The sequence below is a fragment of the Apium graveolens genome, chromosome 1 (genome assembly GCF_009905375.1).
Source record: "Apium graveolens cultivar Ventura chromosome 1, ASM990537v1, whole genome shotgun sequence".
NCBI lineage: Eukaryota > Viridiplantae > Streptophyta > Magnoliopsida > Apiales > Apiaceae > Apium > Apium graveolens.
Genome location: NC_133647.1, coordinates 119,473,179 through 119,543,886, shown reverse-complemented (window position 1 = coordinate 119,543,886; position 70,708 = coordinate 119,473,179). Strand labels below are relative to the sequence as shown.

The 70,708-nt window shown below is 35.3% G+C and overlaps 4 protein-coding genes and 1 non-coding gene across 9 annotated transcripts; 4 read left to right on the top strand and 1 right to left on the bottom strand.

Annotated features, from left to right (window-relative positions):
• The first annotated feature begins 16,859 nt into the window (after positions 1–16,859).
• Positions 16,860–16,966, top strand: LOC141681395 (small nucleolar RNA R71). The gene has a single exon (XR_012558839.1). It is a non-coding gene; the product is annotated as a small nucleolar RNA R71 (small nucleolar RNA).
• A 13,415-nt stretch (positions 16,967–30,381) lies between these two features.
• On the top strand, positions 30,382–33,586 carry LOC141666333 (DNA-directed RNA polymerase II subunit 4). Of its 2 annotated transcripts, none has more exons than XM_074472329.1 (7): positions 30,382–30,451; positions 31,063–31,130; positions 31,224–31,332; positions 32,047–32,124; positions 32,811–32,844; positions 32,940–33,008; positions 33,342–33,586. In XM_074472329.1, the coding sequence occupies exons 2-7, from the start codon at positions 31,079–31,081 to the stop codon at positions 33,417–33,419; spliced, it is 420 nt and encodes a 139-aa protein (XP_074328430.1). In that variant the 5' UTR covers positions 30,382–30,451; positions 31,063–31,078; the 3' UTR covers positions 33,420–33,586. The 2 variants fall into 2 exon arrangements, with proteins under 2 accessions (XP_074328430.1, XP_074328425.1); XM_074472324.1 differs by lacking the exon at positions 30,382–30,451 and adding an exon at positions 30,620–30,762.
• A 196-nt stretch (positions 33,587–33,782) lies between these two features.
• On the top strand, positions 33,783–36,251 carry LOC141666329 (pentatricopeptide repeat-containing protein At2g29760, chloroplastic). The gene has a single exon (XM_074472321.1). The coding sequence runs from the start codon at positions 33,876–33,878 to the stop codon at positions 36,138–36,140; it is 2,265 nt and encodes a 754-aa protein (XP_074328422.1). The 5' UTR covers positions 33,783–33,875; the 3' UTR covers positions 36,141–36,251.
• A 6,087-nt stretch (positions 36,252–42,338) lies between these two features.
• On the top strand, positions 42,339–49,350 carry LOC141720564 (uncharacterized). 3 transcript variants are annotated; one of them, XM_074523061.1, is made up of 10 exons: positions 42,339–42,509; positions 43,001–44,539; positions 44,676–44,802; positions 44,903–44,976; positions 45,597–45,838; positions 46,617–46,703; positions 46,801–46,900; positions 48,469–48,670; positions 48,766–48,887; positions 49,100–49,350. In XM_074523061.1, exons 1-9 carry the CDS (start codon positions 42,456–42,458, stop codon positions 48,876–48,878), a joined length of 2,538 nt encoding a protein of 845 aa, XP_074379162.1. In that variant the 5' UTR covers positions 42,339–42,455; the 3' UTR covers positions 48,879–48,887; positions 49,100–49,350. The 3 variants fall into 3 exon arrangements, with proteins under 3 accessions (XP_074379162.1, XP_074379156.1, XP_074379161.1); XM_074523055.1 differs by having other exon boundaries at positions 49,050–49,350; XM_074523060.1 differs by having other exon boundaries at positions 49,000–49,350.
• Positions 49,351–50,355: 1,005 nt separating this feature from the next.
• LOC141666315 (SAGA-associated factor 11) lies at positions 50,356–52,604 on the bottom strand. Of its 2 annotated transcripts, none has more exons than XM_074472313.1 (4): positions 52,314–52,604; positions 51,847–51,928; positions 50,782–51,093; positions 50,356–50,656 (listed from the first exon to the last, which is right to left on the bottom strand). In XM_074472313.1, the coding sequence occupies exons 2-4, from the start codon at positions 51,886–51,888 to the stop codon at positions 50,474–50,476; spliced, it is 537 nt and encodes a 178-aa protein (XP_074328414.1). In that variant the 5' UTR covers positions 51,889–51,928; positions 52,314–52,604; the 3' UTR covers positions 50,356–50,473. The 2 variants fall into 2 exon arrangements, with proteins under 2 accessions (XP_074328414.1, XP_074328410.1); XM_074472309.1 differs by having other exon boundaries at positions 51,847–51,937; positions 52,314–52,603.
• Between the last annotated feature and the right edge of the window lie 18,104 nt (positions 52,605–70,708).

Sequence of the window (70,708 nt, the reverse complement as noted above, 5' to 3'; positions counted from 1 at the left end):
CTTCCTCTCGGGGTTGACGTCCAAGCTGCGCATTGCTATGGATTCATCCAACCCGGGCATGTCTCTAGGGCTCCAGGCAAATATGTCAGAGTACTCTCGGAGTAATGATACCAGTTCTCCTTTGAAGGTAGTCTCGAGTCCGTATCCTATCTTTACTTTCTTTAAAGGATCACTCGCACTGACCAGAATTATTTCCTTTTCTACAGTGGCCTCAATCTTTGCGTGATCCATATTTGACACCAATTGCTGGATCCGGGCATCTGTATTCTTCTTCATATAAATCTGACCCTGGGATGTCATCTCTTTTTGGTTGTTTTCCCCTACTTCACTTGTTTCAGGATTGGTTGCTTGCACAGTAGGATTGGCCTGGCCAAGGCCTAGGCTCAATTCAATCGCTGTTGTGACTTGGTTGCTTTTTTGCTCTTCTGAGCTTGGTTTGGTTGCTTTTGGATCTAGGAGGGATTCTATGATCTGGACTTCTTTTCTCGCATCATCCCTTGAGTGGGGGCGATGATCTTAATACTTTGCAGTTTTCGAAGTACTACGACCTTCCTCTTGTTGTCTTGATGAGTTTCAGCCATTACCAGAGCTTGGCTATAACATCTTTCGGCGATCTCATAATCTCCTTTGACTTCTCCTACCCCGGTTGGGGTTGGGAATTTTATTTTCAAGTGTGATATGGAGGTGATTGCTTGGATCCTTGTCAGTGCTGAGCGCCCGATTATGCCGTTGTAGGATGAGGGAGTGTTGATAACGTAGAACTTTATCACGTGGTTGACTTGGTTGGGGCTGATCCAAATATCACTGGCAAGTATAAGGTTCCCTGGATCGGGACCAAGTTGTTCCCGAACCCGTAGAGAGGATCCTCTCGGCATTCATTGGAGCGTACGCTCCCAAGCTTCATCCGGTCTACGGTATGCTTGAAAAGTATGTTTACTGAAGATCCATTGTCTATCAGCATCCTTCTTACTTCATTATCAAAGATGTCAAGTGTCACTACCAAAGCTTCATTGTGGTTCGGGTTGACCCCTTCATAATCTTTGCTGTTGAATGAGATCACCATCTCCGGGTAGGATTGGATGGAGAATACTTCATCTCCTTAGCCTGGGCTTCTAGGGGGAGAGTGTGACCCTACTAGTGTTAGTGTTTGTGCCCTAGAGACAACACTATGATGTTTTAGTTCAAAACATTAGGATTATTAATGTTTATGTTCTATCGATTATTCTCTTTATAATTTATTAATTCTTAATTTATTGCGATATAAATGTTAGATTAATAAATGTCCTTGGAATATGATATGCAATTCTATATCTCTAAGTACGTGACTTAGAAATGAGATTATGAGAATAGTATCTATATTTCTAAAGGTCCCTAGTCGAGTATTATTATTAAGGGACAATAATAATGCATTAAGATTGGTGTGTTTGTTGACTGATGATCACATCTCATTGATCATAGGTATAGTGATACTAAAGTCAAAAACACAGGCAGATGTATATGTACATGGTGCTGGACAGACCCAATGTGAGATTCTACATGTCTGTTGTGTCATAAGTAATTCTCACAATGATAATGATGTAATGGTCCTTAGACCTGAAGTCATTATATTTCTATACGAGAATTAATGTACATTGATTCCATTAAAAGTTATCCTTGACCGGATAATGATAAAAGTAGATATTGGGTATATTATGAATCGTATGAGAAATATGAATGATCTAGATGGGATTTAACCCTCCTATTTTAGGAGTGATATTATTGGCCTCTTGTGTGAACTAGACTATGAAATGCGTGGCCACGCTCAAATGTTGATTTGATATGATAGTTTACTCATTGATCAAGAAAACTTGGATTAAACTATGATGAGGATGACACATAACATGCCTCTAGTTTAATCTATAATATTTGGTTAAAGAGACTATATTACATTGTACATTATTCACGAAAGGTTTAATCGATCACCGATTCAATTATTATTACTTGGGTAGCAATGATGTATTACTAGATGTCGCTCATTGTTTATGATTTTAAATTAGATTTAAAATTTGTTGCCAACGTAATAATAACCTATAGGGTCACACACTAAGAATGCTTGAAGGATTATTTAATTTAAACTGGATTTAAATTATATTAAAGTAATTCGAATTATTTATAATATTAATTAAGTATGACTTAATTAATTAGATATATATTGATATTCAAATTTACTAATATTAATTATGAAATTTATTTGTTAAATAATTAAGTGAGACTTAATTATAATACAAATAGGATTTTTTAATTAATAATAACTCCTAATTAGTTAAGAGTTATAATTCGTTTTTCTACTCTCTATATAATATCTCTTGTGTGGCTGATTTTTGGGTGAAAAAAGACTTTTACTAAAACCCTAGCCACCAAGGGAGAAGATGGAGAGAGCGAGAAGAAACGAGTTTGTGCTAGTACACATCCAATCCTTGAGTTCAAGCATTCGTGTGGATACCGATAGAGTGTAGATCACGATAGCGGGATGCGTGGTGATTGAACAAGCTTTGGATCTCCATTAGTCAACCAATTGGTAAAGCTTCTTAAGGTAAACAATCTGATCTACGAATTAAATATATGTTTTTCGCATGGATCCTGCGGTGGGTTTCGAAAATTCTATTTTTTTATGTTTTTAATTACTGTTTCCGTTGCGTTTATTTGCTCGAAACCCTTCAATGGCATCAAAGCTACTTGCGAAAAGTGTTTAATTCTTTATGTGTTTACTGATTTTATGATGATAACATGTATACAATATTCCATGACTGTTATGTATGCGATTTTGTATGTATGTTGTTATGTTTATATATATGTGTATGTATATATATGTTTGAATATATGATATTCATGAGAGTTGTATAATCATATGATGATTATATAATCTGTATATATACTGATATATAAATGTTTTGTGTGTGTTCTTATTATAAGAATCATATTTGATACGATTCTGATTCGGATGCAGCGGATTTGCTGAAATCTGGGTCTGGTGTCCGATTTTGGCAAATGAATATGTTATTTCATATGGAATCGAGCGTCTGAACAAAACTGATAGAAAAAGCTATCATCGTCTGATCTGTAAGGCGTTTGACGTCATTTAGACCCTATAATCTGCGATTTAATGTTTTCAGATTTAAATTCAAATTTTCTGATTTTTGCTATATTTGGTTTTTATGATTAGATCATGATGGGTATGATATGTTAAGATCATATTATGTGTTTTAACATGTTCTTATGTGTTAATTGAGCATGGTGGATGGTTATGGCTTATGACCTTAGGATAATGGTTTTGGTTTTTTAAATACGGCTTGCATGTCGTTTGATCTTGTAATTATTAAATCTCGAATGTAACTCGAGTTCTTATTGTAAGTACATTAGATTAGTTTTTTATTTTTCATTTGTGTAATGTACACGAAGACATGAAGATTTGAAGATCAAGGAAGGGTAATCTCACATGGAGGCCATCCAAAGAAGCAATACTAGAAAGAAGACATGTAATAGTTAGCCTGTATTTATTTTTCACCTTAGATTGACCTAGATATTTGTCATTAGCTTGATGAAGATTACATAAGATAAAGCCATAACCAACCACATTTATTTATTGCACTTTACATATATATGAGCATATGATGAATGTATGTGTAGAGTAGTTTATAAAGATGCATGCTTAATTAGATTAAGGATGTATGTATTAGATACGACACCCATGCCATGCTTTCTAAACAAGATAAAATCTGTAACGACTCAAAATTTTAAAAATGAACAAACGATTATAAGATTCTCGTGTTTATGAAACACGGAATAAAATACAAATTTTCTTTATTTCTGACATGGGGCGATTTTGTCAAAAGCGAGTTCATTGAACTTGTAAGGTTGCGGGTTTTAAGCGAGATCGTTGTGACTCCCTCACTACCTGGAAATCAAACCATTGATGAATATTGATTTGAATTATTTTATTCAAGGAAAAATTGAAAATCTCTTTATGATGGGATCATGATCGTTTTAAAATTAACAAAACCCTAAAGTTAATATTAAGTTGATCAGATGCCTTCCAATGAGTCCAATGCATTAACCCCTAGATCGACCAAGAGTGGGTTCGCCAAAGCGAAGTACTCCTATCTATCGTGGGAGATGTGTTGAAGTATATTGATACTTTTTGACTATTGGGTTTGACTTAACTAAGTTACCACAATAGGATTGTGAACTTAGAGGCATAGAGTTTGGCGAGATTTATTAGATAAATATGAACAAATGTTATTCCACCAAGCTATCCAAGAGTTATATTGTTGATATAATTGACAAATATTGTCTACCTAAATAATCATGTTTTAGGAGAAAAGCCAAAGCTGACCTAACGCGTGGTGAAATATGGATCTTGGCTCACTAGAAAGGATATAGAAGATATTTTTTTCGAATTAATAGTTAGGGCTATTGATTTGATAAAAATAGTGGGAGATAGATATTGTGAATATATATATGAATAATCACTTGAACATAATTTAATGATCATCTATAGACTAAGTCAGTTTACGCACTTTAATATTGTAAATATCAAATGACAAATAACACCAATAACTTCTCTATGTAATAGTCCCTGAGAAGGACAAGATGACATGAAATAATTTCCTCAATTGACACGGGAACTTGAGGATTGTCCTCAGGTTCAAGGATGTCACTCAAACCCCTCCCTTATTTCTTCTAGCTGAGAATGAAACATGTGCTGAACAAAATACTTACGAGAAGCAAATTTATTATGCAACTGATGTTTCATGACTCATGCTTGTAATTATGAGTGTTGAGCTTTAGAAACAACAAGAGCATAATAATGCTTATGATATGATTGAGCACCTTCAAAGGATGTTTGAAGGATAGGCTCGTCAGAAAGATTTGACAGTAATAAGGCACCATACTTTTACATAAATGGGAGAATGATATCCGGTTGGACCATATGTTCTAAAGATGATACGTATATGTACCTTGATATTTTCGGTTTCAAGAATAGTCTAGAGACTCAGCTTGATTTGATCAAACAATCTTTGAACAACTTATATTCTTAGTTTGTTAAGAACAAAAGGAATGAGATAGACAGAAAACTCACTGAGTTGTTAAGCATGTTTAGAACTGCTGAAAATAACACGGTAAAGGCATGAATTACGTCCATATTGATGATGTACACATGGAATGCAAATGGGAAAGGAAAGTGGACAGGCAAGGTGAAGATTTGATCTTATTCGGTGTCAAACCAAGGTCCAATCCCAAAGGGATTTTGAAGCATGATAGTGGTGTTGCTAAAAGAGATGATTGTCATTCTTGTGAAAATAACCGGATGATTGGAAGTTAAATTGTCGAGCTTGTTTGGAAGATCTAAAGAAGAAGACTAGCAATGGTCAAGCTTCAGGTATCGGGTTAGAATTGGAGCAAAAGTTGTTGCTCTAGTTGAAGGAACTCGATACCTAATTTTGCCCATATAGGCGAGATTGAGAACTTGATAAATTGTTATTACGTGCCTGCCTTTAGGGGATACATTAAGTCAATTTCTTGTCAGGACAAGAAAGGTTTTCATTTTAATTAAATAAATAATAGTTGTTTATTCTATTTCAATGATAAGACTTATAATGTTACATAATTAGTTAACAATTTATATGTTCTAATTTGACTCAAATCAAACATTACCTCTAGCATTATCGTTAAGCCATATTAATGAGAAACGCATTTCTGAGTTACATATAGATGAATACTTGGATAAGTTTGATTTTGAATCATACGGAAGATGCGAACTTTGTCTCATTGGCAAAATGACTAAAGCTTCTTTTACCTGATCAGGTGAAAGGGCCATCGAACGATTATGACTTATACATAATGATGTATGTGGTCGCATGCGTATGATGGCAAGGGGGCTTATACTACTTCATAACATTTACTGATGATTTCAGTAGATATGGATATGTGGTTCTTATGAAGAACAAATCCGATTCTTTTAAAATGTTCAAAGAATATAAGGCCGAAGTAGAAAAGAAAACAAGGGAAAAGTATAGAAGTTTTACGATCAGATCGTGGAGGAGAATACTTAAACCTCAATTTCAAGAGTTTCTTGAAGGAGTGTGATAGTGTATCATAACTTACTCTTTCTGGAACACCTCAATGGAATAGAGATTCTTAGAGGAGAAATCGTACCTTGTTGGACATAGTGCGATCGATGATGAGTCAAGCGGATCTTCCATTTAGTTTCTAGGGTTATGCTCTAGAAACGGTTGCATATACACTTAACCAAGTTCCGACTAAAGCGGTTCAAAATACTCCGTATGAGATATGGACTGATAAACGTCATAGCATGTCATTTATGAAAATTTGGGGACGTGAAGCGTTTGTAAAATGTTTAGCCTCTGACAAGCTTGGACCAAAATTAGATAGATGCTATTTTGTGGGATATCCTGAAGAAATTAAAGGGTATAGTTTCTATAATCCTACCGAGAACAAAGTGTTGGTTGCTCGAACCGCTGTATTTCTTGAAAGAGAGTTACTTTCAAAGAAAATTAGTGGGAGGACTATAGATCTCGATAAAGATCGAGTTGTACAAAATAATATTGAACCAGAGTTGGAAAATGGGCAGGAAGTACATCAAGATGTTCCTGCTCCGGAAACACAGGTTGTTCGTAGATCTACTAGGGCTCGTCATGAGCCAGAGAGATATTATGGATTTCTCTTGACTCAAGATGATGATGTAATGCTCATAGATAATGATGAGCCTCTTACCTACCAAGATGCTATGAACAGTCCAGACTCCGAGAGATGGCCAGAGGCCATGAAATCCGAAATGGAATCTATATATCAAAATAAAGTATGGACTTTAGTTGATCCACCTGAAGGGGTAAAACCTATAGGGTGCAAGTGGGTTTTCAAGAAGAAAATTGACATGGATGGTAAAGTACAGACCTATAAAGCGCGACTGGTGGAAAAAGGTTTCAAACAAGTTCATGGTATAGACTGTGATGAGACCTTTTCACCAGTTGCTATGGTCAAGTCCATCAGGATTTTGCTAGCAATAGCTGCTTACTACGACTATGAGATTTGGCAAATGGATGTCAAAACCGCTTTCTTAAATGGGAGGCTTGAAGAGGATGTATACATGATACAACCTGAGGGTTTTATCGATCCAAAGTTTTCTAAGGTAGTTTGTAAGTTGCTTCTATCTATTTATAGATTGAAGCAAGCCTCAGGGAGAATGAATATTCATTTTGATGAAACGGTCAAAGAGTTTGGTTTTATTCAAAATGAAGATGAACCATGTGTTTACAAGAAGGTTAGTGGGAGCTATGTGACATTCCTAATATTATATGTAGATGACATATAACAGATATGGAATGACATACCTTCTCCACAGGCTGTTAAGACTTGGTTGAGAAATAGTCTCTCGGTGAAAGACTTAGGCGATGTTACCTATATATTAGGGATCAAGATATATAGAGATAGATTGAAAAGATTAATCGACCTAATCGGAGTACATACATTGATAAAGTATTACATCATTTTATGATGAAAGAGACAAAGAAATGATATGTTTCGATGTCTCATGGGATAGTGATCTGAAAAGATAATTGCCCCCTAAATCATTAGATGATAAGGGCCGTTTGAGAAAGTTCTAGATGCTTCAGCAATTGGATCTATAATGTGTACAATGATATGTATTTATCCTGATGTTTCGTATGCTTTGAGCATGACGAGCAGATACCAGTCTAATCGAGGTGAGGGTCACTTGATAGTTTTCAAAAATATTCTTAAATACTTAAAGAGGACTAAAGATTTATTTTTGGTGTATATAGAAGATAGGGAACTGGTTGTAAAGGGTTACACTGATATTAGTTTCTGAACGTAATTTTTGGACAGACAAGGATGAATACGAGTTTGTTTTGTGTTTTGTCTAAATATAAGTGATGTTAGCTGAAATAGTTCACAGCAAGAACATTGATGATTCTATAAAGGATGCCGAATATATTGATATTTTTTTGAAACAACCAAAGAGACTGTTTAGGCATGTCCTTAGGCGATATCACCTTATTAATGAGATTAATGATCAATGAGATATAAATATAAAGTGCATAATAATGATAGTGTTGCATATCCACTGACTAAGGCTTTATCGCAGCAGAAGCACGATGGTCATACTAGTTCCATGAGTATTAGATACATAGGTGATTGGCTCTAGTGCAAGTGGGAGATTGTTAGTGTTTGTGCCCTAGAGACAACACTATGATATTTTAGTTCAAGACATTAGGATTATTAATGTTTATGTTCTATCGATTATTCTCTTTATAATTTATTAATTCTTAATTTATTGTGATATAAATGTTAGATTAATAAATGTCCTTGGAATATGATATGCAATTCTGTATCTCTAAGTACATGACTTAGAAATGAGATTATGAGAATAGTATCTATATTCCTAAAGGTCCCTAGTCGAGTATTATTATTAAGGGACAATAATAATGCATTAAGATTGGTGTGTTTGTTGACTGATGATCACATCTCATTGATCATAGGTATAGTGATACTAAAGTCAAAAACACAGGCAGATGTATATGTACATGGTGCTGGACAGACCCAATGTGAGATTCTACATGTCTGTTGTGTCATAAGTAATTCTCACAATGATAATGATGTAATGGTCCTTAGACCTGAAGTCATTATATTTCTATACAAAAATTAATGTACATTAATTCCATTAAAAGTTATCCTTGACCGGATAATGATAAAAGTAGACATTGGGTATATTATGAATCGTATGAGAAATAGGAATGATCTAGATGGGATTTAACCCTCCTATTTTAGGAGTGATATTATTGGCCTCTTGTGTGAGCTAGACTATGAAATGCGTGGCCACGCTCAAATGTTGATTTGATATGATAGTCTACTCATTAATCAAGGAAACTTGGATTAAACTATGATGAGGATAACACATAACATGTCTCTAGTTTAATCTATAATATTTGGTTAAAGGGATTATATTACATTGTACATTATTCACGAAAGGTTTAATCGATCACCGATTCAATTATTATTACTTGGGTAGCAATGATGTATTACTAGATGCCGCTCATTGTTTACGATTTTAAATTAGATTTTAAATTTGTTGCCAACGTAATAATAACCTATAGGGTCACACACTAAGAATGCTTGAAGGATTATTTAATTTAAATTATATTTAAATTTTATTAAAGTAATTCGAATTAGTTATAATATTAATTAAGTATGACTTAATTAATTAGATAAATATTGATATTCAAATTTACTAATATTAATTATGAAATTTATTTGTTAAATAATTAAGTGAGACTTAATTATAATACAAATAGGATTTTCGAATTAATAATAACTCTTAATTAGTTAAGAGTTATAATTCATTTTTCTACTCTCTATTTAATATCTCTTGTGTGGCTGATTTTTGGGTGAAAAAAGACTTTTACTAAAACCCTAGCCACCAAGGGAGAAGATGGAGAGAGCGAGAAGAAACGAGTTTGTGCTAGTACACATCCAATCATTGAGTTCAAGCATTCTTGTGGATACCGATAGAGCGTAGATCGCGATAGCGGGATGCGTGGTGATTGAACAAGCTTTGGATCTCCATTAGTCAACCAATTGGTAAAGCTTCTTAAGGTAAACAATCTGATCTACGAATTAAATATATGTTTTTCGCATGGATCCTGCGGTGGGTTTCGAAAATTCTGTTTTTTTTACATTTTTAATTACTGTTTCTGTTGCGTTTATGTGCTCAAAACCCTACACCTAGGACCACATTCACTATATTCTTTCTTTTCCTTTGCCTTTCTTCTTTCTGATTTGTCTCCCGGGAGATGTACTGATTTAGCTTTCCCTTCTTAACTTGATCTTCAATGAAGTATTTGAGGGAGAGATAATTTTCAATTTTGTGCCCATGGGTTTCATGATAGCCGCACTGCCTGTTGTAAGGCCTTCTCTCCAGGGGAGTCTGCATGGGCTTCGGAGGATAATAGAATGGCTTTCCCTTGATCTCCTTCAGTATTTCTTCCCGGGTCATGTTCAGTGGTGTCCAGTCTGGCTCTTGCCTAGGCTATGTGGCTTGCCTAGGTGGACCGGGATCGCTTTTAGATTCCGTCTTAGGACCCAGTCTTTGAAATATTTGAGTATTTTGCACAACATTGGTCTGCTGGGTTTGGTGGCTTTGTTTGAACTTCTTCTCCTGATGGTAACCCCATTTTGGTCAGTCATCAGAAGTTTTGTTCCTGGACCCTCCATTCCGAGTCATTCTCATCGCCTGGAGAACGTCTGTTTCCTTTATGAACCGGGCTGCCATAAAGTAGGCAAAGGCCAAGCTTTGTGGCTCTTTGTTTATCAACTCTACAATGTACCTCTCATTGTGTTCTAGATCCAGGTTCCTCCGGAATATGCTTAGAGCCTCCCTCTTATCAAGATTCGAGATTTTGTTGATGGCTTCCTGGAATCTCCGCATATAAGTTGAAAGTGCTTCGGTATCATATTGGCGGATTATTTTCGGGTGACACATGTGCATTTCATGTGTCTTATTGGCTCTGAATCTTCTAAGGAAGGCCCCCCTGAACTCCTTCCAGGAGTGAATGCTTCGTGATGGGATCCTGCTGAACCATTTTTGAGCCCCCCCTTTGAGGGTCGAGGCGAAGAATCTCGACTTGGTTAGGTCGTTGTAGTAATATATCTGAGCTATCTGTTTGAAGTAATTGAGGTGCTCTTCCGGATCCCCCAATCCATCAAAAGAGTCAAAGTTGTAATGTTTGAGATTTTTCTGTCGGGGGATGGCTTCTAGGGAGTGACTGAAGGGTGTGAGGGTCTCCCCAACTTCCCGTCCAGAATCTTTTTCCATTTTTCTCTGGAGCTCATAAATCATGTCTTTCAGGTCCTTCTGCCCCTCCTCTTCGTCGTCAGAAATGACCTCGGGGGTAGGGTCCCTCCGGGTCCTTTTGCCTTTTGTCTTAGCTAAGAGCCTCTCCTCTTCTAGCTGCATCCTTTTCTAAATTTTTAGCTCAAGCTTTGCCTCTTCTTCTCTTCTTATCTGTTCCCTCATTTCTTCCAATTTTTTCCTCCTGGTTGCTTCTGTCTCCTTCTTACTAGGCTCTTTTTGATTCTTTTTTGCCTTAGTTCCGATTCGGTCGAAGACAAATCTCCTAGATTGTTGAGAGTCCCCGGACTCTTCTTGATCATCCTCTTGATCATATTCTACCTGAGCCCGGGCTTGTTCATCTCTGTAGAGCCTGACTGCTTTAGCCAGTTCATGGCTTGTTAAGTTAGCCATATATTCCTCTGCAACTGGGACATTGGTATACTTATACTGATTGAGCTCTATGACATTTCTGGCATCCCGGGGTGTTACTATCCTTTCCAAGAACGGGGTATGCTGCGTCAATGGTTGCTCCTGGAGGGTCTCTCGGTCTCCCCCAGGTTCATGAGCCTGAGAGTGGTCTTGATCCTGGACCTAGGTACTGGTGGAGGGCCTACCAACTGTACTTTTTCCTGCTCTTTCCTTTACCACAATTGTACAAACAACTGACCAAGATTTGAGGCTAAAAATGTGGATCTAAGGTGGCTTTTTTGAAGATTACAAAAAATTTCCAGAATAACACCAAACAAACTTTCTGGGTTTTGCTAATAATACAACTGAACAAGAACAACAGGCTCTAAAACACAAAGACAATATGCAAACTAAAGCAGATCTGGGTTTTAAAACTATCAAACCCTAGGCTTCAAGACTATCAAGATTATCAAACTCCAAACAATCAAGATTAACAAACGAGAGCGGGCTTACACAAACGTGGCCTAAAGTAATGAGCTCACACAAACGTAGCTAAAATGAATATTCATATTCAAGAGAGGGCACTGTTGCTTTTGTTCTTACAGGTTTAAGATATGGACTCTCTTAAGAGTTTGCTGATGAAGGTGAATCCAGGGGCACCGAGACCCAAGGATGGAGAGCCCCCTCCTTCTAGAGCCAAATGATAACTCCGGTAAACGGGTTGTTAGGGAGAAAACACGCGCTAATATTCACGCAAGTATACGCGTTCACAAGTAGTATAAGATATAAATCAGATTCATTCCCACAGAGACTGGTTTAGGTTAAGTTCAATTTATGCACCTATACAACAATGTATGGTTATCGCTCAATGCTAAGACAAATAACAAATTGGGTTTTTATTAAACTAAGAGATTATACTAAATAACATTAACTAAGAGAATTGAGGTTGAATTACTATATATGACAAATATGGGATTCTAACTTCATTACTACTTCATTCAATAGCCTTTTCGTTCTTAATCTTAGCATGTGATGGTGATGACACTAATAAAATAACACGAAACTAGTAAACGCCAACTTTCGTTGTACGAATACCATTCTACCAGTCATCCACAAAAGAGATAAAAGCTAAATAGACACCAATTATGTTGAGACCCTATATGTCTATAGAATTTGACAACATAACGGTATAAGCACAAGTTATCCATCTTGATTACATAGGGCAAGTAAAACGGTTAGAGTTACCTACTAATCATGCATACACATACATGAAACTCTGCTAGCATGACAAGTTCTAAACCTCTATATTCACAGTCGCTTCAATAGAGATTAACACGCTATCTTATATGTTAGCTACACACATAAGACGATTAAGCACAACCAATACTAGGATATCAATCAATCACCACACACCAAGATATCAAAACAAATTAATTATTGAAATCCATAAGTAAATCCGCTAGAACCCCATGACAACGATTAGCCCATAATCGAACTCATCGTCACCATGGGTTCCAATGAAAGCATAGTATAAAACAAGGTCTTAATAAACTGAATAATAATTAAAGTACGAATAAACGAGATCTAGGTTCAACAAGAACGAAAACGAGTATCCAAAGTTACAACTAATTCAAAGAATCACAAGTTGAAAACAAGATCTTCTTTTTCAGAGTTGTTCTGTGCTTCTAGGTCTTCTCCTTGGTATCCCAATCTTCTCGGATGATGAAAATCCTTTTTTCAAGTATATATACGCCCCTAGTGGACCTGGACCCTTAAAATCGTCAAATTTCACTCAAAAAAGGCTTTTTCAGCGAAATCAGCGACCAGCCGCCGCGCCTTGGGCGGCCGCTCAGCTCTCTGGGCGGGCGCTCAACTCTCCTGGGCGGGCGCTCAGCTCTCCTGGGTGGGCGCTCAGCTCCTCTCTGGAAAAATTTGGCCATAACTTGAGTTCTACTCGTCAGAATTAGGCGATTCAATTGCCCACGCGAAGCTATTAAGATTCTCTACAACTTGACAATAGCCTTGACTTCCAATTCTGATCACTTTTTATTATATTTTCTTTAAAAGCTCTTTTCTTCATATAACTAATACCTGAAATGCAATAACATAAAAACACATCAAAATACCAATAACTTGAGTCCAAAACACCAATTTAAGCTTGTAATACAGCATTCCAAGTGGATATAAAATCCACTTATCACACCCCCAAACTTGAATCGATGCTTGTCCTCAAGCATAAACAGACTCAAAACTAAAACCTAATGCATGAATGCAACTTCGTGAATGCAACTAAATGATAATGCAATCGATCCCCTCAGAATAACCATAAACAAATGAATAAGCTAATAATGCAATGATTTTAAACAGAGTTCGAATAAATCCCACAAACCAACTCACAAACCAGAAATGTCCGTGTGTGGAATGCTTAACAGACATCTCTCGATACTAGATCAATAACCATAACTTATCTATCATCGAAACAATCAAAAGTTTATAAACAGAATAGACAATAAACGCATTATGACTCACAACACCTCCTTTCTACTAGAGTTATACAAGGATTCACACTATTATTGAACACATAGCAAAGATGCTTATTTGACCGTGCAATGAATGAGGTCCCAAAAGACTTATACAATAATACCCATGTAGCGAGTGTTAGGTTAGCGGATCCCAGACTATAAAAGCCTTAGGTCACTAGGCACAAAGTCCCCTAGAACTTAATAACTCGAGTATTAAAGAGCTCACTCTTGATCAATTATGCATAAACACATACTTTTTTTTCTTTTTTTTCCTTTTTTTCTTTTTTTTTCAATAATTTCTGAATGAGTGTGTTTCGCTCCATCTCATTCAACCCTAGACTACTCATAAAAATATGATCCGGCTACTAGCCATTTGACGCCTAGCCTTACAACTAGCAATGAAATCCAAGTTTTTCTCCAGATAAAAAGGATCAGTGTTTTTACATCATTACGAGAATATCACGAATTCTAAATATAACCAAGCGATTAAATCTCAACAACAAACAAGTATGATCATGATCTAGATAAAAAACAACCCTATAAGACTTTGTGAAAATATTTGTTTCTGGCATGCAAATCAATTCATTAGGACTTAAACATCCCTCTATTCGTCATCACCACACTCAAATCAACATCAACTTATCAAATATCATAGTTCATCTTAAGGGATCTTGTTAAATATGCATGCAAATGCAACTATATGAATCACATAAAAACAAACAAATATGTCCTAAATGAATAATCATGCAAAAATATGAATGAACTACAACTAAACATGCAATATGAATCTATATGAATCTATATGGACACACACTACTAATCCTTACATTATCACCCCCAAACTTAAAATTTTCAATATACTCATTGAAGGTAATAATAAGGATTTCAGGCATACCTAGTCATCGGAAAGATCACCTTCTTCGTGTGGAGGATCAGGTGGCCAATCAACCTCGCCACCAGTGTTTCGAACAACAGTACCAAAAGCGTGTGTCAAATCTTCAGCAAAATGATGGTGAATGTCGTGCATGGCCTCCATACGCCTAGTCACTCGCATATACTGCTCATCACCAACACCAGTCCTATCAACTAACTGTGGCGCATGAGAAGAACCCTCTGTAGGAACTGGAAGATCCATCCAGCCACTCTCTACATCATCAAAAATATATCCCAACCCCTTATCATGCGGTGCACCTAATAATGAATAACTCAAGTGATCTGGCTTTCGGTTGAGCTTAAGTATGGGAACTTCTTGAATAAATGGTTCAAAATGCTCTTGAGAAATTTTCAGCTCTGCTAACCCAAGAGAATCGAATGGCATATCCAACTTCCTCTGCCACGGAGGTGCATTCAAAACCTGAATTTGCTCTACTTTAAAGCACTCCTCCTTAGCCGCGGGTAACTTTATTTCCTTAAACACATTAAAAGTGACCTTTTGATCGTAAACCTTCATCGAAAGCTCTCATTTTTGCACATTGATCATAGTTCGGCCTATAGCCAAGAATGGTATTCTCAAGATAATGGGAATCTTCTTATCTTCCTCGAAATCAAGAATTACAAAGTCAACAGGAAATATGAGTTTATCCACCTTGACCAAGACATTCTCCACTATACCTCGTGGATAAGCGATGGAACGGTCAGCTAGTTGCAATGACATGTATGTTGGTTTCGGACCAGGCAGACCAAGCTTCTTGAAGATAGATAAGGGCATTAGATTGATGCTAGCTCCTAAATCACATAAACATTTGTCGAACGACAAGTTTCCGATGGTGCAAGGAGTAGTGAAGCTTCCAGGATCTTTAAGCTTCAGAGGTAATTTTTGTTGCAGCATAGCACTGCATTCCTCCGTTAGAGCAACAGTCTTCAAGTCATCGAGCTTCACTTTCCGAGATAGAATACCTTTCATAAACCTCGCATAGCTAGGCATCTGTTCAAGAGTTTCAGCGAATGGTATGTTGATATGAAGTTTCTTGAACACCTCCAAAAACTTCTCAAACTGCTTATCCAGCTTTTTCTTTTGCAGCCTCTTAGGAAAATGAGGTGGATGATAGATCTGTTTCTCCCCTGTATTACCCTCAGGAGGAGTGTGTTCCACAGTAGTCTTCCTTGGTTCCACCTTTACTTCCTTCTGCACATCTTCTTCAACCAAAACTTCAGATTCTTGAACTTGAGACTTTTCAGGCTCTTCGTCTTGCTGAATTTGGGGGCTTGCAACCTTTCCAGACCTTAAGGTGATGGCGTTCACATGTTCTTCAACTTCCCTCTTTCTTGGATTGGCTTCTGTATCACTAGGAAGAGTTCCTGGTGGTCGATTCAATAAGGCATTATCAATTTTCCCTATTTGGTTCTCCAGAGTCTTGATAGAAATAGCCTGGTTTTGGCATATAAGAGCCTGGTTTTTGCACATAAGCCTCAACTCCTCCAATTTAGATTTTTCATTCAAAGATAGACTTGCATCTTGAGTTTGTTGTTGAAGTTGGAGTTGTTGTTTTGGTGCAAATTGTTTCTGAAAACCAGGAGGGTTGAATTGTTTTGCTCCAAACTGCTGGAACGGCTGTTGCATCGCATTCTGATTGTTGCTCTAGCTGAAGTTAGGATGATTCCAGTTGTCAGGATAATAAGTGGCAGGAACTGGTTGTTGCGATCTCTGAAAGTTGCTCACAAACTGAGCTGAGTCACTAGATATAGCGCATTGCTTTGTCGCATGCGGACCCGCACACAGCTCACAAACACTACTTATCTGCTTAACACCATAGTTAGCCAGAGAATCGATCTTCATAGACAACGCCTTTAGTTGAGCAGTGATAGCCGTAGCTGTATCCACTTCAAGAACTCCTGCTACTTTTCCCTGTGGACATCTCTGGGTTGGATACTGATATTCATTAGCAGCCATCAGTTCAATTAGATCATAAGCTTCCTCATAGCTCTTTACCCACAATGATCCACCTGCTGCTGCATCGAGCATGGGTCTGGACTGTGCTCCCAAGTCATTGTAAAAATAATTGATGATCATCCAATCAGGAATTCCATGATGAGGACACTTCCTAAGCATCTCCTTGTAGTGCTCCCAAGCTTCATATAAAGATTCTCCTGATTGCTGCGCAAATTGAGTAAGAGCATTACTGATTGCAGCTGTCTTCGCCATAGGGAAAAATTTAGTAAGAAACTTTTAAGCAAGATCTTCCCAAGTAGTAATCGAACCAGCTGGTAGAGAGTGTAACCAACTCTTAGCCTTGTCTCTCAGAGAAAATGGGAACAGTCTCAGCTTCACAGCATCTTCAGAAACACCGTTGAACTTGAAGGTGTCGCATATCTCAATGAAATCCCTAATGTGCATATTGGGATCTTCCGTTAGAGAACCCCCAAACTGGATTGAATTCTGCACCCATTGAATTATGTCAGGCTTGATCTCAAAGGTATTAGCTGTGATAGCTAGTCGGACAATGCTAGATTGAATGTCATTGATCTTGGGTTGAGAAAAATCCATCAAGGCATTCGTTCGTGCTGCTAGATCTCCCATTGTAATGAGTACCTGAAACACAAACAAATAAACAGTGAAAGTAAAAGAATCTGAGTCAGTGAACTTTAACGACCACTGATGACAAGCACATAAACTAAAAATTAACACCGAGTCCCCGGCAGCGGCGCCAAAAACTTGTTAGGGCAAAAACACGCGCTAATATTCACGCAAGTATACGCGTTCGCAAGTAGTATAAGATATAAATCAGATTCGTTCCTACAGAGACTGGTTTAGGTTAAGTTCAATTTATGCACCTATGCAACAATGTATGGTTATCGCTCAATGCTAAGACAAATAACAAATTGGGTTTTTATTAAACTAAGAGATTATACTAAATAACATTAACTAAGAGAATTGAGGTTGAATTACTATATATGACAAATATGGGATTCTAACTTCATTACTACTTCATTCAATAGCCTTTTCGTTCTTAATCTTAGCATGTGATGGTGATGACACTAATAAAATAACACGAAACTAGTAAACGCCAACTTTCGTTGTACGAATACCATTCTACCAGACATTCACAAAAGAGATAGAAGCTAAATAAGCACCAATTATGTTGAGACCCTATATGTCTATAGAATTTGACAACATAATGGTTTAAGCACAAGTTATCCATCTTGATTACATAGGGCAAGTAAAACGGTTAGAGTTACCTACTAATCATGCATACACATACATGAACCTCTGCTAGCATGGCAAGTTCTAAACCTCTATATTCACAGTCGCTTCAATAGAGATTAACACACTATCTTATATGTTAGCTACACACATAAGACGATTAAGCACAACCAATACTAGGATATCAATCAATAACCACACACCAAGATATCAAAATAAATTAATTATTAAAATCCATAAGTAAATCTGCTAGAACCCCATGACAACGATTAGCCCATAATCGAACTCATCGTCACCATGGGTTCCAATGAAAGCATGGTATAAAACAAGGTCTTAATAAACTGAATAATAATTAAAGTACGAATAAACGAGATCTAGGTTCAACAAGAACGAAAACGAGCATCCAAAGTTACAACTAATTCAAAGAATCACAAGTTGAAAACAAGATCTTCTTTTTCGGAGTTGTTCTGTGCTTCTAGGTCTTCTCCTTGGTATCCCAATCTTCCCAGATGATGAAAACCTTTTTTTTAAAGTATATATACGCCCCTAGTGGACCTGGACCCTTAAAATCGTCAAATTCCACTCAAAAAAGGCTTTTTCAGCGAAATCAGCGACCAGCCGCGCCTTGGGCGGCCGCTCAGCTCTCCGGGCGGGCGCTCAGCTCTCCTGGGCGGCCGCTCAGCTCATGTCTGGAAAAATTTCTGATGAATCTTGTTTTGACCATAACTTGAGTTCTACTCGTCAGAATTAGGCGATTCAACTGCCCACGCAAAGCTATTGAGATTCTCTACAACTTGACAATGACATTGGCTCCCAATTCTGATCACTTTTAATCATATTTCCTTTAAAATCTCTTTTCTTCATATAACTGATACCTGAAATGCAATAACACAAAAACACATCAAAATACCAACAACTTGAGTCCAAAACACCAATTTAAGCTTGTAATAAAGCATTCCAAGTGGATATAAAATCCACTTATCACGGGCGGCTCCGTCCGACACCGTTCCTAGACCTTCTGGGTGTTAATGAGGTGTAGCTGCTGATTGGGTATCTGCAAAACAACACCGGAAGGGGGGTTTGGCTCTCACGGCGCCTCCGGTGTAAGAATGAGAATAGGGTTTTGGAGAAGATGAAGATGTATATATGTATGTAATAGAAAGGTTGTTGTGTGTGTATATGGATGTGAGATGGTGAATGTGTAAAAGTGTGAATGTTTCTCTAACCCTTAAACCCTTCACCCTTGGGGGTATATATAGCCCAAAGGTAGGTTTTAGGGGTTGTTATCTCTAAATCAGGGCCGTTGGATCTTGGGGGCAGAGTACGTCTGGCTTGTGTGGATTGCTTACACGTGTCCAGGGGAGAACCACCTTATGGGTGTCCTAACGCCCTTCTGACACACGCCGTGTTTGTCTGGTATGTTGGTTGTTGATAGCTGTCATCGTCACGTGCTCACGTACCCTTCCTTGGCGGGTTGTGTAGTGTGCATGTGTTCGCAGGGACCCCCTGATGGTGATCTTGGCCCTGATCCGGATCTATATAGGTAGATGATCCAGGTCATGAGCTGGATCCGGGTTGGCAGATGACCTGTGTCATGGGTTGGCCCGGGCCTGGTCTCTCCACTTGGTTGTTCCGGGAGATGGGGGTCTTGGTCCATCAGTGTAACACCCCCTTCTTAAAATAGAAGGGAAATATTACTTAAAATCCTAAAACCTGCAAACAGAGCACTAATATATTTCTAAACAAAAATTAAACCGTCTAAAATCTTCAAAATAATAAATTAAATCTCTGAACATTTCAAACCAATAATATAAATTCCAAAATCTCTAATAAATAATTAAGTCTAAATAAAAATAGAGTCTAAAATCCTAAGAACGGAATAAAGGGAAGCTCTCCATCACACAGTCCCAGATCCCCCTAAGCACCTGCCAGAAAAAGAATACGGCATGAGCCAAATGCCCAGTACGGATTTGGAATACAATTTATAAAACAAGAGATCCGAAATAAATAATCAGCAATTAATAATAAAACAACAATTTTAAAAAATAAGTAAGGCTGAAGCAACGAGGGGTTAGGATATTTTATACCGAGATCAGAACAAATACAAATACACACATCATAGGGTACCTAATGCGTGCAACAGAATGGATAACGTGTACGACATATACAACGTCACCATAAATCAAATCACAAATCAAACTCTAGGTGCACCCACGTATCCTGAAACAAATATCAAATGCGCAAAAGCTCCTCCCAAGAGCTAACAGAAGGATACGCCGTGACCAATCACATTGTCACGGAAGTGTCATGTCACTGGTGCCGCAATGACATGGCTGTAGTACCCCTACAGCTGGTTAACTCGGTATACCCTATATCTCTAAGGGTTCAAAATAAAATATTCTCGCAAATTTAAAATCACCTGATATGAGTAATTCAAATTTCCAAAACAGAGGGTGTCATAAATAATATTTCAAAACAGAAGTAAACAAATATTTATAATTTTGCAAATCCATTTTAAAATAATTTTCGGAAGTCAAGGAGGTTAAAAGAATTTTTAACGGAACAAACAGAAGGTAGAACGAAACGAATCAAATATATATAATATCTAAGAGAAGTAGCGCAGAATAAAAGGGGACAGAATCCGTACCTCAAATATCATAAACTCTAATACTATTGAAACCCGCACGATCCGCTAAATTCCCGGCCCTCGATCTAATTTACAAAATATAATTTTTAGTTAGCAACTTATTTATTTATTTCGCATAAAATACACGTACTTGTTACTATACTTATTTAATACTATGTAGCCATTATACTAACTTAGCTAAACCAGATTTACGCTATATTCTTTCATGTATATTATTAAATATTAAAACTACTAGTACATAAACTATGAGCATCTTTCTAGATACCATATAATGACTACAGTGACATGAGAAGTGCCCTCCCTGTACATGTCCCAACACTAAAATTGGACCTCATTTTTAACTTGTTTACTTACTTTCGACTAGGCTGCTTAAATATTTATTTCTTTAATAAAGAAATCAACTAATATTATTTTAATATATGTTAAATTAAATATATAACATGGACATACATTCAACAATTTGAATTAAATAATATGGAACAAACGTGAATCATTCTAGCACATACATTTTAATAAATTAATTAATACATTGACTTGGTTAGACTCATGAAATCTAATGAACATGTACATACTACATCCTGACTACACACTTGAGGCCATATGTGATAGTAGTAGTTTAACAAGACAAACTAAATAAATATAAAATAATAACAAGGTACATGGACAAGACCTCCTAACCCTTAATACTCGACCACTTAATACGATATAAACTAATATGGTATTAACCGTGAGATTAAATACCACTCTAACTAATCTATATTTTTAAATTATAAAACTACAGCTTACGACTTATACCAAAAAGGACAAACAACACTCATTCATAATAATAAACAATAATAATTGTGCCGGTTAATAACCTCGTACATGATATATCAGTAATAATAATAAAAAAAATTATACTTAATAAGAGTAATAATCACAAGTATTGTATATTAATTAGTAGTAGGCAAATTGCAAATTCGTAGTAAATAGTGTATGAGATAAAACAGAGGCATATATAATCTTTTAACAACAAAATAGTCTGATTAAAACATAGTCATATAAATTTACAAATATTTAATTATGAAAATAACACGTGAGTAACATGGTCATTAAAGAAATAATCATTCAGTACCTATTAATATATGTAAAGCATGGATGTTTATATAGCCTTACTTTCAAACAAGAACACATATCTACTAGGTCCATGGTAATAATTTAATATCTGTCATCAAATACCATAATAACATACATGGTCATACAATACATATATCAAATATTAGACCATACATACACAAAATTATTAAAGTAAAGTGTCTTACGCTTCTCTGCAGATTTTATTTAAAAGCCTCTATCTCTCCTCCTTTCTTTCTCACCCTTGGCACCGTTTAGCAATATTAGGGTTTTGATAACGAGACAAACTAATAGGCTGTGTGTAAATATATATATATATAGAGCTGACAATTCTATTTCACCTAAGTGTCATATAATTAAATAAACATATCACATATTAATCTACTACGACTTTGACTAAAAATTATTATTATTATTATTATAAATAATTCACGTATATTACATATATACCCCCTTAAAAAGGATTCCGTCCCGGAATCAAATGAAACTAAATACTCATACCTGAATCGAATAAATGCGGATATTTCTCACGAATAGATTCTTCTAATTCCCAAGTAGCCTCTCTCTCAGAATGATTTTTCCACAAAACCTTCACAAACGGGATGGTGTTCTTCCTCAAAACTCGCTCCTCTCGAGCTAAGATAGCCTCAGCTTCTTCCTCACAAGAAAGATCCTCTCTAATCTTATGTAATGGGTATTGAACTACGTGTAATGGATGATATTTATAGCCCTCAAAATAGACACATGAAACACATTATGCATATGAGATAGTTGTGGTGGCAATGCAACTCTATAAGATACTTCCCCTACTTTCTCCATAACATCAAAAGGTCCAACATATCTCGGACTAAGCTTTCCCCTCATACCAAAACACTTCACACCCTTACAAGGAGACACCTTCAAGAACACATGATCACCTGGCTCAAATCCACCAAACTTTCGATGTTGATCCGCATAACTCTTTTGACGAGATCGAGCTTCCTTCAAACTTTCTTTAACTTTCTCTACCTTCTCATTAGTGATTCTAACCAATTCTGGCCCTTCAATTACTCTCTCACCAACCTCATCCCAACAAGATGGTGCCCTACATCTCCTACCATACAAAGCCTCAAATGGTGGCATACCAATACTCGCGTGCCAACTATTATTGTACGCAAACTCAACAAGATACAAATATTTATCCCAATCACCTGTCCACTCTAACGCGCAAACCCTCAACATATCCTCCAATGTCTGAATCATCCTCTCTGACTGTCCATCAGTCTGCGGATGATAAGCTGTACTGAAATTAAGTCTCGTACCCCAAGCTTGCTGGAATCCCTTCCAAAAACGCGATGTAAACCTCGTATCTCTGTCAGAAACTATCGACACAGGCACACCATGAAGTCTAACAATATCTCGCTGAAAAATCTCTGCCAACTCATGAACAGGAGTAGTCTCTCTAATAGGTAAGAAGTGAGTGGACTTAGTAAATCTATCAACCACCACCCATATAACATCATTCTTCTTGAAAGTCCTCGGCAAATGAGTTACAAAATCCATAGTAATGTTTTCCCACTTCTAAACTGGAATATCTAGCTGCTGCAACAATCCACTAGGCCTCTGATGGTCTATCTTCACTTGTTGACATATAAGACATTTTTCCACAAATTCTGCTATATCTCCCTTCATTCCACTCCACCAAAAGTGCTTCTTCAAATCTCTATACATCTTGGTTGAACCTGGATGAATAGAAAATGAAGAACTATGAGCCTCCTTCAAAATTTCTTCACGAATCGTCATGTCTGCAGGAACACACAATTTACTACCCAACCATATCACGCCCTCATCATCAACACGAAAGTGTTTTTGCTTGCCACCTGCCACCTCAGATCTAATAGCTTTCAAACCTGTATCATCCTTCTGAGCTTCCTTAACCCTTGAAACAAGATTCGGTTCCACTTTCAAATTTGCAATGCTACCACTTGATCCTCTAACATACAACTCAACACCCAAGCGCTCCAAATCTGAAATAAGGTGCGGCTGAGTAATGAGAGATGCAACACTCCCCAAGTTCTTCCTACTAAGAGCGTCTGCCACTACATTCACCTTCCCCGGATGGTACTGAATATTTGCATATAATCCTTAAGAAGTTCAAGCCATCTTCGCTGCCTCATGTTAAGCTCCTTTTGAGTAAAGATGTATTTGAGACTCTTGTGATCAGTAAAGATGTCACAAGTCTCTCCATAAAGATAGTGTCTCCAGATCTTCAAAGCAAAGACCACTGCTGCTAACTCCAAGTCATGGGTAGGATAATTCACCTCATAGGGTTTAAGCTGCCTAGAAGCGTAAAAAATCACTTTCCCATGTTGCATAAGAACACACCCCAATCCTCTCTTAGAAGCATCACTATACACCTGAAAACCTCCACTCCATGATGGCAATACAAGTATTGGAGCTGACACCAACCTCTTCTTTAACTCTTGAAAGCTCTTCTCACGATCATCATTCCACTCGAACTTAATTCCCTTCTTCATTAGCTGAGTCAATGGCAAAGCTATGGAAGAGAAACCTTCCACAAAACGCCTGTAGTAACCTGCCAAACCCAAGAAACTCCTCACCTCCGTCACATTGCTAGGTCTGGGCCAATTAGTAATAGCCTCGACTTTCGCAGGATCCAACTTAATGCCCCTACCAGACACAATATGCCCCAAGAATGCCACTTCCTCCAACCAGAATTCACACTTGGAAAATTTCGCAAAAAACTTCTTCTCCCTCAAAATTTCAAGTACAGTACGTAAATGCTCCTCATGCTCCTCTCTGCTCCTAGAGTATATCAAGATATCATCGATGAAGACCACTACAAATTTATCCAGATAATCATGAAAGACCCGATTCATCAAATCCATAAATACCGCTGGTGCATTCGTTAACCCAAAGGACATCACGAGAAACTCATAATGACCATAACGAGTGCGAAATGCAGTATTCAGAATATCCTCTTCTCTTACTCGTAACTGATGGTAACCAGATCTCAAATCTATCTTCGAGAAGTACTTCGCCCCTTGTAACTGATCAAACAAGTCATCAATGTGTGGCAAAGGATACCTGTTTCTGACAGTCACCTTATTCAACTCCCTATAGTCAATGCACAATCTCATGGAACCATCCTTTTTCTTCACAAACAACACAGGAGCACCCCACGGAGACACACTTGGCCTGATAAATCCCCTATCCAACAACTCTTGTAGCCGCTCCTTCAATTCTTGTAACTCAAGTGGTGCCATACGGTAAGGCACCTTGGAAATAGGCTCAGCACCTGGAACAAGTTCTATAGTAAACTCCACCTATCTATGTGGTGGCAAACCTGGTAGCTCATCGGGGAACACATCTTCATACTCCCTCACAACTGGATAATCCTTGATGCGAGGTTCATCCTTCGATGTATTCTTCACGAAAGCAAGGTAGCCATCACAACCCTTAGATAAAAGTTTGCTCGCCTTTAGAGCAGAAATTAATTTAACCTCCCCTTTCGGCTGAGACCCTTGGTATACAAATTCTGGTTTATCTGCATCCCCAAAAATCACCCTTTTTCCTTGACAATCAATTGTGGCACGATGTTCACTCAACCAATCCATGCCCAAGATAATGTCAAAGTCATGCATCTCCATGGGAAGCAACTTAACCTTACAACTTCTATCTCCAACAGCTATCGGACACTCTCGATACACATCAGAAATAACAACAGAATTCCTCATCGGGGTAGAAATAGACATATGAGGATATAATAATGAAGGTGCAACGCCTAGATGACGAACAAACGATAAAGACACAACAGAATGGGTTGAACCAGTATCAAATAACACATAAGCATCATGTCTACCAATAAGAAGTGTTCCCAAAATGGTACCTGAATTAGCTGCTGCCTGATTTGCAGTCAATGCAAACACTCTGGCTGTAGGATTCTGCTGATTACCATTGCCACTACCACCGCCAGCTCCTCCTCCACCAGGGTTGCGTGACACTGTACAATCCTTTACCCTATGGGACATGCTACCACACAAGAAACAAGCCCCAATCTGTCTGTAACAAGCTCTACCTGGATGATGTCCACCACATGTCGTACAAGGAGCCACGGGAATCATATTGGGGTTTCCCCCATACACTGAGTAACGGCTATGCCCCTGCTGACGATTCTGCCACTGCCTAGGCTGCTTCTGTCGCTGAAACTGCTGATTCTGATTCTGATCAACATACTGATTCCGGCCGTGAAATGACTGACCAACCCTATTCTGATTCTGTTCGCGCCACTGTCCCTGCTGACCACTCTGACCTCCATACCATTGTCTACCCTGTGCAAAACCCTGATCATCCATAGTCCTATTACTACCACTGTTAGACCTGGAAGTCCTGAAATCTATGCGCTCCTTCTCAAAATCCTTTGCTGCATCAGCCGCCTCTGCCACATTATCAAATTTAAAAGAAATTATGGAACCCCTCAGATGAGACTTCAACCCCCATTTAAATTTATCAGCCTGCTGCGCAGCAGTCCCTGCAACTGTCCCAGCAAATCCAGCCAACCTTATAAACCTCGCCATATAATCAGTAATGCTCTCATCCTGGTGCTGCATAATAGAATGAAACTCCCTCAAATAAGCCTCCCTATCAGCATTAGAGAAGTACTGCTCATAGAATACCTCATTGAATCCCTGCCATTCTAAAGCCTCTGCATACTGCTCCCTTTTAGTAGCTTTCACTCCTCTCCACCACCTCTGAGCATCCCCCTCCAACTTATACACATCTAACCTGACCTTTTGAATCTCATCACAACCCAGTGCATCAAAAATCTTCTCGAGATGAACAATCCAATTTTCAGCATCAATGGGAGTCGGTGCTGCACTAAAAGAGTCCGGTTTCTGCTTCACAAACTTCTCCAACCATACAAACGGCTCCAGCTGATGGCCCTGACCATTCTGATTCTGATTCTCATTGTCATTCTAATTTCCATGTCCATTCTGATTTCCCTCTCCATTCTGATTTCCTTCTCCATTCTGATTTCCCTCGTCATTCTGATTTCCTTGGTTTGCCAAAGCTTGCTGTATAGCTTGAGCCACTGCTTGCCCTATCATCTCAGTAAGCTGAGCGGGGTCAATATGAAAAGGATCACGTCTAGGAGGCATCTACAATATAAGATATCGAACGAATGAAGATTACGAGAATAAATATGATGAAGTAGTTATAAACAGATTTTAGAATGATGAAGCAGAATTAAATGATAAGGAGCAGAATGAAACAAAATTAAATAGAACACCCATCCTATTGTCTACCCAAACTCACAGGTCAACCTAAGTAGGTTTTCTACAAGAAAGAACCTAAGCTCTGATGCCATCTCTGTAACACCCCCTTCTTAAAATAGAAGGGAAATATTACTTAAAATCCTAAAACCTGCAAACAGAGCACTAATATATTTTTAAACAAAAATTAAACCGTCTAAAATCTTCAAAATAATAAATTAAATCTCTGAACATTTCAAACCAATAATATAAATTCCAAAATCTCTAATAAATAATTAAGTCTAAATAAAAATAGAGTCTAAAATCCTAAGAACGGAATAAAGGGAAGCTCTCCATCACACAGTCCCAGATCCCCCTAAGCACCTGCCAGAAAAAGAATACGACATGAGCCAAATGCCCAATACGGATTTGGAATACAATTTATAAAACAAGAGATCCGAAATAAATAATCAGCAATTAATAATAAAATAACAATTTTAAAAATAAGTAAGGCTAAAGCAACGAGGGGTTAGGATATTTTATACCGATATCAGAACAAATACAAATACACACATCATAGGGTACCTAATGCGTGCAACAGAATGGATAACGTGTACGGCATATACAACGTCACCATAAATCAAATCACAAATCAAACTCTGGGTGCACCCACGTATCCTGAAACAAATATCAAATGCGCAAAAGCTCCTCCCAAGAGCTAACAGAAGGATACGCCGTGACCAATCACACTGTCACGGAAGTGTCATGTCACTGGTGCCGCAATGACATGGTTGTAGTACCCCTACAGCTGGTTAACTCGGTATACCCTATATCTCTAAGGGTTCAAAATAAAATATTCTCGCAAATTTAAAATCACCTGATACGAGTAATTCAAATTTCCAAAACAGAGGGTGTCATAAATAATATTTCAAAACAGAAGTAAACAAATATTTATAATTTTGCAAATCCATTTTAAAACAATTTTCGGAAGTCAAGGAGGTTAAAAGAATTTTTAACGGAACAAACAGAAGGTAGAACGAAACGAATCAAATATATATAATATCTAAGAGAAGTAGCGCATAATAAAAGGGGACAGAATCCGTACCTCAAATATCACAAACTCTAATACTATTGAAACCCGCACGATCCGCTAAATTCCCGGCCCTCGATCTAATTTACAAAATATAATTTTTAGTTAGCAACTTATTTATTTATTTCGCATAAAATGCACGTACTTGTTACTATACTTATTTAATACTATGTAGCCATTATACTAACTTACCTAAACCAGATTTACGCTATATTCTTTCATGTATATTATTAAATATTAAAACTACTAGTACATAAACTATGAGCATCTTTCTCGATACCATATAATGACTACAGTGACATAGAAGTGCCCTCCTTGTACATGTCCCAACACTAAAATTGGACCTCATTTTTAACTTGTTTACTTACTTTCGACTAGGTTGCTTAAATATTTATTTCTTTAATAAAGAAATTAACTAATATTATTTTAATATATGCTAAATTAAATATATAACATGGACATACATTCAACAATTTGAATTAAATAATATGGAACAAACGTGAATCATTCTAGCACATACATTTTAATAAATTAATTAATACATTGACTTGGTTAGACTCATGAAATCTAATGAACATGTACATACTACATCCTGACTATACACGTGAGGCCATATGTGATAGTAGTAGTTTAACAAGACAAACTAAATAAATATAAAATAATAACAAGGTACATGGACAAGACCTCTTAACCCTTAATACTCGACCACTTAATACGATATAAACTAATATGGTATTAACCGTGAGATTAAATACCACTCTAACTAATCTATTTTTTTAAATTATAAAACTACAGCTTACGACTTATACCAAAAAGTTCAAACAACACTCATTCATAATAATAAACAATAACAATTGTGCCGGTTAATAACCTCGTACATGATATATCAGTAATAATAATAAAAAAAAATTATACTTAATAAGAGTAATAATCACAAGTATTGTATATTAATTAGTAGTAGGCAAATTGCAAATTCGTAGTAAATAGTGTATGAGATAAAACAGAGGCATATATAATCTTTTAACAACAAAATAGTCTGATTAAAACATAGTCATATAAATTTTCAAATATTTAATTATGAAAATAATACGTGAGTAACATGGTCATCAAAGAAATAATCATTCAGTACCTATTAATATATGTAAAGCATGGATGTTTATATAGCCCTACTTTCAAACAAGAACACAGATCTACTAGTTTCATGGTAATAATTTAATATCTGTCATCAAATCTCATAATAACATACATGGTCATACAATACATATATCAAATATTAGACCATACATACACAAAATTATTAAAGTAAAGTGTCTTACGCTTCTCTGCAGATTTTATTTAAAAGCCTCTATCTTTCCTCCTTTCTCTCTCACCCTTGGCACCGTCTAGCAATATTTGAGTTTTGATAACAAGACAAATTAACAGGCTGTGTATAAATATATATATATAGAGCTGACAATTCTATTTTACCTAGGTGTCATATAATTAAATAAACATATCACATATTAATCTACTACGACTTTGACTAAAAATTATTATTATTATTATTATAAATAATTCACGTATATTACAATCGGTTGAGCCTGATTTTCTTTAGATCCAGGTTGGATCCTAGCGAGATCGGTTATACCCTATCAACTACTATTTTTTCAGAGCAAATGAAAAAAAAAGACAGATACAATGAGAAATACATTGCAAACATATGGTACTATATGTGGCGAGGTTATGAACCTTAACAAATTTGTGATTATATTTTGATCTATGTAATATAAGGAGGGTCGTGTGTAACAAGTTAGAAGGAAGGGAAAGCAATAATCCTGAGAATTACTCCCTGTGTATGCATACGAGGGTGGGAAGAATAAACACGTAACTTTCAGTTTTTTAATTAATGGGGTGGAGCAAAAGTTGAGTGGTTGGAGTATCTCTAAAGTTGAAAAGATGATATTATTAAATATAGCGGCTCAATCCGTTCCAAACTTATGAATGAGTTTATTATAGATTCGTAGAAAAAATTATATAAATATTGAGAAAAATATGAACACTTATTTGTGGGGATAAGGGGGTGAAATTTTGGTATTAGATGGATGTTCTGGAAGAGGCGTTGTCAAGTTAAAAAAAATGGGGGGGTTTGGATATTTAGAAAGTTGCAGAATTTAACTTAGCCATGTTGGCTAAGTAGGGTGGGAGGTTAATTAGTAATGTCAATCTCTTGATAATATTATGCTCAAACTGATTTTTTAAATGCCGGAATCCCTTTTATATGAAGCATAGTATTGTTGGAATGAGTGTAGGAAGAGAAAAGGTAACGGGAGAGATATATGGGGGGAACCCATGATTACTCTGAAAAATACTCTGGAACTTGCAATTATCCGGTAAGATATTGAATTTCTTGCGGACTGCAGTACCTACAGCAGTTGATATGTTCATCTTATGTGCTCAAAATTATTGTATTTTTTATTTCTCAATTTTTTTAACTACTTTAATTTAATCTACATATATATATATATTTGATTAATTTATTTAGTTTAATTAATAACGGTGTATACTACTAATAATATTTTTTAACTCCTATATATACACACCTATGTTAAGGTTTTATACTTTTTTCGGTAAATTTTACAAGACCTCTTTTGTTCCCGTCTGTGATTTGTTTCTCCGCGAACTCAAACTCTCTTCGCTTCTCGTAAGTCTCCTTCCTTATTTCCATGTCCTCTCTCTCTCCCAAAATAGTCTATCTCTGTGTGTGTAGATTGATTCATCTTTGAATTAATAATTTAGGGTTCTTAGTTTGGTGGATGATGGAAATCGAAATTAATAACACCCAGATTCTAGAATTTATTTGTTCAGTGATTAAGAAATATGCTAGGTTTATTTTATTATTCTCCGTTACGTGTTTGATAAAATTCCCTGAGAAATCAAGCAGTGGTATTAGGGTTATTGCTTATTAATTGTTTACCTACATACAACCTTTTGATGCTTATAGGTATTAATCTTTCAATATGTCTGGTGCCGAAGAGGAGGAGAATGCTGCTGAACTCAAAATCGGAGATGGTAATCAGTTATTCCGCTCTTTCTGTGCTATATAATCGAAGATTAAGTCTTTTGTTTTTTCTGAATATTAAGTTTGGAATTACTTTTTTTCAGAGTTTTTGAAGGCCAAGTGTTTAATGAACTGTGAAGTGGCTATAATTCTTGATCACAAGTATGATCAGCTTAAACAGACGTCGGACGATCCGCTGAATCAGATGTCTCAGTGAGTATAGTTTTACCTTATATTAAGCTTATAGAATTGTATGTGTTAAATCTTTCTGATTTTGTAATCACTGCCTTAAGTAACTTGGATTGGATGGATTACCTTGTGCCGGTCATTAAATTAGATATTCTTATGCCTATAGCAATCCTAAGTTATTTCTAAAGAAAGTTATTATTTTTATTGATGTGTCCATTGATTGAAGTCATCTCCTTGTATTTTCACCTTATATTATGTGTTATTCATATAGGTCTGTTTAGAGACTTAATTAATTAGCTTGCCCTTTTATGTTTTAATGTAGATGTAAATGACCTGCTGCAATAAGGTTGTGCTTTATTATTTGCTTAATACAGGAGGTTAGGATAACAATTTTGTATAGCGTCAAATGCAACTTCCAGTACATTAATACAGGACTACGTTGTGGAAGTTCTCTTATCCACTTCTGTTCAGTGTAGACCCAACTCCTAAGCAACTATGTATATTTACCGGATTTACATGATTTAAATAACCCAACTAATTTAACATTATCTAAAACCACCGAGTGTTTAAGAGTACAATGCTATCATTTTTATATGTAGAATAAATGCCAGACTTTAAAATAGAGAGTATTCTTTCAATTCACCTTGCTGTGCTTTTATACTTTACAAGATAATAAACTCAATCTGGCTTTTCTATCCTAGTTCCATTTAACTTAATATGTGCTTATTACCTTTTCAGGGTGTTTGAAAAATCTCTGCAATATGTGAAGCGTTTTAGCCGCTACAAAAATCCTGATGCAGTTCGACAAGTTCGAGAGTATCCTTCCTTCAGTTAGCATTAGAATGTGTGCATTACTTGAAGAACATTTCCGTAGAACTGTTACCATGATGAAGCGCTTGCATATTCTGCTTGCTTAAATTTTTGGTATCAAATCACCCATGGTTCAGCATATTTTTAGGATTTATGATATTGTAGTTTCCACTTACCACCTGCAATATGTTTTAAAAATCAAAGTGAGCAACTTGCAGTGGCATAATACACAGGCTGATGCTTAAGCTATTATTCTGTGATTACTTTGATAGTACTGACAAGGTATATTGCAGAATAATTAAAAAGGATGCTAATTTTCTGATTTTTTTTAATTTTCTAGAACAATGTCGTAACTCTAGGTGCTTATAGACAAGAAGATCGTAAAACCTGTCTCTGAACTGTCTGAATTCGTGTGATACTTCAGATTCGAAGCTAATTTCGTTGACTCGTACATATAGTAGAAAATGTTGAGTAATGCAGTTGACAATCTGACATCTTGTTTGTAATGAGTTTTACTATCTCTATGTAGAACATGGTGTACCCATATAAAATACCGTTCAAACATATTTATGTTTTAATTGTTTAAGTGTCTGAATATGGAATACCTTGGCACTATGCTTTACCTTTGTTCATCTATATTTAGTTTCATTTGATGGGAAAAATGTAGCAGTTTTATCTTAACAGCTGTTCAGAATCCTCAGTCGCTATCAATTGGCAGAATTTGAGGTAGAATACTAAAATATCTATAAGCATTAATTTCGTATTAATGTTATTGATATTATTGTAAAAGTATATTGATGTTATGTCCTTGAATTATGAAGCTGTGTGTTCTCGGGAACCTCTGCCCTGAGACTGTGGAGGAAGCCATTGCAATGGTGCCATCTATCAGGGTACCTAGCTTTCTCTTTTGTGATATACTTTTGATATGATTGGCTTATATAAGATTTAGCATTATGGTTTATACTTTATAGATAGCAGGATGTAGGTTAAAAAGAATTGTAATATCGACTTTACCTTCGTGTTAAGATTGTGACATGGGTTGCCTTTGTTGAGTGTTAAGATTGTGCTTGTAATATTTCATTTCTTTTTATCTAAAGGTGAAAAATAACATTATCTAGATTCTAGGCCTATTTCAGGCTTTGGATATATTCAAAATCTTTCGATTGATGGTGGTGATATTAATTGATTCAATTATATTAACGGAAACTGTCTTATTCTTGCAGTCTCGAGGACGAGGACTTGATGATGATGCAATTGAGAAAATGCTGAACGATCTTTCGTTGATCAAGAAATTTGAGTAGTGTTTTGTGTTGTGTGATGTCTTATAACTACTGTAACATTATCATAAGCTGCAGACATATGTATCAAGGCAATTGTGGTCCTATGTATCAAGCCAATTGTCTTGTGATGTGCTGGTAGTTGGTAGTTTAAATACACCTATCTTTATTCCGGAAAATGATTTAACATATCCGTCCTCTTGCTTTAAAAGTTAATGGCAGTTTTAACAGCAACGCTTGGCTGGTTAATTTTAAAGGATATAGTCGCATGTATATGCAAGTGCAACGCATAAAAAGGCCAAAATGAGAGTAAGTGACAAACTCATCAAGGTAATTGAAATTTTTAAAAATTTTAAATGTTGTTCAAATATTATTAAAATATTATGTATAGAAGTAGTTGTCATGAAATATTGGTTTCTCATTTTGAACTCGGGGACATGTAAGCACTCAACGGTATTTTTATATGATAGATTAATTTAGATGATACTCATAGTTTTTGTATGTATAATTAATTTGTACTACATGGCTTCTTTAAACACTCCCCTAATCTGTCTCCCTAAAAATCACCAACTAAAACTAACTTCCTTAACAGACCATAACTACCGTATCTTTGCAACTCATCCGACACTCTCACTCATAGATCAATGTCCAAACCTCAAACATCTCCAACAAATTCATGCGCATATGCTCCGTACTGGCTTATTCTTCGACCCCTTTTCATCCAGCAAGCTAATTACTGCTCTAGCTCTTCCTCCAGTCTCGAGCATTGAGTATGCACGCCAGGTGTTTGATCAAATTCCCCAACCAAATCTTTTTACTTGGAATGCTCTTATTCGAGCTTATTCTTCGAGTATTGAACCAGTGCAAACTCTTCTATTGTTTGTTCAGTTGCTTTATCAGTGTGATGAAATGCCAAATAAGTTCACATTTCCTTTTGTTATTAAAGGTGCAGCTGAGGTTTCGGATTATAAGATGGGGAGGGTGGTTCATGGAATGGCAGTGAAGACTGCGCTTAATGTGGATATGTTTGTTGTTAATTCTCTTATTTATTTTTACTCCACGTGTGGGCATTTAGATTTGGCGTATCGGGTTTTTGTTAGTAGTTTTAAGAGGGACATTGTGTCTTGGAATTCAATGATATCGGGGTTTTCTAAAGGGGATTGTCCGGACGAGGCGTTGGAGTTGTTTCATGTAATGCAAGCAGAAGGGGTGACTCCAAATGCTGTTACGATGGTAGGTGTATTTTCTGCTTGTGTGAAAAAGTTGGATTTGGAATTGGGGAGGTGGCTACACTTGTTTGTGGAAAGGAATGGTATTCGTAAGGACCTTACTTTGTGTAATGCAATTCTTGATATGTATACAAAATGCGGGAGCATTCAAGAAGCGAAGATACTTTTTGATAAGATGCCTGAAAAAGATATTATATCGTGGACAACAATGCTTGGAGGATATGCAAAAGTAGAAGATTTTGTTTCAGCTAAACGTGTTTTAAGTGCAATGCCTTGTCAAGATATTGCTGCATGGAATGCCCTTATATCTTCTTATGAGCAGAGTGGTAATCCAAAAGAGGCTTTAGCTGTTTTTAGGGAATTGCAACTTAAAAAGAATTTGAAGCCTGACGAGGTAACTCTAGTTAGTAGTTTGGCAGCATGTTCTCAACTAGGGGCCTTAGATCTAGGTGAGTGGATTCACATGTACATAAAAAAGGAGGGCATCAGGTTAAATTGTCATATTACTACCTCGCTGATTGACATGTATTCCAAGTGCGGGGATTTGGACAAGGCCCTTGAAGTATTTGAATCAGTAAGTTGGAGGGATGTGTTTGTCTGGAGTGCGATGATTGCTGGTTTTGCAATGCATGGTCGTGGAAAGGATGCATTACATTTGTTTGTGAAAATGCAAGAATCTGAAGTGAAGCCAAATGCTGTAACTTTTACCAATGTACTAAGTGCTTGTAGTCATACGGGATTAGTGGACCAGGGGAAGCAATTATTTTACCAAATGGAACGGGTGTATGGAGTCGCCCCAGGGATCAAGCACTACGCTTGTATGATTGATATACTTGGTCGGGCAGGAAAACTTGAAGAAGCGACAGAGTTCATAAACAAGATGCCAATCACCCCTGGTGCTTCTGTTTGGGGAGCTCTGCTTGGGGCATGCAGGCTTCATGGAAATGTGGACCTAGCAGAACGGGCTTGTAAAATGTTACTTGAGTTAGAACCTAGAAACCATGGGGCCTATGTGCTTCTATCAAATGTGTATGCCAAATTAGGTGAATGGGATAAGGTTGCATCATTGCGGAAACTTATGAGAGATGCTGACCTGAAGAAAGAACCGGGTTGTAGCTCAATTGAAGTTGAGGGAACAGTTCATGAGTTTTTAGTGGGGGATAATTCTCACCGTTCTTCCAAGGAAATATACGCGAAGTTGGATGAGATTTCTTCTAAACTACAAGCAGTTGGTTATGTTCCAAACAAAATGCACCTGCTACAGCTCATTGAAGAAGAGGAGTCACAGGATCATGCGCTATATCTTCACAGTGAGAAGTTAGCCCTTGCCTTTGGACTGATACGTGCCAGTCCTTCTCAGCCAATTCGAATTGTCAAGAATCTACGAGTTTGTGGAGACTGCCACTCTGTGGCTAAGCACATTTCTAAACTCTATGACCGACAGATAATACTGAGAGATCGCTACCGTTTCCATCATTTTAGAAATGGGCAATGCTCTTGTATGGACTATTGGTGAATGTACATGATCCTAACAAGATATTTGTCACTCGCATTACTTGGTCTGGATCAAACTATTGGTTATTACTTATTACTTATAGCTTGAATCACTTTTTTACACGTAATAAAATTTCCCAATTTTTTTCATAAAATATAAGTGATGTTCATGTGCATCGGTCTATGCAAGTAAGTGACCATCAGAGGAGTTAACTGTTACGGCAAAATAAACACTAAAATAATTTGATCATTAGTAGTCGTAAGTAGTAGTAGTAACTGATATATTGATCCCTCTTGGGAGTCTGCCGTTACCGTTGAAGATATAGGATTTATGACATCTATTTCAAGAATATCCTTCTCTTTTGTGTCTCTTTTTGCAGCTTATAGAATTGCAAAGTAAGCTTTTCTTAACCATCTTCCTCTCGACTGTGTTTTAAAAATTTGAGATGAAGAGAAAAGGTTGCATATAGAACGAAGATGTACACTATGAATAATTATATCTTGCTATCTTCAAACTCGTGCAATGTAGGGATGTATAATTTTTTTTGATATTATATAATTTTAAAAAAATTGAATTGAATTATTAAATATGTTCATTTTTTTCATTTTTTTATTTTTTTAAATGATATAACTTTATGATATTTATATTAATACATGTATATATTCATAATTATTTTAGAACATTTAAACATATTTACTCTCTTCATCCCTAATTATATGTCCATTTTGATTTTCTAGGAGTAAAATCGACCAAATTTTGATTCAACATTAAAATTATCGTAATTATTTTTAAAATTTGAAAGTTACACTTTAAAATATACTAAATTTATTTTCCATGAAAATATTTCTTTATTAATTTTTTCAATTACATGATACGTGTAAATTTTAGTCAAAGTTTGGTTTAGTTGACCGGTCAAAAGTCAAAATAGACATGTATTTAGGGACGGAAAGAGTAAAGAAATAGCCTCGGCGTCGGGGAAAAAATATATTATTATAGAGATAGATATTATAGTTTTCTGAGAGTAAAAATACAATATTTTCATTATGTTGGAACCTTAACAAAAATATAATTTTATAGATGTTAATACTTAATCGACTATAAAAATTATTTGAAAAAGACAATAACACTAATTGAATATATAATTTTATTGATAATTTTATGTGTGTTTTAATAATAATAATTATTATTATTATTATGTTATAATTAAAAATTAATTTTTCGTTATTGGATACGAATTATGGTAGTCTTATATTAATTGGATTTATCCCGGATAGGTGGTGTACATTGTTTTATTTTAACCCGAGGCCAATTACTCCGATCAAATTTAACTAATTCTTTTAGTTTAGTTTTAATTGTTTTATGTCCTAATCGATAAGATAATTTTATTTTCGTCTGGATAAATAGTATATATGATTTTATTTTAGTTAGTCGAATTATTGATAATAATTTTGTGTTAGTTTGAATCAATTGTATAATAGAATTTTTTTATCTTACATGACTAATAAATATATAATTTTATTTATCCTAATTCAATTGTATAACTATTTTAGTATGATCAGTAGTATTATATTTAGTTTTAAATTGATTTTAGTCTCAAGTATAATATAAAACTAAATATGAATTTGAATTTATAATTGGTTGAAAAAGTTAACTTTAGTATAAATAATAGTGACACAGAGTTTGATATGAAATATAATTTAAATTATAAAAGAAGTACTTCAATATAAATTAGAATTTAAAGCTGGTAGAATAAGTTGACTTTAATATCAATAAAGAATAAGTTGATTTTAATATCAATAATAATAATATAGAGTTTGATATGAAATATAATTTAAATTGGTAGAAGAAATCGACTTCAAAATCAGTTAAAATTAAATTGACCGATAGACCGACTGACCATTTAGAATTAAAATAATTAATTAAACATAATTAAGTAATTTCAGCAATTACCGACCGATCGAATACCAATCTTGTAATATTTCGTCTATTATAATATAGTATAGACATGTGTTCAGATCAATTATCGATAAAACTTTCATTTTTCTCGTTTTTACTATAGATATATAAATGTATAGATTATAGAATAACATCATAACCATACCATGCACCACTGAAAAAGCAGGTTATGCACAACTTAAAAAAATCTATATCTTTTGATGATGTTATGATATCGTTGTGTCTGGGGTAGGTTCGATTGATGCGAAGCTGGGGTATATGAATTTTAAAGGTTTATAGAATAAAAAATTCAAAAGTTAATTTTGATAAAACAAAACTCTAAAATAAGAGTAATTAAGTAATTTTAGCAAGTACTGACCGACCGACTACCAAATTTTTAATGTTCGTCTATTATAATAAAGTATAGATTGACTTCAATATCAGTTAAAATTAAAATTGACTGATAGACCGACTGACCAATTAGAATTAAAATAATTAATTAAGGGTAATTAAGTAATTTCAGCAAGTACCGAACGACCGAATACCAAACTTTTAAGATTTCGTCTATTATAATATAATATAGACATGTGTTCGGATCAATTACCGACAAAAATTTCATTTTTTTCGTTTTTAATATAGATATATAATGTATAGATTATAGAATAACATCATAACTACGTTATGCACCACTGAAAAAGCAGGTTATTCACAACTTAAAAGAAGTCTATATCTGAAAAAATCGTCTCTGAATAAGTGGATTTGATTTGATGATGCTATGATATCGTTGTGTCTGGGGGATAGGTTCGATTGATACGAAGCTTGGGGGTATATAAATTTTAAAGGTTTATTGAATAGAAAATTCAAAAGTTAATTTTGATTAAACAAAACTCTAAAATAAGGGTAATTAAGTAATTTTAGCGAGTACCGACCGATCGATTATCAAACTTTTAATGTTTCGTCTATTATAATATAATATAGATATATCATTGGCATAAGGGAGTTAATATGGGGTGGTTTGGTTGTCAGTGGTACAACAATAATTTTGAAACGGTGGTATCAAGTAAATGGACACAAGTTCGATATTACAAACATTAACTTATTATAACCTATATAATATTTCTTTTATGTAATCAATTGGCTAAAATAGTTGATGTAGTGAAAAATAAAAAATAATTTATAAATCATTTCGTACAATGCAAGGGTATGAAGCTAGTTTCCATAATGTATTGTTTTAGTTATATTCTTTAATCTTTTGTATAACTCAAGTAAAAGAGTTAATTTGATATTATTTAGGGGTTGTTTGTTTCGAGAAGTGGTATGGGGTTGTAATCAGCAATCGGATTAAAGTGGTATGGGATTGATGTATCATTTATGATATCATGTGTTTAATTTAGTGTTAGAATAAATATTTTAGATTTAAAATATTTTTTAAGTTATTTAATTTTAACTAATTTAAATATTTTTAATTATTATTTAAATAAATTTTAGTTCATTAAATTATTTTTGTATTAAATATATATATTTGATTGCTCAAAATAAAGTTGAAATACTATAAATAAAATTGATTCCCCGTATTCCTTTCTTATACCCACCTCTCATCTTGGATATCAAAAACTCATATCTTGGGATATGAGGAATGTGTTTGAAGGAAGAAAATTATGAACCAAATATCATATATGGGGTTGCAATGAACAAAATACATACATGATGCCGGAACACCTCCAACCAACCGACCCCTTAGTTTGGTTCATGAACAAAAGATGTTTGTACTGAAATATCCATTTTTAGTCAAAATAATTAAAAATCCTAAAAACAATTATAATTATTCAAAATATCCATCAAATACACATATGGGGGAATCGCGGTCAACTTTTTATAAATCAACAAAACATACTTATATTGAATATGTGTATTCCATTTTATTTTTTATGGATGCGCATGTATAATATATGTATTTTATTTAAAAAATGGGATGATCATGTCAAGCATGCATATTTTTTGTATAAAAATAAAAATATGCACTCACATCCCCATATGTATATTTTATTAATTTTTTGGGCGCTTATCATATTTATGAGTGGTGTATTTTGATTATTTATCCGATAAATGATGTTAGTATGTAACTATCTTAAACACATGAGACATTCCTTTGTTAATTTAGTTTCAATCTTAGATTGTACTTACAAGTTTAGGAATGTATTATGTATTAATTTACCGGTTGACTTTTTTTTTTCCAGGTAAAACAACTCACTAATTAAAGCCATACCGGAAATGAAATTAGGTGATTCATATACTTGCGATAAGATATCCATCTACAATAATAATAATAATAATAATCAAAATCAAAATTCAACAAATATATTACAAAAAAATAAATCAAAATTTTTTTCATCAAAATATCATCGTTGGGTAGATCTGTCACCATAACGCATCTCTCACTTATAATGATGTAGTATGCAGTTTGTTTGAAAAAGACGATCTAACGATTTGGTGTAGCCGTGAAAATTATATATACCTGATTTGTCAGAACATATTCAAAAAATCAACCATAACTACAATACTATACGAAGTTTTATCAATGAATCATGATTAACACAATATAAATTTATGATCTCTGGACATAAAAATACATCAAAACTCTTAGAAAAACAAACAGAATCAAACTCTAACGAAGAGAAAAAATAAACTAGTCAAACAGGTTGAGAAAACCCAATTAGTGGGTAGAAAATAATCCTAATAAGGAAAGAGATTTATTAAACAAAAAGAGAATTGAGCGAAAGAAATGGGTTTATTATCAACCAAAAAGATCGGTGGTAGTCCCTATCGGATATTTATATTTAAATTTTCTTTATTTTCATATTTGATTTAATTGTTATCGTAAACGATTATTAGAAAACCGATGAAATTACCTCCTTAACAGCTTCTTTGGACAACTAGTCTTTTTTTTTCAAGCGTGGAAGCCCCCGAACTAAAAGTAGTTCGAGATACTGCTGGTCAACAAATTAATGTTACTTGTGAGGCAATTAACAATCTCTAATACAATATTTAGTAAAAAAAAACAAACTATAATATGATAAAATTTATGCAAAATTAGAACAATATTTTATTGCAGAGATTTGGCCAACAAAACTTGCATATGAGTTTGATATACATGTTATTTTATACCAATTCATATGTATACAATCACAAAATAAATTCGAAATAAATATTATATAAAGTTATTAATGAGTTTGTCCCTTGAATGAAAATTTTAACAAATTTTTAAAAAATATGATATAATTATGTTCTGATACCATATAATTTAGGATAACATATAAATTTATGTGAAACTATGAAGTGGTGCTCTGGTATGGGTGAAAAAAATATATCCATCATTTGGGGATAAATGTCCAAAATGCAAATAAAATACACACTGAGGACCTGAGTACGTATTTGGGGATGAGTGTACAATTTTTTAAAATTTTATGAAAAATACGTATGTGAATCTTTTTTGTTTTACTTGAATACGTAGGGAACACATATGGCACATGCACGTTCTTTACAAAATTTTAAAAAATTGAATGCGCATCTCCAAAATACATATTTCGTAGGTATTTTGGGTGAAATTTATCGCCGATGAATATTTTGTACAGTTGAAATTGGAAAATAACATATTTTGGACATTTTTTCAAGAATGACTGAATTTGCATATAGTTGTGTTTTCAACTAACTTTCCCCTGAAAAAAGTGAAATTACAAACATATCCCTACAATAACTAATTGTGTAACTGTCATTCAAATTTCTTATTCTTGAATATAGATAGATATAGATATACAAACTATTTTTTATTTAAAATATGATCTTAACCTTATACAAGACATATTCCAACACTCCAATAAACTATAACAAAAATTAAATTTTGTTCGCATATTTTAAATTGGGTATATTTATTTTATTTATTTTTAATATTTTTAGCGTAATAATAATATATATAATTATTTTAGAATAATTAATTTTGGGCTTGAATAATATTTTTAGATATCAAAATTAAGAACATATATTGATTGTTATTATATTGAGATTCAAAGTATTATAAATTCATTGATATTCTACTCTATTTAAAGAAATAAAATGCAACTACAGTGAAAAAAACTAAAAATGAAAAAAGAAAGTAGTTTCTAATAATCGAAAGATGTAGATGGTTTTTAGGATAAGCATAAAGAAGATTTACATGAGGTTTTTCCACTTAGCTTTGTTACTTGTATGAGTTACACCTTACAACTTACAATAGTGTGATATATACAATACAATATTATTTTACACACATAAAAACATCACACACCGAAAGCTCAAGAAGACTAAAATGAGACCATCTTCAATGGCGGTAGAGACATAGAAGTTATCAAAAACATTTTCATTAAAATGAAGAATCTTTTGCAAAATCATCACCAGCTTCTCGTTAATCAGAAAGTTGAAGTAATGTTCTTTTTTACTCATTACAATTCTTTTATTTCTTCCCTTTCTTTCTCGTGTGTCTTTAAATTTTGTATCTAATGTGAATCTTGTGATTGTGTCTGCAATCTTTAATTTCTGTGTGATTTGATCCTTTTCTTGAGAACCCTTGTTTTTTAATGCTGTGATTTAACATTTACCAGGTGGTTTTTTTTTTAAATATTATTTAAGGGTTTTCTTGAAAATCGTGATTGAATTTGACAGTGGTTTTGTAAAGTTTTAGTCTTTTTGTGTGTATATGTAAATGATTGTGATGGTTCTGTATTTGCATGTTGGTTGTACTGTGATTGAAGTTGATGAATTGGGGTTTTGAATGTGATTGTGATGGTTTTGTACATGCAGGACTTGATTTGATAAAAGTTGGGGTTTTGCGGTTTGTTTCATTTTAAAGTCCGGAACTCTGTTTTCTAGCTTGTTTGAGATTGTAATGTAAAGAGTTGTAAATGTATTTGCAGGTAAGGAATTTCGATGAAGGGCTACTAGGTTCGTGGCACTCCGGGACTGTGATTGCCTGTGAAAATGAATTTAGACGTATTAGGTATGATTATCTTTTAAGGGATGATGATAGTCGTGAATGTGTAATTGAATGTGTCAGAGCTCCAGCGGTAAAAGGCAGATCTCGATCTTATTGTCGTGGCTGGATACGCCCATTGCCACCAAAAAATGATCTTGAGGGATGGATTTTGCAATATGGACATTGTGTCGACGTGTTTCACAAAGATGCATGGTGGGAAGGCGTGGTTTTTGACCACGAAGATGGGTCTGCTGAGCGAATTATTTTCTTGCCAGACACGGATGTGGAGATAAAAGCACTTAAAAGTGATTTGAGAATCACTCAGGATTGGGATGTGGTTAATGAAAGTTGGAAACCACGGGAAGAGTGGAAATTCCTTAAATTAATCGAGAAAATTAAAGAAGAGAGACCGCTTATGGTGTCCATTAAGCAGATTTGGTATGATGTGCGCGCCAAAAATAATTTTCGTTATTTAAAAGACTGGACTTCTCCGCGTGATGATGTTTGGATGGAGATGGTGAGTGAGGTTGTTGCTGACAATTTTAAGTTATCTGTGGAAGAGTATTTATGGAAGTTGAACATTGAAATTAGAACAAATGGAAGTAAAAGAGAAGTATGCAACTTAAATCTTGAATCTTCTTCCTCGAAAAAAAAAAGATGTAAGAAAATTCAAACAATTGAATCGAGAGATAATTCAAATTATACAATTTCAGCACCGATTTATAAGGATGCAGAAGGGAATTTATTGTGTTCTCCTAGTAAGACATTGTGCACTCCAGCGAAGGCTCGAGGGACATTCAAATCACAAAGACCAACATATGCTAGGCAACCAACAAAGTATAGCAGTTCATCATTGTCAAGTGACATATCTGACAATAGTGAAATCAAAGTCCAAGGAGTCAAAAAACGTAAAAGAAAAATCAAGATTTCTTCTGTGGTTTCTGCTTCGAAGCTCAAATCAACAAATAAAAAGAATATAGCTGTTTCCAGGCCTGTCTTGCGATCACGAAGAAGAGTTCATCCTGTAATGGATCCATGTTTGTCCAACAGCAACCCTCAAACTGTGTTATCTTGGTTGATAGACAATAATATGTTGTTGAACATGTCTAAAGTCTATTATGGTGGAAGAGAAAATGACTGCAAATTGGCAGAAGGTCGAGTGACTCGTTATGGAATTATGTGCATCTGCTGCCAAGACACTTTTACTCTTAGTAGTTTTGAAGCTCATGCTGGTAGTAAAAGTAATCGGCCTTCAGCCAATATATATTTGGAGGATGGATCTGGAAGGTCTCTTTTAAAGTGCCAGATGCAATTAAAATGTGATATTGACGCCCGACTCTCTCCAGAAGATCCATGTCAGGTGAAGATTGATCAACATATTGCTAATGATGACATATGTACAGTCTGTCACCATGGGGGTAACATAATTATGTGTGATGGATGCCCATCATCATTCCATACAGTTTGTCTTGGTCTAGAGGTGCGTCTATTTCAAATTATAATGTCATCCTTTAATGGTAATTTTTCTTTTATTTGCTTGCGCTTGATATTGTCTTGACGAGTATATGTTCGCATGTATTTATTCCAAGAGTGTTTATTTTTGTTGTTCTATATAGAGTGTTCCATATGGTGACTGGTTCTGTCCATCCTGCTGCTGCAAGATTTGTGGAGGGGGTAAAACAAAAAGAGGCATGGATGATTTAAAAGATAGTGTTATTAAGTGCCATCAGTGCGAGCGTATATGTAAGTTACCTTGGATATAAGAATGTTGTACTAAAACTGTATTTATGTCATTGATGTGAACTTCTCTAAAAACTTTAAATGTTTTACATATCTGTTGCAGCTCACACTCGTTGCCTAGAATTACACAGCCTAATGCCCCAGGGAATCTGGTTCTGTGATACGAAATGTGAAAAGGTAGTTTTGACCAAGTTCTTCTTATTTGGTTAAGTTTAGGAATTAAAAGTGCACTCTCTTGTTTCTTTTGGTATAGTTACTTCAGATTTTTGTTGTTACTAATTAGATTTTTAGATTTTGTGTCGCAGTAACAACACAAATATCGTGATTTGATTGGTTCGGGTCTTTCACACAAGGGCCATTTTTTTGTCATGTTAACAATATTTTGACCAGAAGTTATAGTAATTGTTTTCTCCGGGACCAGCATCAATGGATAATAGACTTGTAGTCCAACAAAAATCACCATTAAATGTTTTGGCAAATATCGTGCTGGTGTTGGTAACAATAATTACATTTTAATATTCACAAATGAACATCCAAATTTTGGCGAACCATAAAGAGGATGATGTGTATCTACTTTCCATATCTCCTTCAATATTGATTGCTTACTATGTTTAGGTGGGTAAGTTGAAAGTTGCTCAATTTTTATAATCACAGAATTACAGATTTTACCAACTAATATGTTGTAATATCTTTGTTAAAATTTTGTTTTGTTGATTGTAAATAATAATCACATTGATCTCACTTATGTAACATTTTAGTTGCCTGGCTCATATATTATTTATCTTGCATCCAAGCAGATATATTTGGGCCTACAAAAACTGTTGTGCAAACCAGTTCCAGTTGGAACAGATAATTTAACTTGGACATTACTGAAACACCCAAAACTTGAAAGTTATCAAGATTCTTCTGAGATTGAAGAATCAACAGAAATATTCAGCAAGCTAAATGTTGCTGTCAGGGTGATGCACGAGTGTTTTCATCCTTTCAAGGAACTACGGACCGGGAACGATTTAGTTGAAGATGTAATTTTTAACAGAAGGTAGGACCAAGTTATTCAGAATCTATGTGGTGCTCAAGGATATGATATTGTCTACTAATAGTCGTTATCTATAAGCTTGTGCTAATTTTTTGCTAGAACCATATATTCTATTTGAGCAAAAGGATACACGAAAGTATTCTGTGGTAGCTGATTATTATGATATCATTTTAAGCTAATTTTTTAACCGACTAGCTCACTATCAATTTGTTAAAAATTATTATGTATTTATTTCTTCTGCCCCAATTCTTAAGCCACACATCAAAGATATTGTAAATGCAACTAAAAGTTGATCTCCTAAAGTAGGAGCATTTTTCCCACCGCTTCAAGGAATTATATCCCGATTACCTTTTGCTTCCCTTTTACAGACGTTTTCCTTTTGCACCGAGTGTCGGGCAACTATTTTTCATGTGAAATAGCACATTGGCTACACATCATATTTCTCGTTAAAATAGTAGATTTGTTTGTTTCTGTTCTATATCAGCTGAGTTTAAAATATGTTTATATTTCTAACTTGGATGCAATATCCGGACTCTCATGTCGAAGTGTCCAGTGGGTATTTCACCTGTATCCAATCGATGGAAAGTATCATTATCATGTACAGATGATCTTGAGCTTGTGACTTAAATGCTGTAAATCATAAACTTTAAAATGTTTGTATTGTATGCCTGTTTATTTTAGTTTCTGCATGCCTTGGCATATAATATATGTGTATTTACTTTATTTTTGTAGTCTATTCTACAACTAATAAGAGGTCTGACATTAATGAGCTATGTACCAGATCAGAGCAGCACCATTTAAATTATGAGGGGTTCTATACAATTCTTCTAGAAAAAAATGACGAACTAATTACAGTGGCTACTGTAAGGTTTGTTATATGCTTAAATGCCCTTGCTGAGTTCCATTGTCTTTTTTTGAAAAGTCAGTTATCATCATCTGAAAGCATTTCTTTCCCTCTCAATTAGGGTTCTTGGAGAAAAAGTTGCGGAAGTCCCTCTTGTTGCTACTCGTTTTCTTTACCGTCAACGTGGAATGTGCCGCACTTTAATGAATGAACTTGAGAAGGTAAGCCTCTCAGCGATGTGTTTTTCGTAACAATTTGTCAAGAAATTTTTTCCTGAAGGATTTTATCCGAGGAACTTTTACTAGTCAGTTGGCTGCATGAGAGTCCCGTTTGTTTGTGTTAGCCCTGTCTTTACTTTTTCTTTGTTGGCGTACAATCTAACTAAGATTTGGAGGAAATTGGGACGATTTGGAGGAAAAAAGAAAGTGCCTATGGTCGAAGTGGACCTGAAGGCTGGGGATTTGGCAGTATGTTGTAGTTTTACTTAATTGCACTTTTCACTATGTGCCTGGGCTGTCCAGATGGGTTTGGGACTGTTAAGAAATATTCCTAGGAGCCTAACTATAAATCGTTTCTTCAGGTTCAGTGAAGTAGTTGAATCAATAAGCGGTCCTGGCTCAGAAAGGATGCAGTGTTTGTCAGTTGTTAAGATCACATAGCTACTGTGCGGATAAAAATCTAAAGAATGACATGAAAATGACGTACTTATCATGTTTTCATTGAGTTTTAACCAAAATACCAAAACTCGGGTTTAGAGGCCATGTCTTACCATTTTGGTTACCAAATACAGAAATGTGTATCATGAATAGGTTATCTCCATAGGCGGCAATTTCAAAACAAGTGCTGAAGAGTATTGAATCTCCAACAATACGCACCAACATATGTATTACTCTCCCTTCTCTTTTCTTTCTTGTCAGCGCCATGACTTTCAATTCTTTCTCAACACCACCAAGACAGCAAATTAAATACACACGTAGTTTGATAGATGAATAGAGATTATGATACACTTAGTTATGAGCAATGGGCTTTTTTTCCCAAGTGGGTATTTGGTTTTGTTTAGAAGGGATACATATTTTATGCAAGAGTATCTAGCAGATGCAGCATATTTGAAATGTGTACACTAGATACCCGATCAAGAAATGCGTATTTGAATCGATAAAGATGCTTGCAGCTTTCGTATTTGGTATTTCCTTTATCACTTTTTGAAAATACGTTAAACATGGCCTTCAGCCTATTTATTCTTATATTTCAGATATGTATGAACTGTTAAAAGTTACAAGTTAAACTATTTGTTTAGCCCCTCTAGATAGGAATAAATAGTGTTATCCTGGAATAACAAAATTATTCTGCAATAATCATTTATATTCTTTTAGCTATTTAATTGTCATTGATATTGTTTCTAAAGGTATTATGTTAATAATTGCAATGAAGGTTAAATACTTGCTATTGTGGCACACCACCTTAAAATACAAAGGACTAGGGCAACTTGCCGAAAATGTGAGCAAGACCAAAGGGAAGAGGCTGAGAGAGGGTTTTGGGAAAGAGAAATAGGAGGGGGGGGGGGAAGAATTAGGAAGAGAGAGATAAGCGGAAGAGATAGAGTCATATGTATATATCGTGGGAAGGGTGGGGGGAGGGGCAATGATTCAAACACTATGTACTGTATTTTGAACTCTATTTAGTTCTATAAAAGGCGTATTCTAAAACTGATATAAATATCAGCTAATGTTCTCAGGGGAAATTAACATATAACTGATTCTTTCTTCTTCTTGTTCATTCTTGTTTACAGGTTCTCGTGCAATTAGGAGTTCAGAGGGTGGTTTTGCCTGCTGCATCAAGTGCACTAGACACGTGGATTTCTTCATTTGGATTCTCTGTGATGACCGAATTGGATAGACAAATATTTATCAGTTGCAATTTCCTTGGTTTCGTAAGCACTACCATGTGCCAAAAAACATTGTTGCATAATAGTAGCATATCAGTTCCAGTTAGTATGTTCTCTACCCCGGCGACACTTTGTATTCATAAAAGTAAACACATGTAAATATAAAATAGATTAATGTTTTCTGGTTTTGCATTTATGCAGAAAACAGACAACAAATATGTGATGATAGAACTGGAAATAATGATACGAATTCACTTGGACCTGGGAGCACTTCTGGTTCAGAGGTATCTCAAAGAAATGCAGTCATTGAATGAGATTTGTAGGTAATTGCCACCTATCTTTTATATTTATCAGAAGTATTGAATTTGTGAATAAGGTGTATGAGTGAAGCTATATAAGAAGAAGTATCAAATTTTGTTTACTCTCGATTTGCAGCTTTCTTACATAGTTCTGCTTGCCTTAATAATTAATATGATGATCTATAGAATGCTTGATGCAATAGCAGCAGTTGAAGTCGCATGGTGTTATTGCACAGGTCTGTTGTTGTAATGAAATCAGTTGAAGAGCTGAAAAAGGCTAGGATAAGCAGCAGATATATTATAGGTATGTAGCTGGTGCATAATGTATATGTATGGTTCTCAATTTGCTACTCTCCGTATTAGTTTAGTTTTTTTCTGAGGCAATGAAATTGGGGAGAGTGAAGCAAAGCTAAAGTTGTAAATTCATGTATTATTAGTAAATTTTGGATTTGGTCTACAGCACAGTGGGCATTGTAAAAGATGTATTTGTATGTTATATTTACTTATATCCTTTTTCTTCTGCATTACAAATTCATCTGGATTATGTATTAAGCCTTTGTTTGTGTTTCTGTAGCAAATATAATGAAAATATGTTTAATTTTGACAAAATTCAAACATAAACCTATGAGATATAATATTTGAAATTATAAATATTATAATCAGAGTTTGAGATCTTGTGTATGAACTCACACTCATCTTTCAGAACAAGTCATGAGCCTTAAAATTGCTTTCTTTCAGCTTCTTCCATCATCAAATTTTCGAATGTGAATATAGTTTGTAAATTTGGCCCTGCATATCTTGCTTGCTTCAACTGAATTAAGATCACAATTATTATTAATGATATTTGGAGCATTTCGTATCTTGAAGCTAAAGCTACAATCTTCAACAAGAACCGATATCATGTTTGCCTGGTCTGCTTGTGTTCCATCACTCGGAATCTTGGGATATTACTTCAAGTTCTGCTATTTTTTGGTGATTGTTAGCTTTTTCATTGTCATGGTTAAAGTTGTCTAGGAGTAAACATAGTCATAAGGTTCTAAATACAAAGCTTCTGTATTCAAAATACCAATTCTAATTTGAAATAAGTGCTACTCTAAATTTCTGCAATTTGTTTTCACGTTACAGTCATCTTCCAAGTGTATTCTATTGTATGCCCTGAGCATAATGAGTAGAGTTATTATACTATTTCGAAGAAGTTAGATTTTTACTTGAAATCAGGCACTCGGACTCCATATTTCCTGGATACACTGATAAAATAAAATGCACAAGTAGGAAATAACATAACACTTAAAAGAAGGTTGTTGCTTCAGGTACATCTTCCCTTAATATCTGCTTTGTGTTACTAATATATTTGGTTACAAAACATTATTCAAAGTGGCTGGGCTTTTGAAATATAATTGACTGAAAAAGATTATCTACAAATTTGTCGAAAAGTCAGATTCATCAGATATTTGTGCATTTAGAGTTACTTGTGTGATGGTGTTCCCGGATATCAAAATCAAGAACAACACATGTATTTTTATTTTATTTTCTCGAAAAAAGTGCCACAAAAGATATAAATGATGCTATGGAGCAAGACTTCGGCTTGCTATTCTCCATAGCTTTTTTTATCATGGCCCTTCTGCCATGCCATTAGATAACTCATTACCTCCAACACCAGGACTTCCATTTGATAATCTGTTTATGCTGGCGGTATTCGAATATGAGGAGCTAGTGGAACCTTGATTGCTTCTTATGTGACGATTCTGAGCAGCTGTGGTACTTCTTGTGGACTTGGGGCGAGCTTTTCTTCCCTGTACTCAAGTGAAAAATGCAACATCGATATCGTAAGCTAAACATTGAAAAAAACTTATTTCATATAAAAAAATTTCGTCAATACAGAAATTCAAGTCACAAAGAGAGAACATTAATGGATCACCTTCCCCATGCACTTCTCCAGATGAGGTGCAAACCTCCCGGCCATAATTGACCGACCACAATTCATACAATCAAATATTTCACTTGCAACAGGAGGATGGGTTTGTCCAAAAATGTCAACCACATACTTGCTGTTTGCTTCATAACTATTATTGGGATCAGTTGCTTTTGCCCGCGCTTCTGCTGACAACCTCAGTTCCTCTTCCTCTTCATCTAAATTACGGTCAAGTCTTAACCTTGCTATCCGGTGACTCTCAGATGCAACATCAACAATAACAGAGTCCAGAAGTTCCTCAAAAAACGTAGATGCAAGCTGCACAGACAGCTCACAATTATAAAAATAGAAGAAATATAATGGTATTAGCAAAAAAAACACTAGGTGAAGTATGGCATGCAATAAAGACCTTTAAAAGTTGGTGATTCCCAACCAGTTGTATTAGAAACATAGACAGGGGTACCATTTCAAAACTAGACTGGTCACAATAAACCTGATCAACACCATACCCCATACTTTTTACAACAACTACAGAAATCACTTTCGTCATAAATATTTCACTTAACTAATACAGAGAGAAAATGCAGCACATTTAGGTGAAGCGCCTCTAGATTTAAATGCTCCATCAATTTTTATCTAGAGACTATAAAGATGATTTACGAAGTTAATACAATAACCTAGTCCCAATAGTACATTGGTTAGTTTGGGAATGACAAAGACATTTTTAATATGTGAGCATCCAATATATATTAGATATCAATACTTGTATCCAGACGTAGAGAACACATATAATATATTACTAGCAAACTAAATCTACAGTCATGAAAAGTTAATAAACATGAATCAACTACACAGTTAACAGTACTGTCGGCTGATTCTACTTTGAAGTTTTCAACAATGCTGGGATCCAGAGTTCCATTCTCCAATAACATCAAGCAAAATAAACATCATAACTATATATTAGTTGAGGAAAAAAGTGTGCAATTAAAAACACTTAAATTATTGTCTCAAATTATATGTCAAGTATCCAACAAGTATGCAACAACCACTAATGCCTACATATAGGTATACCTGCGGATTAGAAGACACATTATCCTGGTTGAGCGCGGACATGATTATAATAAATTGATCTTTTAAAGCCTTAATCCGCAGACTGAAAGCTCTACAACAGAAGCTAAATGTCAGTAACCCAAAACGAAGGCAAAAAGTAGAACCTCGATAAATGAATATTTTCCGACAGTGTATGATTAATCTGGATAAATGAATAAAGGTTGTCCGATCCCAATAATAAGCCAAGTGTAAAAAGAAGCGTGAGAAGACAGCAGAATGTAGTGTGAATATATATAGGATTTATAAATGAATAATACAACAATGCGTATCGAAAGTAGATCAAAATTGAGCAATCGCCCAATAACAGTTCTCTAATAAATCAATAAATATATGTAGATATCAATTTACCAATCAAACACCGTTAAGTATGACTACGCAAATCTAATTTAATGATGATAAGACTACAACTTTAATTAAAAAAAACTTACCCCGTTCAATTAAATGATTAGAGAACGGCAAGTGAGAATGAATATATGGAATTGCAGAAGAGGGGGGGGGGCGATGATGATGATAAAACAATTGCCTGCTATGAACCGGAATTTCGGTCCAGCTCCGGGACACTCGACTCGATATGAATTTCGATTAAATTAGCAGACCTGTTCCCAAAAACAATTATTTAACTGGATCCGTAGCCCGTGCAATCCAAGCAAGCGCATGCTTTATTTTACATCAATTGATGTTATTTTAATTATAATTGTGAGTAATATATTCATGATATTCTGTTGGATGGATCGATCAAAATATCTCCTTTATAAATCAGTGATGAAATTAACATGTTTTGTTTTAAAATAAGTTATACGTGCGGCAGTAAATCGAAATGTACGACTAAAATATAATACAAATAAAAGCACACATTTTTCATGAAAATAATTATAACTCATATGAACGATAACGACAACCGAATAAAATATTCGAAAGTTATTTAAAGAGTTATTAGAGTTGTTTATAGGGTACATTTATTCATACAATGAATATTAAGTCATTCTTACTTTTCTTAGCAGAAAATGTAATAATTAAATATGACTACCGACATATTGAATATAATATTTGCACAATTGATAATATGAATATATTCAATATACTTCATTTTCTATTTCTATCATAAATGTATTAATAATTAGCTCAGTAATCCAGGATTATAGAAATTGAAATTGGAAATTCAATTACCGGAATGTTAAATCGGAATAAACCAAACATATATTATATTATTTTAAAAATATATGTGTATAATAATAATAATTGAGATATGTAAAATTGTCATTTTGTCATTTATACAGCCATACCAAGTTGTAACAGTGTTTTGTGTGCATTATTCACTAAAATAATAAGAGTCATAATAATCTTTATGCATCTTTATTCATTTTCCTGGCCTTCTTCCCTTATCTTAATAGTTTTCATTCGGCGGACGTCTCGTTTCTTCATTTAAAATTGCAGCTCTTCGTCAACTCTAGGCTGAGTATATTTGTGACGTCCTCAAACTCGGAGTTAGGAATGAGGATCCACTCCTCTAATATACTATAATTTTATTATAGCAGCAGAAATAAATTTAAACCCCGAAAACTACAAGGATCTAAACAGGATAGAGTTTGAGACAAGATCACAACTAACAACCAGAAATATTATTATTATTTAAACCCTTTTATTAATTAACCAAGATACAATTCCGACTTGGAATCGCCAGTTAACCCAAAAGTATCTGAACCATCTAGTACATTTTCCCACCAATTAACATCGCTTTCTCACACTACATCTACTTGGTCTGGCCCCTGGAATCTGACGGTACTGAAAGGACCGCGAAGAACACTCTAACGAGTGGTGCGCCTAAGTCTGGCCACCTTCTTGCTTAAATGTCAAGGTTAGATCAACACAAATAAATGAGCTAAACGGCTCAGCAAGTAACTAATAAACAATTCTAATATTAAAACAATAACGACATTCTAATTCTTAATAAACTAGGTGGCAGTATTTTAACAGTTTCTAGGAAATGGATACAAAAGAGGTTTTTTAAGGCTTTCAAGATTCAAGCTTTGTATATCAACATTTCTCAAGATCAAATGATAAGATTCTCAGATAGATTCCCACAACTATAAGAAGTTCGATTCAAGCTTTATATTTATCAATAATTCAATATAGAGTGACAGGGTTCTGAAGTAGACTCTCATAACTTTAAGAAGTTCAATTCAAACTTGTGTATTAAATATTCAAATGGAATGACAGGGTTCACAGAATAGATTCTCATAACTTTAAGGAGTTCAATCAATATCATTTAGTTTCAAATCAAAATGCAATGAATAATGCTTATCGCATAATAAAAATCTTTTGCTTTCATTTTTAACAAAATAGAACCCTTGATTGGATTATACATCTTTTATTTATAATACGGGTGATCAGCCCGTACTGACCTTCATCCGGTCTTATTGGTACCTATGGCACTATTTCAGCCTATAATGCTGGACTAGCCCCGCTAGCATCTTACGTGACTGGACTAGCCCCGCTAGTCTCTTACGGGTCTCTATCCAATCCTTTAGGAATTCATTGAAAACCTTTATATTAAAAATATAGAAGTTTAAACAATTTTTTTAATTACCGGCCTTTGAAATCATTCTGACTCTTTCAAGTCGAAAATCATTCTTAGATTCAATTCAAGAATTCAAGTGAATGAGCAGGTAAAAGAGCGTAAGTTGGGAAATGATCAAGTATCAAACATAAGTATTCACAAGGCTCTTAGATAAGGTGGTTTCAAGGAACGAAACGTCAACAAGGTTCAAGTTCACTATAACATTAATCTAGGTTAACAAGATATCAAATGAGAAATTTCATCGAATTTCACAGGTTCATAGGTTCGTATGGACAATAAGATATTAACAAGAGCAGGCATACATACTTAAAATGAAACGGACTAGTAATAAGTTTTATTATCAAGGTGCAACAACAATGTCAACAAGACCATTTACTCTATTCATGCATGGTATACACAATTCTCTTTGATCAAATCACAAGTCCAAAGAGAGGGCAGAGTTACTTACCTCATAAAGTTTTCCTTTTTTCACAGGGTCTGAGCTACTGCCACCTAATACCTCTTTTCCTTTCCTAGTTCGAATGCCTTCGCTTTACAAATATACATTACAAAACAAACCCAAATTATAAATCTTATTACTTCCCGACGTTTCTCAGAACGTCTAACTTTCTAACCCAATCGTATTATCTCAATATAACTGAATCTCATAGAACATGCATGACATAACTATTCTTATACCCTTTTTACCTTCAAGCAATCATTTACTTTACACATAACATGTAATCACGATATCACGTTCATATATTATCATATATGTTAGGTAATGTTAGGAATATGTTGTGAACTTGATGATAAATTAAACAAAACACCTTAGTAGATTTAACTTAGTGAATTTTGTAGCACTCAACGGATAATCAAATATAGTCCCGATGGATGATTTAATGTAGCCCCGACGGATGACAATTTGACATCCACTAGGTGAGTAACTTATGAAACAAATAAGTATTGTAGCACATTTCTGCAAACAACTTTGTGTATATTCTGTAGGAGTATATGAGTCATGTTGACTACTAGTGGATATGCAGAATAGGTTGATTAATTGTAAATATGAGATGTCTTGTAATTCTGTATAAGTAAAATGGAGTCAAGTGACAAATAGCTACCCCAGGAATGATCAACAAAGCTACCCGACGGATGATCAACAAAGCTTCCCGACGGATGACAAACATGTACCCGACGGATGATCAAATTCAAATATCTGTTGACAGTGACAATACAGTCACATGTGTTGGGTGTTTGCAAAAGGAATGTGGCAGCCTGTTAAGCAGGAATTTGAGAACAAAAAAGCATTACCATTTCCATGCAATTGTGAAGATATTCAAAGATGCTGGAATAGAGTAGTGAAGCAACATGGAGTTAGACTAGATATGTTTGTTTTATTATCTTGTCTTATTGTCATGTAAACTTGGTGATATATAAACCAAGTGTAGCTAGTAGAACATTTAACTAAGCAAACACATTTTAAAGAGAGATAAAAAAAGCTATACTTGTCAAGAATTTCTCTGTAGTTTGTTTGTTCTATTTGTAAAGCAGCTGTGAGCCATTCTAAGCTACACAGAGTTCTCAAACTGATATATATATATATATATATATATATATATATAACTGATGGATACATTCAAATCCACCAGAAAGTTTTAAAAACTTGTGTTTGTATTACTTTGTGTTTTGATTTATATAATCCTTTCATTCCGCACTCTGTAAATCAAACACTTATATATATTCAGTTAGAAATTTTTTTAAAATCTTGAAAAAGTAGCCAGAATTACATTCAACCCCCCCCCTTCTGTAATTCTTGTTGTATTGTTAAGGAATAACAATTGGTATCAGAGCAAGCTCTTGAAGTACAAAGAGTGTAAAGATCACAACAAACAGCAAGATCAACAAGAAGGATGTTAGAGTCAAAATTCCATTTCTGGATAAAGATAATTATCACCACGGGAAGGTGAAAATGCACCTACATCTTCTTTCCCAAGACGAGGCCTATGTGGATTGCATAGAGAGAGGTCCTCATATACCAATAAGAGCTGCAACTGGCAATGAACCATCTGTTCCCAAATCTAGGCATGAATGGTCAGATCCTGATATTGAGCAAGTCAGGAAAGATAAGAAGGCCATGAACATTTTGTTCAGTGGACTTGATGGTGATATGTCTGATAACATCATTAACTGTAAAACAACCAAAGAGGTTTGGGACACAATCCAGATTATTTGTGATGGTACTGAGCAAGTAAGGGAGAACAAGATGCAGCTACCGATTCAGCAATATGAGCATTTTCACTATGAAGAAAGTGAGTCTCTCACTGATATTTTTAGTAAATTTCAAAAGCTACTAAATGTTTTGAAGTTGCATGGAAGAGTCTATCAAATAAAAGACTCTAACCTCAAGTTCCTTAGATCTCTTCCAAAAGAGTGGAAGCCAATGACAGTTTCATTGAAAAATTCTCAGGATTACAAGGAGTTCACCTTGGAGAGACTGTATGGCATCATAAAAACTTATGAGCTTGAATTTGAGCTAGATGAGAGGATGGAGAAAGGAAGGAAGAAAGGAGGGTCCATAGCACTGGTTGCTGAGTTAGAGAAAGAGAAAGAGATGAAGGTATAAGCTGTTGAGTATACATCAATGGTCTGTGAAAGCAAGGGTAAAGAGCTGGTAGCTGAAAATGAAGATCAATTGAGTCAAGATGACATGGATGATATTGATGAGCATTTAGTATTCCTATACAGAAGATTTGCCAAGCTCAAGTTCAAAAAGAATTTTGGAGCAGCCAAGCCAAGTAGAAACATGGTGGATAAATCCAAATTCAAATGTTTCAATGTGGCTTGGCAGGGCATTTTGCCAATGAGTGTAGAAAGTTAGATTCTAGCAAGAAGAAGTTTGAGCCTGTTGATTATAAACAAAAGTAATTTGAGTTGCTCAAGCAAAAGGAAAGGGCTTTCATTACACAAGAAAATGACAGGGCAACTGATGGATTAGATGAAGATGAAGAAACAAGCTATGTCAACCTAGCCCTGATGGCCAAGTCTGATGAAACGGAAACAAGTTCTTCAAGTAATCAGGTAATCACCACTAATCTAGCACATTTATCTAAAGCTGAGTGTAATGATGCAATCAATGACATGTCCACAGAATTATATTACTGGCATGTTACACTTAAGTCCCTCACTAAGGAAAATGCTAAAATTAAAGAAAACAATTTATTTTAAGTGAGAGGAATAATATGCTAGAATCTCAGTTTATTGAATTTGAAAAATTGAGAATTGAGTGTAAGATTGCTAAGGATAAATTAACCGAGTCCTTGAAGAAAGAAGAGATTTTAAAGAAGCAGCTTGAACGAGGACATGAAGTGATTAAGGCATGGAAATTATCCATCGATGTCCATGCTCAAATCACTAAAGTTCAAGGTATTGAGTCCTTTTGTGATGCAGCCTGGAAGAAGAGTAAGGAGAAGTTGGAATCCAATTTGGTTGAAGGATTGTTGACAAATGTGGACTCGACGGATGATGAAAATCATCCGTCGGATAATCAAAAGGATTATCCGTCGAGTGACAAAGAGCCACATTCGTCGGCTGTGAGTAAACCTGTGAGCAAAGCTAAGCTAGCCAAGTTAAATGAGAAATATGGCTCAGTCTCTGTAATAACCCCAATTTTTGGGAAATTTTTGAAACCCTTATGAATAGTGTTTTTGCTGAATGAGAAAACTTTTCATGCCACACTATGTAGGGGTTCTGATATGGATATTCTGAGATTTTATTAGTACTTTATATGGGATATAAGTGTATGTAAAGATCGTCAGAATCCAAATCCGAACACTTTGATTTTTCCCGGAAATACACTAGATACGGAAAGATTTGAGAAAAAGGTAACAGGATAAAAAGGATTTAAATTAAAGGATTATATGAGAGGATCATAAAAGGAATATAATATATTGAGAAAGGTTAAGGGAACCTAAGTAATAAGATCCCGGGTATGATCCTTCAAACGATAAACGAAAACGAAAGTTAAGCGAACCGTATAACAGATCAGCGGTCATTAGGCAAACAATTAGGAAGTTAATCAAAGGGATTAGAGAGGATGATGTCACCCAACCAATGAGAAGAGGACAAGGAGGGGAGGATGACATCATGAGGATGACACAAGCATGACATGGGAAGGAAGGAGATGTGGTGACTTTTTAACCACACAAAATCAAGGGCAACTAGGTAATTTACTAAAACAAACACAAAAATCAAACCAACCAAGCCAAGCAAATCATTTTTCATCAAAATCAAAAAGAAACCAAGGCATTGTTCTTCATGCTCTCGGCCAAAACAGAACCAGAACACTAAAACTGCTGTATCTCCTTCATTTCTCACTCAAATATTGTGTTCTATAGCTTATTGGAAAGGTATTGAGATGGCCTACAACTCTTGTTCACAAGTCTCGTCCAAATAATCATGGTAAGACCCTCATTTTTACAGTTCTTTAAATCGGACTTTTAGAAACTTCAAAGCCTAACTTGGTGTTCTTGATTTTTTTGGAAAGATCAAGCTTGTAGGAGGCTCCCTAAGGCTTCCTAGCAACTTAACACCTCCCAAGGAAGGTATAAACTTCAAACCCTAGCCTTTACTTTATTTGTTAGTAAGTTTAATGGTTGGTGTTGTGAAATGAGAAGCATGGATTGTGATTATTAGTAGTTTGGTTTGATTTGGAAGTGTTTTGGTAATTGAAGCTTGATTATAGTTCATAGGTCTTGATTGTGGTTGTTTGAGTTGAAAACCTTGGAGATTATGGACTGATGTGGTATGGTTTAGGTGAAGTTTTGTTGTATTGATGGTTATGAGTTGGTTGGTGGTTAATTGGAGTAGTTTAAACATTGGTAATCGCGTAAACATAGCCGTCGTAACGTCCGATTTTCTTTGGACTGTTTTTGTGCATAACATTAGGACCCGAGAACCCCCTGCTAGATTATGACCACTGCCATGTTTAGATAGCTCATGTTACGAGCTTCGTTTTGATATGTAGTTCGTTCGATTCCGATGCACGGTTTAGGAGAAACAACCGTTTCAAGTAACGGCGTTTCGCGAACGAAACTTTTTCCCTCGCCTTACTTTGAAACATAGGTTAAAGACCAAAAAGGGTTAATTAATGTATGAAACATTTATGGTAAGTGTGTTAGGCAGTTGGTAAGACACTCGCGAAGGAATCGCTTTAAAACTCGTAAAGGTTAAATTATTAAAAATGGTGGAGCCGAGGGTACTCGAGTGACTTAAGAGAATCAGTAAGCACAAAACGAGCGTTAGAGTCTGAGTTGGTTAGAGTATAGATGTACAAGTGACTTTGGTTTAATTCCAACTTACTTGTTGTTTATAGGTTACCAGACTCGTCCCGAGCCATTCGTAACCCCCAGTCGCTCAGGCAAGTATTCTATCCGTTATACTGTTGTTGTGATGTATACACTTGTATATGCATTATCTTGCGATAGATGCATGTTGGTTATTTAGCAAATTCTTGCGATATATTGTAGCATGTGATATGGTATATATGCATGCCTGTTTCATATTCTTGAAATATATATCTGTTGGTTCAGTTGATAATACCTATGCTAGAGGATAGCGGTATCTTGCATATACCCTTAGTATAGGGACCCAAAGGTGAAAATATTTTCTAAAACCGGGAGTCGAGGATCCCGAGTAGATTTTGTATATATATGGATATGGATATATATATATATATATTTATATATATATATGGTTATAGTTTTCCAAACTATTAATCGAATAAGGTTTATTCGATAACTTTAAACTTTATTTATTATTGAATATTATTTCGAATATTATTCGAAGGCGTATGACTCCTTTTATTTATTTATTGAATATTATTTGAATATTCATTCGAGGGCTTATGACTCTTTTATATTATTTATTGAATATTATTTGAATATTCATTCGAAGGCTTATGACTCAGTTTATATTATTTAATGAATATTATTTGAATATTCATTTGAGGATCTATGACTCCGATTATTTGCTGAAATATATTCTTTATTCTATTAAAGAATAAGGTGTTAATAATCAAACTTATTTTCGATTATTCAAATAAAGATAATACTTTCATATAAGTGTATCTTTGGTTATTTAATACTCGTTTCAAGTATAAATTTTAATACTTCTACTTCAACTATTTTTATAAAGACTATTCTTTATGGGAATATTATTTAAATAATAATATTCGGTCATTTTCTAAATATTCTGGGGACTAATTTACTACATTAAATCAGCTTTACTCCAAACACTCTTTAAAGTGTTTTCGAGTCTTCAAAATGATTTTTAAAAGTCAGAGTGGATCCCAAAACTCTTTTTTTATATTTAAGATCTTCCTTTTAAGGGGATTTAAATACTCGCTCAAAACCTGGGGAATCCGGCTCTGTGGTGTATTTTATATTCGCAACGAGGTTGCAGTTTTGGTAAATGAATTGATTACTTGCCCAACGTTCGGGAAGTAAGCCCATCTAATTGAGTCGGCATAAGCGACAGGCCGGGGTACGGTCTATTATTGTGTAAGTGGCTGGGTGGCAGTCCATCAACGCGTGAGGGGCCGGGTAACGGTCTAGCGCGAGGTCCTAATGCGGCCAGGGTGATGACCGGTGAGGAATTCATCCATCTACAGTAGAAAATGTTACTTATTGGTATCTTTGCCTGATCAGCAAGATATCTGGTTTATGCCAAAATTCTTTTCCTTTCCAAAATTCATTGGATGTTTCAAACTCTGTTCATACTTTACATAACAGAGGTTCCAGGAAATGTTTTAGAGATATATATATGTGGATATATATATATCGGGACTAAATAAAGTATCTCATAACTTTTTCATTCAATAATATTTCAAAGATTGAATCTATTCAAATCTTGTCTTGTAGTCTCATCTATGTGATGAACTTTTGAAACTGATTATAACTTGAACGGTGGTAGTTCAAGTAGTATTGGGAAAGATATAAGTATATTGGGGTATTTGGTAACCTCATCTTTTAAACTTATATCTAATTAATAATTGTCTTATGAATGACAAAGATTTTCAGAAAAACGTTGAGACAAGGTTAGATATATGAGATCACCTTGCAACGATATTTTTTTTATATACAGTTATACACTGGGACTTTGTGTATATTATGCATGGAAGAGGACTTCCAATATTTTGAAAAGTATATATGTATATATACTGAATATTTTGCGACTTCATCGCATTAAGATATCAAACTTGGTTCATTTCTTTTGACCAAGACTTTCATGAGTATTATGAGTAGGCTCATATATTGTAAATCATTATACATATTATTTTGGTGGGCTTGCTGCTCACCCTTGCTTTCTTCTTTCATCACACAACATCAGATAGATAAGATGAACAGGACCAAGCTCCCAATTCGCAAGCGGATAGGAAACGTTCCGCAGCTTTCCGGAAGCGTTCAGGCCGCTGTAGCTGAGGTAGAAATTACCAATAGGCTAAGTTTTCAACTAGTAATGTACCAGACTTATGTATATTATGAATTGTAATAATGGCAAAGAAATGTAAATTTATTCAGAAACCTTTTTAAGGTGTATTGACTTAATTGTGGAATAAAACGACTTGTGATTATTTTTGGATATTCATCCCTGAGACTATAACTTGAGGTGTGTGTGTGTATATTGTGGGGTCACAGTAAAGAGTAGTTGATTGTTTATTAAGATTGGGTGTTGTTAAGGGAAGTGGAACTCGTGACGACCCGGATCCCCGACCCCGGATCTGGGGGTGTTACAGAAATGGTATCAGAGCTAAGCGTTATAAACCTCAGAGATGATGGGACGTTAAGATAATAAGTTCACTAAGATAATAAGAACTCTTGCCAAGTTCATAGTCGGACTACCTAACGTAGTACTGACAGTTAAAACCCTTATGGGAACCCTTATAAATGTAGCGATAGAAGCGTAGTTCGTTATCGTATATGGTAGCGGGACTCCGAACCCTGAAGTTGAGGAACATCAACGCGATGATGTTTTATTACTAATTGGAGATCAGATTGTGGATCCAATAGAGCGTCCTAACGCAGGACCGGATGATGTTGATATTGAGGATGTAGCGGTTGAGGATGTTGTCCTAGAAGGGATAGTTGCTGAGGAGGATCCCATGGAGGATCCTGACGAGATTGGATAAAGGACCACTGATGAATTGATGACCCTGGTTGGGTCGACTACCAGAGGTAGGATTGGCCGGTCACTACCAGAGGTTCGTTCAAGTTTGTAAAGATAGTAGCCCCTTTAATGCGGCTTACTCGTAAGACTGAGAAGTTCGAATGGACAGAGAAATGCGAGAACAACTTTTAAGAACCGAAGCAAAGGTTGGTGACGTTCCCTATGTTGGCGTTGCCGGATGGAAAATGAGATTTTGTGAAATGTAGTGACGCTTCGCATAAGGAATTAGGGTGCTTCTTATACAGCACAACAAGGTAATCGCGTACGCGTCAAGATAATTAAGGGAATATAAAATTCGATATCCCCACCCATGAGCTTGGGCTCGTGGCAATAGTTTTTCCCTAAAGATTGGAGGCACTACTTGTATGGAGAGAAGTGCAAGATTTACACAAACCATAGGAGCTCTAGTACCTTTTTACGTAGAAAGAGCTCAACATACGCCAGAGGAGGCGGTTAGAGCTAATCAAGAGTTATGAGTGGGAGATTCTTTATCATTCGGGGAAAGCCAATGTGGTGGCTGATGCCATTAGTAAAAAGGAGAGACTCAAGATGATAATGTCTTTGGGAGAGTTGATAAGAGATTTTGAGAAAATGGAAATAGTAGTGAAGGTAACCGGAGCCGGTACCGAAAAGCTGTTTGAGATTGCAATAGAGACCGAATTATTGGAAAAGAGCATATTGTGCCAGAAAAAGGTGATGAATGAAGGCAGAGAGCCAACAAATAAATATGAGATTAATACTGAGAAAGATGATAAGGGAATAATGAGGTATTCCTATAGAATTTGGGTTCTGAAAGTTCAAGAGCTTAAGGATGAGAACTTAGATGAGAGCCATAGTTGAGGAATAGGATTTAGGGCAAACCCAGAGTGTGATAGTCAGGGAGGTTGCCATCAAGAAAGAAAGAACCCATAACATAATAGAGTGGAAAACATGGTTTTTAATGTATAAGATAACCCCGATTATGGGAGAAGGTTGAAACATTTCATACTAAGGAAACAGAAAGTCGAGTAAGGAAAGGAGACCCGAGACGGTACTCCTATATGGCAATTTATGGACCTGTCTAGACAGAACTTAGACTATTATCCCCAACCACCACCCTGAGGGGACAATGCGGCAGGAAATTCTTTCATGACCTTTAAATCGTTAAGCTCTCAGAGTTCCAAGGAACAGGTTGACCTAGTCGAGGCAAGAGCCTGGCTAAAGGAAATATAGGAATCATTTGAGATTCTAAATGATTGACGAATCACAAAAGACTGTTTTTATCACTCACCCTCCTAAGAGAGAGACCACCTGCTGGTGAAAGGCCAAGGAAGGCACGGAGCAAGAGATTATAATAAACTGATTAAAGTTCAGCCAATTGTTTTCGGGAAAGTAATTCCCAAGGTTATGGAATAGTGTAAAAGCTTTAGAGCCAGAACAAAGGCAGACGAGTATGATGAATTATGAATCTAAGTTGTAAAAGTTATCAAGATTCGTTCTGAAGACACGAATCCAGAATGACGGGATGTTTGAAATCAATGCTTATGTTGTGTTGGTTCATGAAATAACGATAAGAGAAAGGAATATAAAGGCAAGAGAGTTTGAGGAATGATAAGGGAGTTGGGTATGAGGAAACCCTAAAGACTCGTAGAAATAGAAATAGAAGAGTATGTAATCGTCAGGATGAGGGTGATTCACCATGAGTTAAAATTGATGGTTGAAGGCATAAGAGTTATGTATATTTTATCCCCTTTAAGTTGGGAGGATTCGAGGAAAACCTTGAGATAGTTCGAAGGATAAATAATGAGACGCGGATAGACTGAGGAGACAAGAAAGTAAGAAATTAAGAAAATTGGATGAAGGAAGTGACCTTCAAGAATGTGAAGTGTAAGACCGGTGGCTTGATACCCAGGAAGGGAGACGCCAGGTATGAAAGATATCCCAACATTGAGATGACTGTTGAGATAAACAACAAAAGTAAATAAGGATTTATTAAGAAGAAGTTCACGTTGAACACGACCAATATCTTCCAGATCATCCATGTGATCATTACCAAATCAGGAAAGAAAAGCGGATAACCATTTTTATCTTTTGGAGGCCATGTGGATTGACCTTAATTTGAATGAGGATGCTATTGTGAAATTCGGTATAGACTATCGAGGTGGAAATGATTGAATAAGACACCCTTATCAGGGATATATGACTTGATTTATCCATGGAAGGATGCAGGTACCTTTTAAAGGTGGAATTAAGGATAGAACATCGGTAACTTAAAATGAATCCTAGGGGAATGCATAAAGGTTGGCATTTCACCCTTAATAGGGACAGTATGAGTTTTGACAGAATGATTGGGAAAGGGTTAAGGTAACAACAACCTTTAAGAATCAGTGGAGAAATTTTTCAGAAGTATATAGACAATGATTCTGGTATTAATAAATGGTATCTAGATATGCCCTGTATCTAGGGAATACAGGAGGAACGATTGAAGGATAACCTTAGAGGTTTTACAAGGAGAAAGGTAATATTCAAAATTCTCAAGAATAGAAATGTTGATAAAGAAAATATGACGTAATTATAATGTTGCCAAGTGGGGCACGTGTTAAACCACGAGAAAGTATGGATCGAACCAGTAATGGTCGAAATTGTTCAGGGCAATTAGGACTTAAGATAAAAGATGTTCTAAGTATGATTAAGAGTCAGTCTTGACAGTGATTAGCCTCTAAAGATTGAGGCAATAACTTATGGAAAAATGGTGATATTATTTTTATTTACTCATCAGATATTAAAGAAAAGCATTTTCACATAAGCTGTGATTGAAATAAGGTAGAAAATTTATTTGGAGGTGGTTAAAATGACATTGACTGTAAGGAACTATTACTACCAGGAAAGGCCAAAGAGGTGGCCGACACTTTAACGGTAAAAGGATAATTGTAGGCGCTTGTGCCAAAGGATACAGTGATGATGGTTAAAAGCTGAAGGTTGTATTATGGTTTGGAAGATTGACATTCCTTCTGATGACTGTGCAATACCCAACCGTAATAGTAGTTAGTAAAGGTTTAATTCGTGTAATCGCCATGAGCGGGCTATCTATCTCAGAAGATACTATCTTGAGATAAGCCAGGACCATATTTCAAAAAGGACTAAACAAACCTTTGAGTTAAGTCTTCTATTGAAGGCATATGATTAAGAATGGTATTAACCTGCTATCGTTGCTTTGAGCGAAACTCTTCTACAAATTTTATCTGCTTCATGTCATGTATGTATGTCAGAATCAGGAGTGTACTCCATGAATCATGAATGGTGATTATGTTACCTCCTTAGAAGGATTTGATACGACATGTATGGACTCCGTATGGTTAGCTATTAAGATTTCATGGAAAGTGAATGATGACAGTGGGTCAGTGGTGGACCGTAGTAAGGCAGCAATGATTCTGCGAGTAACGAGCTGATTACAACCGTGAGAGTTGTATTGGAATGGATGTTGAGATTGAGTACCACTAATCGGGTCGTGGTAGTGTATAAGTTATCATTGATAGACTAATTAAGTAGAGTATCTACCTAGTGAATATTTATTCTTTCTTATCAATAGAGAGTCGTAGTATAGAAATGGGTTCTAGTAACGATGAGGTCTAGAATGAGATCCCAGATTCGATTTTCAATGTCGAGGGAGTTTCAAAGGTGATTGTGTATAAGCTCGAGGAAGAGCATGGGTCCATAGAATGATGAACGGAATAGAAATATTTAGGCATGGGAAATACGATGCTATAATACTTGATGCTAATATAAATACGTTTATGTTTTGTTCTCCTATAACAAACCTCTATAATTCAGAGGTAGGTTCCAAGCCAAATATTTTGTGGCAGTATATATTTTTTTTATATATACAATTCTCTTCAGTTCGTTCTTTTCTCTTCTTTTCATTTCATGTAATCTGAGAAGAACAACCCTTCCAGAAGGGGAGGTATTGCCGAATGACTATCTATCTGTGTGATAGAAGCCTAGTAGGATACCATCTATTGTTTAATTGCTTGTCAAGTACTAAAGGCTGGCCACCTTCTGTACTAACTATGCAATATAACAAGTGTTCATGATCATAGTGATCTCTCAACAAATTCCTTTACTTCTATTTGATTGATCAAATTTTGGAAAATAGAAACAACTGAAAAAGGAGTAATAAAGTGGTGGTAGTATGCGGAATGGAAACACATTCGTGATACTAAGGTTGTCGTGGTCATTAAAAGGTTATAGAACGCTAACGAGCAAAAGTATAACTAGTATAATATTAGGAACGGAAGGTTGTAGCGATTACGAACTAGAAAAGAATGGGTATTGAGAAGCAAAAGTTCTAATGATAAAAGCTATAATGAGAGTCTGTGCAATAGACTTGAAAGAATTTGGAATGATCACTTAATTCGGATTGAGTTATCTTAATACAATAGATCATATGTCATTATCGAGATGTCGCCTTATGAGATCCTTGAGGGAAGATAATGTCGATCTCCCTTATGTTAGGATGAAGTTGTAGAGCGCAATATGCTCGGACCCGCAGTAGTCCAAAGGACCAAGGATATGATAGATCTAATCAGAGGACGGCTGGTAGTAGCCCAAGATGGACATGATAAGTATATTGATTTGACACGAAAGGATAAAGAGTATGAAATAGGGGACCTAGTAATGTTATAGGTATCCCTTGGGAAGGATTGATGAGGTTCGGAAAGAAAGGAAAGCTAAGTCTACAATTTGTTGGACCCTTGGATATATTAAGACATTTGGGAAGTTAGCACATGAGCTAGCCCTAACCCAGAACATGTAGCGAGTCATAACGCGTTTCACGTATCAATGTTAAGGAAGTGTAATTCAGATGCCAGATAAATAGAGGCATATGAGCGCATAGATATGCAACCCGACGTAACCTATATGGAGCAACCAGGAAGGGTTATAGAGTGAAAAGGAACAAGTGCTTAGGAGAAGGGTTATCAAACTAGTAAGAGTCTGATGGTAGAACCACAATGTGGGAAAATTTACTCGAGAGTTAGAAAGTGCAATGCTAAGAGAGTATCCCTATTCATTTTCTATTTGATTCCGGGACGGAATTCTTTTAAGGAGGGGAGACTGTAATAACCCCAATTTTTGGGAAATTTTTGAAACCCTTATGAATAGTGTTTTTGCTGAATGAGAAAACTTTTCATGCCACACTATGTAGGGGTTCTGATATGGATATTCTGAGATTTTATTAGTACTTTATATGGGATATAAGTGTATGTAAAGATCGTCAGAATCCAAATCCGAACACTTTGATTTTTCCCGGAAATACACTAGATACGGAAAGATTTGAGAAAAAGGTAACAGGATAAAAATGATTTAAATTAAAGGATTATAGGAGAGGATCATAAAAGGAATATAATATATTGAGAAAGGTTAAGGGAACCTAAGTAATAAGATCCCGGGTATGATCCTTCAAACGATAAACGAAAACGAAAGTTAAGCGAACCGTATAACAGATCAGCGGTCATTAGGCAAACAATTAGGAAGTTAATCAAAGGGATTAGAGAGGATGATGTCACCCAACCAATGAGAAGAGGACAAGGAGGGGAGGATGACATCATGAGGATGACACAAGCATGACATGGGAAGGAAGGAGATGTGGTGACTTTTTAACCACACAAAATCAAGGGCAACTAGGTAATTTACTAAAACAAACACAAAAATCAAACCAACCAAGCCAAGCAAATCAGTTTTCATCAAAATCAAAAAGAAACCAAGGCATTGTTCTTCATGCTCTCGGCCAAAACAGAACCAGAACACTAAAACTGCTGTATCTCCTTCATTTCTCACTCAAATATTGTGTTCTATAGCTCATTGGAAAGGTATTGAGATGGCCTACAACTCTTGTTCACAAGTCTCGTCCAAATAATCATGGTAAGACCCTCATTTTTACAGTTCTTTAAATCGGACTTTTAGAAACTTCAAAGCCTAACTTGGTGTTCTTGATTTTTTTGGAAAGATCAAGCTTGTAGGAGGCTCCCTAAGGCTTCCTAGCAACTTAACACCTCCCAAGGAAGGTATAAACTTCAAACCCTAGCCTTTAATTTATTTGTTAGTAAGTTTAATGGTTGGTGTTGTGAAATGAGAAGCATGGATTGTGATTATTAGTAGTTTGGTTTGATTTGGAAGTGTTTTGGTAATTGAAGCTTGATTATAGTTCATAGGTCTTGATTGTGGTTGTTTGAGTTGAAAACCTTGGAGATTATGGACTGATGTGGTATGGTTTAGGTGAAGTTTTGTTGTATTGATGGTTATGAGTTGGTTGGTGGTTAATTGGAGTAGTTTAAACATTGGTAATCGCGTAAACATAGCCGTCGTAACGTCCGATTTTCTTTGGACTGTTTTTGTGCATAACATTAGTACCCGAGAACCCCCTGCTAGATTATGACCACTGCCATGTTTAGATAGCTCATGTTACGAGCTTCGTTTTGATATGTAGTTCGTTCGATTCCGATGCACGGTTTAGGAGAAACAACCGTTTCAAGTAACGGCGTTTCGCGAACGAAACTTTTTCCCTCGCCTTACTTTGAAACATAGGTTAAAGACCAAAAAGGGTTAATTAATGTATGAAACATTTATGGTAAGTGTGTTAGGCAGTTGGTAAGACACTCGCGAAGGAATCGCTTTAAAACTCGTAAAGGTTAAATTATTAAAAATGGTGGAGCCGAGGGTACTCGAGTGACTTAAGAGAATCAGTAAGCACAAAACGAGCGTTAGAGTCTGAGTTGGTTAGAGTATAGATGTACAAGTGACTTTGGTTTAATTCCAACTTACTAGTTGTTTATAGGTTACCAGACTCGTCCCGAGCCATTCGTAACCCCCAGTCGCTCAGGCAAGTATTCTATCCGTTATACTGTTGTTGTGATGTATACACTTGTATATGCATTATCTTGCGATAGATGCATGTTGGTTATTTAGCAAATTCTTGCGATATATTGTAGCATGTGATATGGTATATATGCATGCCTGTTTCATATTCTTGAAATATATATCTGTTGGTTCAGTTGATAATACCTATGCTAGAGGATAGCGGTATCTTGCATATACCCTTAGTATAGGGACCCAAAGGTGAAAATATTTTCTAAAACCGGGAGTCGAGGATCCCGAGTAGATTTTGTATATATATGGATATGGATATATATATATATATTTATATATATATATGGTTATAGTTTTCCAAACTATTAATCGAATAAGGTTTATTCGATAACTTTAAACTTTATTTATTATTGAATATTATTTCGAATATTATTCGAAGGCGTATGACTCCTTTTATTTATTTATTGAATATTATTTGAATATTCATTCGAGGGCTTATGACTCTTTTATATTATTTATTGAATATTATTTGAATATTCATTCGAAGGCTTATGACTCAGTTTATATTATTTAATGAATATTATTTGAATATTCATTTGAGGATCTATGACTCCGATTATTTGCTGAAATATATTCTTTATTCTATTAAAGAATAAGGTGTTAATAATCAAACTTATTTTCGATTATTCAAATAAAGATAATACTTTCATATAAGTGTATCTTTGGTTATTTAATACTCGTTTCAAGTATAAATTTTAATACTTCTACTTCAACTATTTTTATAAAGACTATTCTTTATGGGAATATTATTTAAATAATAATATTCGGTCATTTTCTAAATATTTTGGGGACTGATTTACTACATTAAATCAGCTTTACTCCAAACACTCTTTAAAGTGTTTTCGAGTCTTCAAAATGATTTTTAAAAGTCAGAGTGGATCCCAAAACTCTTTTTTTTTATATTTAAGATCTTCCTTTTAAGGGGATTTAAATACTCGCTCAAAACCTGGGGAATCCGGCTCTGTGGTGTATTTTATATTCGCAACGAGGTTGCAGTTTTGGTAAATGAATTGATTACTTGCCCAACGTTCGGGAAGTAAGCCCATCTAATTGAGTCGGCATAAGCGACAGGCCGGGGTACGGTCTATTATTGTGTAAGTGGCTGGGTGGCAGTCCATCAACGCGTGAGGGGCCGGG

Coding starts and splice junctions, on each gene's coding strand:
- LOC141666333 (XM_074472329.1), top strand. CDS start 31,079: ATGTCTGGTGCCGAAGAGGAGGAGAATGCTGCTGAACTCAAAATCGGA. Junction 31,333..32,046: donor CCGCTGAATCAGATGTCTCA/GTGAGTATAGTT, acceptor TTACCTTTTCAG/GGTGTTTGAAAAATCTCTGC. Junction 33,009..33,341: donor CAATGGTGCCATCTATCAGG/GTACCTAGCTTT, acceptor TTATTCTTGCAG/TCTCGAGGACGAGGACTTGA.
- LOC141666329 (XM_074472321.1), top strand. CDS start 33,876: ATGATACTCATAGTTTTTGTATGTATAATTAATTTGTACTACATGGCT.
- LOC141720564 (XM_074523061.1), top strand. CDS start 42,456: ATGAAGAATCTTTTGCAAAATCATCACCAGCTTCTCGTTAATCAGAAA. Junction 44,977..45,596: donor GTGATACGAAATGTGAAAAG/GTAGTTTTGACC, acceptor GCATCCAAGCAG/ATATATTTGGGCCTACAAAA. Junction 46,901..48,468: donor TAATGAATGAACTTGAGAAG/GTAAGCCTCTCA, acceptor TCTTGTTTACAG/GTTCTCGTGCAATTAGGAGT.
- LOC141666315 (XM_074472313.1), bottom strand. CDS start 51,888: ATGTCCGCGCTCAACCAGGATAATGTGTCTTCTAATCCGCAG. Junction 51,094..51,846: donor ATGTGTCTTCTAATCCGCAG/GTATACCTATAT, acceptor CTGTCTGTGCAG/CTTGCATCTACGTTTTTTGA. Junction 50,657..50,781: donor TGGAGAAGTGCATGGGGAAG/GTGATCCATTAA, acceptor ACTTGAGTACAG/GGAAGAAAAGCTCGCCCCAA.